The sequence below is a fragment of the Gadus morhua genome, chromosome 16 (assembly GCF_902167405.1).
Source record: "Gadus morhua chromosome 16, gadMor3.0, whole genome shotgun sequence".
NCBI classification, from domain to species: Eukaryota; Metazoa; Chordata; class Actinopteri; order Gadiformes; family Gadidae; genus Gadus; species Gadus morhua.
The window spans coordinates 8372194-8442855 of NC_044063.1; the positions used below are offsets into that span (position 1 = coordinate 8372194).

Here is a 70662-nt window from a genome sequence, read left to right on the forward strand (position 1 = left end):
AAACACCCCTGTGCAACTGGATCCTGGACTTCCTGACGAGCAGACCCCAGGTGGTGAGAATGGGCAACCACACCTCCTCCTCACTGACCCTGAGTACCGGGGCCCCCCAGGGCTGCGTACTCAGTCCCCTCCTGTACTCCCTGTACACGCATGACCAACATCATCCTGAAGTTTGCAGACGACACTACCATCCTGGGTCTCATCTCTAACAACGATGAGACCGCCTATAGAGATGAGGTAAGGGTCTTGGCAGAATGGTGCCAAGACAACAACCTGTCTCTCAACGTCTGCAAAACCAAGGAAATGATCGTGGATTTCAGGAAGCTGCAGAGGGGGGGTCAGGACCCCATACACATCGAGGGAGCTGAAGTGGAGAGAGTCTCCAACTTCAAATTCCTCGGTGTGTACATCAAGGATGACCTAACCTGGTCCATGCAGGCAGGCTCAGCAGTCAAAACTGCACAGAAGCGGCTGTACTTCTTGAGGAGACTCATGAAGTTTGGCATGTCTTCAAAAACTTTAACAAACTTTTACAGATGCACCATTGAGAGCATCCTCTCAGGCTGCATCACGGCCTGGTATGGTAGCTGCTCCGCTGCCGACCGCAAGGCCCTGCAGAGGGTGGTGAAGACAGCGGAGCGTATCACCGGCAGCCATCTCCCCTCCGTGCAAGGCATCTACAACAGTAGATGCCTGAGGAAAGCAAAAAAGATTCTAAAGGACAACAGCCACCCAGGCTATGGACTGTTCTCATTGCTGCCGTCTGGTAGACGGTACCGGAGCATCCGAACACGGACTACCAGACTCACAAATAGCTTTTTCCCCCTGGCTGTAAGCCTTCTGAATCAGAAACACTGAACCTCTGAACAGTTGCCACCTCCACCTACTCCCTGCTCCCCCACTCATACAATTCACTTCATAGATATATTTGCACAATTTTAAAAACTTTTAACTTATCCTTAGCATTTCTTTTTAACTTATTCTCTATTCACACTTAAACTGCTGCTAGCCCTTCTACTGTACTCTAATTGTTGTACGTTAATGTTACATTTTATATGGTTTATTGTCATAGTGTTATAGAGTTTTATGTTATTTTTGTGTGTATGACGTCTACTGCGTAGATGAATGATGCTTGCCAAGTCGTAAGAATTTTGCTGTGCTGAAGCAATTTGGTACATGCAACCATAAACACACTTTGACTTTGACTTTGATTAGATTAGATTAGGCTTTATTGATCCTTTTGGGATGACTCCCTCAAGGAAATTGATTGTCCAGTAGCTTACAGAAAGAAACACAACACAATATTAAATTATATACAATATAAGATAAACAATACACTCTAAGATAACAATAAAAAGTAAAATAAAAAGTAAACAGTAAACAATAATTATAATATAAGATAAGATAAACAATAAACTCTTAAATAACTAACTATAAAAAGTAAACAAAAAACAGTAAACAGTAAACAATAAACTCTTAGCTAATATAGAAAGTAATATTAGTAACATTATTAGATATTAATTATTAATATTCTATAAGTAATATTATATATACTAATATATATATTATTATGAGTAATATTCTATAAGTATTATTATACTAATATATTATATTAGTAATATTACATGGTTAATCAATGTATTTTTTGGCAGTACTATATTGTGTACATAGCTATTACATATTGTACGTAACATATGGCCATATCACCCAGTTCTGGCATATAATTCCTAATTCCTTCTTATTCGTTTTCTTTCAGGACATCGTTGAGTCCACTGCCACCAGCCCCCCCACCTCTCCCTCATGCTCCTCCACCCCAGGCACCTCTTCCACCCCCCCAGACACCCCTTCCAAGAGGAGAGTGCCAGGGAGCAGGCGAGGCATGAGGAGAGCGAGGCAAAGTTGGCGGAATGGTGGAGAAGATGTGATTCTCCACCATTCTCTCAAAAGATGAGAAAGGGTGTGTGTATTTTTAGGTGTGCGTTTGTGTGTATTTTTAGATGTGTGGTTCAGTGTTTCTTATTTAAATAAAGTGTTTCTTCTAAAATGTTCTTGTTCTTAACCGATTATTATCTAAGGGTGCACTCACACTAGGCCTTCTGGCCGTGGCCGTGGCTGTTTTAGCACCTAACCGTGCTCAAATCTGCCAGTGTGAGTGTGGCCAGTCTCGCCAGGCCGGGCCAATTACAAAATATAAATACCATTTCAGGTTAAACATCTTTACAATGGGTCTTGCTCGTTGCCCGAGACAATGGCAGCCAGTCTGTCTCTTGTAATATTACCAGGGGTCTGGTTATCTGCTAGGGGGCACGGGGAGGCCATGATGACGTCACAGGGTAGGGTTGTCCCATTTGGTAGGGGATCGGTTAGGGTAGCAATGAGGCGTAGCAATGAGCATGAGCAATGAGGGTTAGGGTTGAGATGTAGGGTTGAGACAGTGAGCAAAGAAACGGGATTGGGCCTAAATCCCCCTCGCTGCCCCACAGAGACTAACAGGCCGGGGCTCCCTCCCCCACTGTTAGCTGATGAAACCTCTTCCCAGTCCTCACGCCCCTCCCTGCCACTCCCTGTCTCTGTCCCCACTTTTAGTTGATATGCGTGTTCACCTTTATCCTGTTCCCTTCCTCCTCCCTGCCAGTCATCTGCCTCTAACCCCAGATGTAGGGCCCTATGAAATCCGCGATAACGAAAACGCGGACGGAATCACGGAATTGGACAATAAAAACGGAATCAACTGATAATTTTTTTTTTTTTTTTTTTTTAATTATTTTATTAAGCAGGAAAGTATTAAAAGTAACAAAGTTACAATTTAAAACGGGCCTGTCTTAGTAAAATAACTGATTTCCAGCAGGTTCCTGTTCTTCAGCACATATAACATGCAACAGGGACAAGGCACATCAGACGTCACATTTACAATATGCAGCGGAATGCAGCGGAATTCGCCATTATTTTGGTGAAATTCAGTTTCGAGGGAAAAGGGAAACAACACAGGTGACATTAACGTCACTGAATGTTTAGCAGTCACTCGCACAACAATGTTAAAAAAAAATCCCCGGTCCACCACGCAAACAATAGGTCCCGCTCCTAACAAGAAGCCGAAGAAGAAGTTGAAGCGCCCTTAATTCAGTTCTAACCCCAAATTCAGAGCCGAACAATATCCAAAACACTTCTATCACAAATTACTAGAAATAAAATGATATTGTTTAAACTTGTAATATAATGCACAGTTGTATTCGCCACCAATACGGTCCGTCGGGATCGATTTTGCTGTACCTTGAAAGTTTGGGAAATTTAACAAACCGTAATCCTAAATTATCCACAATTTCGTCAAAATACCACGTACTACTGCCCAAAATTATTCTATTTTTTTGGTTCAGATTATGTTAACAATGGTTGAGTTATGGCCGATTTATGTGAAAATACCATTATGCCTTTAGTAAACCAAACCGAGTCCGCTACAGAGAGAACTTAAAGGGATATATTACATAATCACCAAAATATTTATTTTCCACAATATTATCAGGGGAGAGCGCGAACGCAGTCCCCCACTACCACAAATTATGCAGTCGAGATTCCCACATTTGAGGAATTCGCACGGGTCAGCACAGCCGAAGTGCAATGGCTGAGCCTCGCCCTGGGTGAACCACCTTCTTGATCATGGTGTCTCCCCTGCCAGGTAAGTATGAGTTGTACACGGCGCTCGTGCTGTAGTGATTCTCCCACATAAGAGTCTACGTCATGGTGCTAACATTTTATTGACAACATTACAAAAACGCCTTGACTAACATATTACAATCGATCTAATGGTATCCGGCAGAAATAATTCAACCACAAATGACCATTAACGTAATGAATGAAAGTATAACCTGTATCATCCACTGCTGTGTTCTTCTTCTGGGATTTTTCTATGAATAATAGCCTCCATGGGGCAACACTGCCCTCTGCAGGAGAATTGAGGAATGTAGTCTAGAATCGAGATGTCCAACACGCACGTCCAACAACAATCTTCTGCGTTCTTTCTACAAACCAAATGCAATGAAGGACACCTTTATGATGAAGATAATGTCCTCGTTATTTGTGTGTTTCTAAATGTCAATTATTAGTTGCAAAACAAGCCACACTGTTATTATGCATCTTATAATTCTTCCTTCTGACTTTCAGTAATTATCTCCTACTACATTGTTGCAGGTATAAAAAATTAGCCCATTGCAAAGAAATACAATTATAAGAACCGTGCACAATTTTAGAATTTTTAAAAAAGTTTTAATCACTACAGCCAGTTTTTATTTTTAATATTTACAATACAATTATTTTTTAATATATTAATTGATTGCGGCAAAAGCGCAAAATCAACCACTCCAAACCTGAACACCAGAGAAATGTACAATTTCATTAGCATTTGTAGACAGGAAGTAAGGAGGTCTCCAAAAAGTGCTGTCCCGCTATGACCACAGGGGGCGCTATGACTTGTAGTCAAACCTATATGTCCGTGCCCCGTATTATAAAAAAATCTGAAACTTGGTATCTTGGCCTTATTTGACGAGCTGAATCCTGTAAAGATCAGATATTCTGTAGTAGTGCTACAACACCATTTAATATGCTCTAGTCTACACAATCCAGCATTCTAAATGTAGCAAAGCGCAGTCAATTGACGAATTCTAGTCGATTCAATACTTAACTTTCTTAATTTTCCACAATATTATCAGGGGAGAGCGCGAACGCAGTCCCCCACTACCACAAATTATGCAGTCGAGATTCCCACATTTGAGGAATTCGCACGGGTCAGCACAGCCGAAGTGCAATGGCTGAGCCTCGCCCTGGGTGAACCACCTTCTTGATCATGGTGTCTCCCCTGCCAGGTAAGTATGAGTTGTACACGGCGCTCGTGCTTATGTGATTCTCCCACATAAGAGTCTACATCATGGTGCTAACATTTGAATAAAAACAAAACCACAATACCTGGACTTACAAATGACATTAGTCTGATATCTGTATCCCGAAGATACAATTCAAACATAAATGACCAGTAACATATTGAATAAAGGTCAAATATGTTTCATGCACTGTAGTATTCATCTTCTGGGATTTCACATAATTTAAAGCCATCATGCGGCATCACTGCCCTCTGCAGGAGCATTGAGGAACAACCAGTTTACCCTCATTGTTTTCTACAAACCAAATGCAATGAATGCCACCTTATTGTTAAAGATAATGTGCTTGTTATTTGTAAAAAAAAATACAACGAAATGTACATTTTTAGAAGCTAAACCAAGATCTTTTCCTAAGTAGGTATGCCTCGCTATCTATCTATAGCTATCTATGGGTCATGCTCCTAACCAAATCAACTGTTCCATGGACAATAAATTACATGTTCATATTAATAGTAGGCACAAATATAATGTCAACTTTGTGGTACTGCAATAGCTACACTGGATATGCTATAGAGCAGCGATTCCCAATTCCCGTTCCCCAGACACGTTAGAACCCTGCCGTGAAATATAGAAAAAGCAAAAAAATAGATAGAGATATTTCTTTCTCTTTCTCTGTTTATTTATGCCTCAGGTGACTTTTGTTTTTGCCTGGAGGTAAGACACACTCGACTATATTACTGATAATGATAAAACACACTGTTTACAAAGTAAATCTGCCTTCTTTTACATGTTTTTGTCGCATGTTGTTCTAATGTGCTGGCAACTCCTCAACAGTGAATAAGCAAAGTTGCCAAAGTTGGCAAAGTTGGCAAGACTAGCTACTAGGGATGGGCATGATTAATCGACGATTAATTGATCGTTAAGAATTTCGTCGATTACGTACATTTTTCATCGCTTAAACTAATGCAGTGTGCAATTAAATATTTTACCACACGGGGGTAATATTTACATTTGCGGCTCCTCCCCCGCAATAAACATCCCGCTTTGAACGGTGAACTCTTTACGCCTAGCAGCTATAAAAATCTATAAAAACTACAAAATTACTATTAATGCAGGCTATGTGGAAAATGCGCCTACTTTGGCTCAGCCTGGCTCCGCCCTCTTCCGCTGCTAGTAGCTAAGGCCCCGTCCACACGAAGCCGATTTCATGGCGAAACCGCAAAGGTCTTGTACGGTTCGGCCTTCCGTCCACACGAAGCCGGCGAATCCGCTGACCGAAACCGCAAACTTCTGAAACCACCCTCGGAGGTGGTTTCAAATCTACCCGGTTTCGTTTTGGATTCGTGTGGACGCCTGAAACCGACTGAAACCGCAAACCATGACGTCATCGCCCCCCCCCTTCGATCCTCTAGCCAATGACTGTTAAGCCCGCGGAGTCTCACCCTTTATGCGCATGCTCGCCTCTTTTCTTATTTATTTTCCTTCTGGATTTCTGTAGCAGAAGCAGTGCCCCTTATGGGCCTGGCTTGTGTACTACAGCGTTTCTACAGGTCTACCCGGTTTCGCTTGGCTTCGTCTTTACGGAGATACTTCGAAACCGGATAGATCGAAACCGTAACAGTTTCGCCCGTTTCGGCTTCGTGTGGACGGGGCCTAAGATGACTGCCGTTGAGTACGAAAAGTGTACATCGCCACACACTTCGCGATTTGACCGTTTTCAGTACACTTATTTTCGCCCGATCTGAATCGGAACGCCCTACGTACTCAAACTTAGACTAGTAAGGACGGATAGTATGGATATTGGTACACGGCGAAGTCTGGTGTGGTGGGACCATTATGATTTAAAAAATGACTTCTTGGGGAGCACTATAGGCCTACCACTCAAGGCGAGGTTAGCATCGAAGCAGAAATAAAGAACTTTCTGAGCCCCTGGATTGTGGAAAGTTGTTCCCCCGCCTTGCCAAGTTAGCACGGAGGTATTTGTGCATCACGGCAACGTCGGTCCCCTCAGAGCGGGTGTTTTCGGCGGCTGGACTGACGGTCACCAGGCTGCGGTCGCGTCTGACCCCAGAGCATGTCAACATGCTCATCTTTCTGAACAAAAATCCGTAGACTGGTTGGTTAAGTTATAACATGATTGTTTTTTTGATATTATTATTGTTATTATTTTGGGAATAAACCTGGTTGTGTTTATTTTTAGTTATGTTTATGAGCACCGGCTTCGAGCTGCATGCTCCGTTGCTTAGAGCAGAGTAGCGCATACCTATTGAACGGATCTGGTTTAACTGAGTTGTTCATCTAATAATAAAGATCCCAATGACAAAAACACGCTGCATTTGTATTTTCATTTCATTTTGAACATAATTTTTTTTTTTAATTTTAATGTAAAATATTAACGATTAATCGACTAATTGTTTGTTAATTCTCCCGACGATCGACTAAGACAACTTCATCGAATGCCCATCCCTACTAGCTACGTTCTATATACGTTTGCTGTTATCATTGTTTTACGATGTTTCACATGTGTTAGTTTGATGTTCTTAAAATGTTTATTGAACGTATCGCATTTCAGACTCAAACGACGTCTGCTGCGGCTTTGTTCTCGTCATCAGAAGATGAGTAACACCAGTCAGCACCAATGATGTCAACACCAGTCAAGAATCCTTCCTCTGGCCAAGCACAGTTTGTAAGTTTGTACAGCATATTGTCTCTAATTGAATTATAAAACGACTGTAATTTGTGGAATTTAACATTGAAAATAAACCTCTTTTGTTTTATAGTCACCAGGCCTCAATACCAGTGCCAGTAGCCTTGAAGTTGGTGAAACCGACTAAAGCTATCAGCCTGAGTCAACCCTCACCCCCACATCGGTGTTGTCATCAGAAGATAGGCATACGTCGCTGAAAGGTTTAATCTATTCCTGGGGAGAGAAGTCTACTAGACAAATCTTCATTCAGATTTTCTGTGCAATCATATTCCTTGTCATTTACAGGAGAACCACGGTTCAAACAGGTGCACTGCAAGAAGTCCAAGCAATGGATATTGAAAACAATCTTCACGCCACACACCACCCAGTTTATCAGACATCTAATCAAGAGGGTCATGGACAGATGACCCTAACATCAAGTTCAAAGTCACAACCCCTGACGCTCGGGTGGATTCCGCTTGCTGTGCAGGCCGTTGGTCGGTGGCTGGGGCAATGGAGGTGTCAATGCCAGTGGACCCTACAACATCATCCGGTATCGGTCCTTTATCTGGGGCTGCATCCGGTCCTTGGGGGGCAGGCGGCACCTGGTGTAAGGGTTGGTCATCGTTCGGACCTTGGTTCATCGGAAGGTTGTTTGTGATCGTATTGAGCTTCACTCGGTTGGAGTAGGCTTTGGGACAGTCCCAGAATCTATGGCTGGTTCAAGAACACAGGCTGCATTCTAGTGGGGTTGTGCACTGGTCTGTGTTGTGGTCTGATCCTTTGCACCTTTTGCAGTTGTTGCTTTTACAGGAGGCTGCAAGATGGTTCAGGCTTCTACACCTCCTGCACTGCTTGGGCTGGCCAGGGTAGAACGCAGAGCTACGGAAGGCTCCCAGCTGTGTTAGGGATGTGTTGGGTCCCTCAGCAGTCGTAAACGCACCTGGAAGCGTCTGGTTCCTGTTTTCACTCCATCGATGTCTGTAACCTACCTTCCATTGGTGACATCGCAAAACCTCGATAACCAGGTCCACACGTCTTGATTTCTAACTTTTTCAGAAAGGATCATCACGTTGACTGTCTTCACATCTCTTTCTGCCAGTGGTATCATTGTGATCTTCTTGAAGCTCGGTGCTGATCTCTTCTTCTCCTCAAATCTTTGCATACAAAGGTCAAAGTTTGGTACTGTTGTAAACACAACTTAATATACCTTCTTGCCCGGGAAGGCAAAGATGTAATCCAGTTCGTTGGTGGAAAACTGAAGGTCTTTCAGGAGAATTTGTCTACTGAACTGAAGCCGGTCCATTTCGAGATCTTCTAGGAGGTGGAATTTCACTGCATTCCATTCCGATTCTGTTGCAAGGCCATGGCAACTGCCGGAGCAGTTGATGAAGCCATGGCCGGCTTAGCTAGACTGCGTGTTCTGTCCGCAATTCACTGTGTCCCATACACCGCTCGACTACAGACTTGGTATGGGTAATCTAAATGAACGCCTAGAGGTTCTGACCTGATCTAAATGAACGCCTAGAGGTTCTTAAAGAAATTACAGCCACTTCTTGTGTGTGGAAGCGATGTGATCCTGGGCGGGGACTTCAATTGTCTCATGGACAAAAAGGACAGAATGACCGTTGCTACGGTCAGGCTGGACTCAAGTTCAGAAATGTTGAATAACCTCATCAACGATTTTGAACTTAATGATACCTTGCGCAATAAGAACCCTAACACACCAGGCTATACATGGTCAAATGGTACCATTTGTTCACGTATTGATTTTCTGTTGACGACAAAGAACATTTTAGTTTCTGATGCTGCTGTTACCCCAGTATTTTTCAGCGACCATTCAAAAATTGACTGTACAATAACGTGCCATGTCAAGGCTCATCAGGGTATATGCAGGAATCATAGAGATGAATTTACTACCTTTTACTACCCCCACAATATTTTTTTACTACCAACACGACATCAAGCAGCGGGGCGGGGGGTATGCAAAGCACCACTTACTACTTACTATAAGGTATAAATGTGACACTGCCGCGATCCCTGTAGCCCTAGTGCTGCTGCTGCTAGCACCGCAAAACAACAACATAGAGAGTAGAGGTCTTCACTCCCGCGGGACGCGGGAGTGAAGTGTGCAGCGCCGGACAAAAAATTAAAGCTCATTGCGGGTGCGGGCAGGATGATAGAGGTGCATTTGCGGGTGCGGGATGATACACTGCACTCCCGCAAATCAAATATGAGGGTAAAGTAAAATATACAAATTATCATGAGGCCCTCATCAATAAGCAAAAACTACTTTTCCAACAACTTTTCCTTCATGGTCGAAGCAGCAGCTGATTCTTTTACATTTCATTTTTCATTTAGTTTTTATTTTTTTAAATATGTGACTGTTTCGTGTTTCATTTACTGAGGCCTATTTAATGTTTTGCATGGTTGAAAACATGCAGGCTTACCAATAAATATGTTACCAATACTGGTAGCCTAATGAATTATGTGCACGCTCGTTTTTTTCCAAGCCAATGGACAGGCCTTTCCTGAGACAGAAAGTAAACATCCATCCTTGCGGGCGGGAGCGGGATATAATATCATAGATGCGGGCGGGAGCAGGACTAAATATTACAGCTCTTTGCAGGAGCGAGTGGGAGCGGCACTGTACAAGGCGGGAGCGGGAGTGAATATTGTGTCTCGCGCAGACCTCTAATAGAGAGCTGCTCCCCCTTCGCACGAAGCCGCTGCTGGTGAATGCTCGAAGCGTTGTGTGATTTAATCGCTTTAATGCCGTTCCATGTCACATTGATCGTTTTTTTGCACAACGAGCAAAAAGCTTCTCGGCCATTTCCCATCACAGTTTTCAGCCAGTCTTTAAATGTCGGGTTGTCAACCCATGTTTGCGAAACTTTACCCATTCTCTCATAGAGCTAGAAACACAGCCGTATAGAACTCTGAGGGGAAAAGGCGGAAAATGTTGCTGGTGTAACACCGAATTCTGTGACCCACCGAAAAGTGTGGCCCCAGGGGGCGCTGTTGCACATTTTCTGCAATATGCACGTGTGCATTATAACAAAAACATAAATAAAACATAAGATCTCCGGTGGGTCTTTCTTTTCTTGATGCTAACATTAATTCTAAACATCACTTTACACAGTAGCCTATAATAGGAAATGCTGAAAGGTAAATCAGCAGAATTTAACCATGACTGTAGCTTTTTATTGGTAAAAAAAGCAACGGTGAAGGACCCTACTAAACGCCCTATCCATTGTATGGGTCTGTGAAATGCTAATCAAATCAAATCAACTGTATTATTAAGCACCTTTAATAAAAAAGTAATTGGTTGGGGGGAGATCTTACGTTTTATGTATGTTTTTGTCATGCCTGTCTACGCCTCAAACTCGTGCATATTGCAGAAAATATGCAACAGCGCCCCCTGGGGTCACACTTTTCGGTGGGTCGCAGAATTCGGTGTAACACCGGCGTCACTATAGCAACCAGCGACGCCAACTCTTAACGGCTACTCAGTTCAGGTCCTGTTAGCACCGTATACTCTATTTTTTAGGCTAAATTAAGTTAAAACATATAAACAAAAAAATGGAAACTCATTATATATTGAGGTGGTGGTGAAAAATGTACTACCAAGTAGGGATGGGCGTGAGGAATCGATTACTCGAGTACTCCTCGGTACAAATGAACTCGGTTGGTGGACAGGCAAACTCGAGTTTGCACATACACACACAAACAAAGTTTTCTGAAGCAAATGTATACATTTTCTGTGCGGCGCCACTAACGCAAGCCGTGGGCACAAAGCAAATGAAATGTATCAAATTTCTGTGTGGCGCGTTCCGTGCCGTGTGCAAAGTTAAGAGATGGCGGTTAAAGCAAAGCGCAGCGAAGAATTTAAATACTTTAAAGAAATAGGAGATCATAAGGTGAAATGTTTAATATGCCAAGCGAAATCGAGCTACCAGAGTAATACAAGTACTATGCGGCAACATATGCTCCTGAAACACAACGGTGAGTTCGGGAAAGCAGACCCGCAGCAACCAAGTGTCGGCTATTTTCACCGCCGCAAGATGCAGCTGTAATACATCAGGCCTATTCCTGCTGCAGATGCGTTGCATTCTAAAAATAGATTTGATTAAACGAGTACTCGATAGATCCTCGAGGAATTCCTTCGATCACTCGAGTTCGGAATTTACTACTCGTGCCCATCCCTACTACCAAGTCAAATTGCGTTTTACTACCGCGCGGACACCCTGCTCATACAAGCCAAAATCACTGGAAATTACTCAAAGATCAAAAATTAGTAGAAAGACTAAAGGACAAGTTAAAAAGATGAATATCACTACAGTTTTTATTCCAGTCAGTCAGTCAGTGGGAAGACTTAAAAAGTCGGACCAAAAACTTTTTCACTAAAGAAGGGAAAAGAATTGCAATGAAAAAGCGTTTCAAATACAAAGAACAACGGGCAAAGTCACAGCGTTTATTTATGATGGCCCATTCAGGGTTTTATGTGTCAGTAGAGATTTTGAGGCTAAAGAAGGAGATGATAGCTGTTACTGCTGAGGATTCAAAAGGCCTTCTTATGCGTAGCAGGACTAAACACATAGAAAATAACAAAAAATGTTCAAGATACTTCTTTAGGAAATTAGCCAGGCACAGGAATACTATGTTATCCATTCCGAATGAGGATGGAAAAGAACAAACAGAAACTAAAGACATCCTTGATTTAATACATACATTTTATACTGAATTGTATAAAGAAGAGGTGACTGATAACCGCCTTGGAAAACCTATTGAGATTCTTAAGCCAAACGTCGGTATTGCCTCTGAACTCGAAAGTGACTTAAATGTAAATGAATTGACCAAAGCCATACAGAGCATGCAAGATTATAAGCCCCCAGGAGCTGATGGGTTACCCAAATAATTGTATATTACCTTTGGGGATGTATTAAAAGTAGGGCCCAACCGATTCATCGGCCTGCCGATTTAATCGGCCGATTATAGCCTTTTTGAAAATAATCCACATCTGCCAAAAAGACCCCGATTACAACCTGATTTTTATTCTTTCTTTTTTTTAGAAATGTTATTGCGCTTAGTATCCTGCAGAGTGCGCTCCTACTCGCCTTGCTAATTAACAACTTTAGCTGGAGTAAATAAGAGGAGATTGAATTTTACCGTACAACATGAAAGCACGCTCGCTCAGGCAGCTGCGCGCTCACCTCACCAATGTACACAAGACGCGTTGTTTGAGCATGTTGTGCCTGTTTTTACATTTTACATTTTACATTACACTAATTTTTGACTGTAAATGTATTCTAAAACACTCAAAGGTTCTGCTTTCAATTCACATAATCGTCAAAAGTGTTTAAAGTATATTTAAGGTATCAAAAATGATGTTTTATATGCTTTTTTTTGTTTTGTTTTTAATCGGCCGATTAAATCGTAATCGTAATTTTTCTCTGAAAATAATCGGCATCGGCATCGGCACTCAAATCAATATCGGTCGGGCCCTAATTAAAAGACCCACTTTTAAAGATGTTTAATGAAAGTTTGCATAGTAATAACCTACCATTATCCTTAAGAACAGGTATCATCTCCTTGCTTTACAAAAAATGAGAAAAATAAGACATTAAGAACTGGCGCCCACTTAACTTGCTTGGTGTAGGCCATTACAGAAAGGGGGCAAAAATGTCCCTAATCTAGCAAAGAAAATGAAAGCTCTATTTCTGACGCCCATATTGCAGGCAGCAGTACTAAACTAAAATAAGAGGAGCCTATGACCAAATTTCGCCATGTTCTGGATAGGCCATCAAGTCCTAAGGAAAGTCCCCACTTTCCTTAGGCCATGCCTTAAGACCGTGCCTAAAAAGACCTCATGCAGTGAAGAGGCCTCTGCTATATGAAAGGGTGGTGACCTTTGTAAAGTCTGGAAAGTGGCGGGATGTTGGTCGGGTAGACCGAGCCTTTGCAGAGAGCTGTTTGAGCCCCGAACGGTCAAGACTGGTTACTGTTGGCGCGCTGGCTGAAGCCAGCTTCCTTAGGGTGTGGAGAAATGTTAATTCGCCATTTTTGTTCAATGCATATAGAGATCTCACTTGGCAGACAGTTCAGAGGTGTCTCCCTACACGAGAATTTCTGAAGAGATGGGGGTCATCTAAGAGCGCAAGATGTCCCAGGGTGGGGTGAGGTGGAGACGAGGATGTTTCGCGTTTGTTGTGGTCGTGTGGGGTGGCTCGGAGGGTTTGGCGCTTATTGGGGCAATGGCTGGGTGACCTGTTTAGAGTCCCCACGGAATCAGATGCCCTGTACGGGGTTATAAAGAGTGGAGATTGTAAGGGATGGGAAAGATGGTGGGCCTTGATTAATTGCATAAAAGAGTCGATTTGGAGGTGTCGTAACCTAATGGTGTACAAAAGCCTTTTGTTTTCAGCGGAATCGATAGTTAATTTGAGCATAACCTTGTTAAAGGATTATGTTTGGAGGGACAAGGAACGATATGGAATTGTGGTATGTAAGGAACTCTGGAAAATGGAGAACACTGAGTTATGTAGGATTTTGTGTTAACCTATGAATGTGTTGACCTTGCTGTAAAATGTAACTATTTGCTTGTTAACCTTTGAATGTGTTCTGAACTTGAAACCATGTCGTAAAATGTTACTTTGTGCCTGACTTAAATAAACGCCTAAAAACTGAAATAATTGAATTGGTTCACCCAGGGCGAGGCTGAGCCATTGCACTTCGGCTGCGCTGACCCGTGCGAATTCTTCAAATGTGGGAATCTCAACTGCATAATTTGTGGTATTGGGGGACTGCGTGAGAGTCTGCATAAGAGTCTACATCTAGTGCTACCATTTGAGGAACATATTACAATCAGCAGTCTTTCAACACAAATTACTAGAAATAAAATGATATAGTTTAAACTTGTTATATAATGCACAGTTGTATTCTCCGCCCTTACGGTCCGTCGGGATCGATTTTGCTGTATCTTGAAAGTTGTGGAAATTTAACAAACCTAAATTATCCACAATTTCGTCTACCACATACTACTGCCCAAAATTATTCTATTTTTTTGGTTCAGATTATGATAACAATGGTTGAGTTATGGCCGATTAATGTGAAAATACTAGTGCTGTCAAGCGATTAAAATAATTGCGCGAATTAATCGCATTAATGTAATAATTAATAATTAAATAATTAATTAATGCACAAATGTTTTTTCTATGCTAAATATCCCTTGATTTCTTTGTCCCATTAATTGTTCTCATTTTAATGCTCTTATCAACATGGAGAAGTGCATCGGCTTGCCTTGTGCAAATGTTTTTTTATTGATAACAACATTGGCATATACTGATCAAAACAGGACGATACAAAAAAAAGGCCTATAGTGCAATTAAACGATACAAACATACTGCCTTGAACATAGCAGTCAGGCTACTGCTTCTTTGTTTTGAGCCAAAGAAAAAAAAAAGTTTTTTTTTTTTTTAATAAAAGAATTGCGTTAATAGCGCGATAAAAAAATTAATGACGTTAAAATTGGTTGGCGTTAACGCCGTTAATAACACGTTTAACTGACAGCACTAGGAAATACCATTATACCTATAGTAAACCAATCACGAATCCGCTACAGAGAACTTTTATTTTCCACAACAATATCAGGGGAGAGCGCGAACGCAGTCCCCCACTACCACAAATTATGCAGTCGAGATTCCCACATTTGAGGAATTCGCACGGGTCAGCACAGCCGAAGTGCAATGGCTGAGCCTCGCCCTGGGTGAACCACCTTCTTGATCATGGTGTCTCCCCTGCCAGGTAAGTATGAGTTGTACACGGCTCTCGTGCTGTACTCATTCTCCCACATAACAGTCTATATGATGGTATTAACATTTTTTTGACTACAAAACAAGAACAACGGCTTGGCTATCAAACTGCAATCAGCAGTCTGCTTTCCATAAGAAACAATTAAAAGACAACTTAGTGATGTAATGAATATACTTAGTGAGCATCTTGGTTGTTTCCCATCATGCATTTCTGTATTCTTCTGGGGTCTCCAGATATAACAGTCTGAAGATACCAACCCTCAGTAGTACTATTGAGGAACTTCATCAAACACATGTCAGTTAAAAGTCCCTCCTAGGCACACCAAATCGGACTTTCAGACATTCAGAATATATATTACGGCAATTTCAGTAATAACATTCAACATTGTTAAAATCTAATTCTTAACTAATTTGAAGTGTCAATACATTTCTAAGTTTTTTTTTAATGTATCAATTGTAAAAACATGTCAAAAGTCTGGCATGGGCTTAATGGGTACCAAACATACACACAAGTCCATCAGTGTTCCGGTTGAGGATTGTATTATTTAGAGTTAAATGGTTTAGCCTGCCTCAGGCCGTTTTCCCCCTCCCTGCTGGATCCCTTTCGCTGACCCAAACTTCATGGATTAAATCCCCCTCGCTGCCCCACAGAGACCAACAGGCCGGGGCTCCCTCCCCCACTGTTAGCTGATGAAACCTCTTCCCAGTCCTCACGCCCCTCCCTGCCACTCCCCGTCTCTGTCCCCTCATTTAGTTGATATGCGTGTTCACCTTTATCCTTTTCCCTTCCTCCTCCCTGCCGGGCATCTGCCTCTAACCCCAGATGTAGGCCCCTATGAAATCCGCGTTAAAGAAAACGCGGACGGAATCACGGAATTGGACAATAAAAACGGAATCAACTGATAATTTTTTTTTTAATTTTTTTTTAATTATTTTATTAAGCAGGAAAGTATTACAAGTAACAAAGTTACAATTTAAAACGGGCCTGTCTTTGTAAAATAACTGATTTCCAGCAGGTTCCTGTTCTTCAGCACATATAACATGCAACAGGGACAAGGCACATCAGACGTCACATTTACAATATGCAGCGGAATGCAGCGGAATTCGCCATTATTTTGGTGAAATTCAGTTTCGAGGGAAAAGGGAAACAACACAGGTGACATTAACGTCACTGAATGTTTAGCAGTCACTCGCACAACAATGTTAAAAAAAAATCCCCGGTCCACCACGCAAACAATAGGTCCCGCTCCTAACAAGAAGCCGAAGAAGAAGTTGAAGCGCCCGTAATTCAGATCTAACCCCAAATTCAGAGCCGAACAATATCCAAAACACTTCTATCACAAATTACTAGAAATAAAATGATATAGTTTAAACTTGTAATATAATGCACAGTTGTATTCGCCACCAATACGGTCCGTCGGGATCGATTTTGCTGTACCTTGAAAGTTTGGGAAATTTAGCAAACCGTAATCCTAAATTATCCACAATTTCGTCAAAATACCACATACTACTGCCCAAAATTATTCTATTTTTTTGGTTCAGATTATGTTAACAATGGTTGAGTTATGGCCGATTTATGTGAAAATACCATTATGCCTTTAGTAAACCAAACACGAGTCCGCTACAGAGAGAACTTAAAGGGATATATTACATAATCACCAAAGTATTTATTTTCCACAATATTATCAGGGGAGAGCGCGAACGCAGTCCCCCACTACCACAAATTATGCAGTCGAGATTCCCACATTTGAGGAATTCGCACGGGTCAGCACAGCCGAAGTGCAATGGCTGAGCCTCGCCCTGGGTGAACCACCTTCTTGATCATGGTGTCTCCCCTGCCAGGTAAGTATGAGTTGTACACGGCTCTCGTGCTGTACTCATTCTCCCACATAACAGTCTATATGATGGTATTAACATTTTTTTGACCACAAAACAAGAACAACGGCTTGGCTATCAAACTGCAATCAGCTTTCGGATATCCATATCCCAAAGACACAATTTAAAGACTATTAGCAATATAATTATAGTTTTATCTTTGTTGTTTCCCATCATGCAATCCTGTACTCTTATTCGGATGTTTCCCGCTTTGTAACATAAAGAGCCGCATCACTGCCCTCTGCAGGACATTTTAGGAACTACGCCAACAGCATGTTAAGTTAAGCTACCACAAGTGCAGCAAAGTGACACAAAGCTAGCCCTGTCACATATAGAATTAAATTAAGGTCAAAAATATATGAAGGTATTATTGTCACAAAAGTACATGCAAAATAAATATTCAGGACTCCAAATTTACTGTTACACATTTGTGACTTTAGTGTAGGCTACGCTTACAAAATCTGCAGTTACAGGTGCTAAAGACTTTCGCCATGGAAAGGATCCAAAAAAATGATCCACTTCACGTCAATGGTGTGAAATCATTGGTGTGTCGGGGGCGGAGAAACCTGGCGAGCATTTAGCCTTGACCCAAACATCGTAATTCAATATATTAGGCCTACTTGGTCACAAAACAACCAATATAATTAATACAAAACCATAGGCTAAACAAATACAAACGTCGTTTAAAACGGTAAAATTACTATTCAGTGTTTGACCTACTTTCTCCCGTCGTGGAGGGATCAGGTTTCTGCTCCGACGACGCTGCGAGGGCCCGACTCCATAGGCTACATGTGGCCCTCACTTCGTCTTACTTCGCTTTTCTAAGGTGAACGACGTTGTTCAGTTCCCAAAACGGTAACAAAGTATCAAAAAAATAACCACTTGGGTTAAAAGTTGTTTGGCTCATATTTAAGAAAATTTTCCATCGATAGAAAGAAACGCCTGGAAGGTATTCCCCAGATACATCTACATTAGTCGGAACGAGCCTAGTAGCCAGGGATTGAACCAGCAGCCTTCTAAGCACGTCCGTGCTTGTCAACCTGGGCATAAATACCTTCGGGAGCGGCTGTTTGAGGGGGAATGGGTTCTAAAGGGATAGAAGAGGGTCCTAACATACTGTAGACGGTGGGAGACTGGTCACCGTTTGGACTCTGGAAGGAACATTTAATATATAAGTTTGTTGCATTGTTCAATTATCTTATAAACAAGAAGTACCAATTCCCATTTTATCAACATGTTATATATGTATGGTTGTCTTACAAACGTTTGTCACATTTGGTTTTAATGATCAAATAGAACATTTAAGTATGACGTGTAGGAAAGCAGCTTACCCGGTCATCGCTACCACGAGAATTGATATTCCGTTTATCTTCATGGTGGTCATGTGAAAAAAAGGTTCCAAAATGATTTATATGTGAAATTGTATTCAATGCAAACTGGTGACAAAAGTGTAACTTACTATTTTTCCTCCGTTTGTAAAGAGCAACCAGAATGCAACCCAGAATGATGAAGCACACCAGACAGCTAGAAATGATTATTATTTTTTTTCTTTGGTGGTGGTCAATGTGAGGAATTACTGTCAAAAAACAAAACAGAAGATGTAACAATACTACAGTTGTGTTTCATCAAACTGCACAGTTTCTACTCCCACTACAATTCTGAATGTAGGTTGTCTATCTTGGGTGCCAAGAAAAGCTTTAAAATGAAAAAGAAAGAGGCATATATTAGAGGTGCTGTAGGCTATTGTTTTTGTGTAGTTGGTTAAAAATGGCATAGCCATCCGTCAGCTATTAGTGAGTGATGTTTTGGGTTGACGGCGCCCACGTCTTTCCCGAAGAGTATTTTGATTTCACAACACATATGTGGCACTCAATTTGTGGACTTCTTGAGGAGGGAGCAGAGAGGGAGGGGACGTGTTTTGGTTATTTTGCTTATCTCTCTCTCTCTCTCTCTCTCTCTCTCTCTCTCTCTCTCTCTCTCTCTCTCTCTCTCTCTCTCTCTCTCTCTCTCTCTCTCTCTCTCCTCTCTCTCCTCTCTCTCTCTCATCTCTCTCTCTCTCTCTCTCTCTCTCTCTCTCTCTCTCTCTCTCATCTCTCTCTCTCATCTCTCTCTCTCTCTCTCTCTCTCTCTCTCTCTCTCTCTCTCTCTCTCTCTCTCTCTCTCTCTCTCTCTCTCCCCCTCATCTACAGTAACTTTAATGCCACACAACCAATAAAGTCACTGGTGTTTTACAATTCTTATTATCTATTCATGCTTGTCCAATCATACACTGAGATCAACGTAAATACATTTAGAATTTAAATTTGTCCAATCAATATTTTCCCCGATCTTACCATCATCTTCAAAACACAGAGGTTTTATCTCCATCGTGGCATTTGACCAGCTGACTTTGTTGCTATGGTTGCAGATGGCGTTCAAACCATTTGAGAGGTAGAGTTGCAGCAGGACATCAGGGGTCATGACTTCTGCTGTGTCTCCTCCATCCCCAGAGCAGGTTTGATTGGTGCACGTGAAGGTGGAGTTTAAGGAGTAGCTCAGAGTGCTACAGGTCACGGTCACATTACAGGATTCACGACTGGGAGACCCAGACAACCCTTTCAGGACCACTGGTGATACCCGCTCTGGAACAAGGAGATTTAGATATCATTAAAATACCTACAAAGAAACAGCTTGCATCAAATGTCTGCACTCTGTTTCAGTGAACATACCTTGAACTGTGACGTTGTATTCAGCAATAACTTTTTCTTCTTCACCACCCATATCTACTGCTTGGTAATTTCCGCTGTCATTCAATCTTAGGTTTTCTATTTGTAATGAGTAATTCTCTGTGGATAACTTTGCCCTTTTGTCAAAGAACCGGGTCCGCCCATCGGAATCATGCCTTACTATTTTTTTGGGTTTAAAGCGCCATAAAAAGAGACCGTTGGGTTTCTGTGTATTTATTTCCATGAATAAATCCTTTCCTTTGAGCAAAAAAACTGCAGAGGTATGATGTTCTGACCCTGTAAAAAATAAAAAAGATTACACCGGAAGTAATTAAAAAATGTGCATGCATTTATTTGTTAAGATATATGATGTAGGCCTACTAACACAATATCACATTGAATAGGACTAATGCAAGCTATAAATCATCCTTTCTCAAATAGAGAAAAAAAGTTTAGTACGAGTTTAATACAAAGGTTTCAAACTGAGCATACCATAGCAAAGTGATTCATGCAAAAAACGTTTTTTAGCGGATATTGTAAAAACGGATGACGTTAATTGTAAAACCATTCACTTTTAACAATGAAAGCAATGGGCTACATACATCAAGACAAATGGTAGAATGGTAGAAAATGAGTTACTGTTTTACCTTGTAGGGCTACGAACCAATAATTAAGAAAATACAGAACATGAAGAAATATAGAGCAGAGATGCATGTTAGATAGGCTACGGATCGTTTTCCTCGAATGAGGAAACTACGAGCGTTGAACCAAACCATATACTGACACAGGGTGTGTCTTGTGTGCAGTTGGCTAAAGACGTTATATTGCAAACCAACTCATGATTTGTTATTAGGTCTACTTCTGTGCAACTGATAATATAGTATTTTTCTTTCAAACTTCGGCTCTCTCTACCTCCCTTATTTTGTTAAATTGTTATTGTATTGCGTTTATCTACAACATGAGAAATGTTGATCTACACAGCATGGTTTCTCAAAGGGGCGGTACCTAGGGGGGCGCTGGGAACGTGATTCCATTTTTAGGGGGGGATTTTAAATTATTATTTTTTTGGGTGAAAAAATAGGGTACCTGAAATAAATAGCCTATTTTAATTTATTGGTTTCTACCGTCTCAGCTACTTTTTACTGTCTATGCGCAGTGGAACAGTGATAGTTCGCACAACCTAGGGGGGCGCTGGGAACGTGATTCCATTTTTAGGGGGGGATTTTAAATTATTATTTTTTTGGGTGAAAAAATAGGGTGCCTGAAATAAATAGCCTATTTTAATTTATTGGTTTCTACCGTCTCAGCTACTTTTTACTGTCTATGCGCAGTGGAACAGTGATAATACAGCGCGGTTCGGTCCTGCACACGCCCGGACTCCCGTTACAGCAGCTATCGTCATGATCTCTATAGTAACGCTGATAAACATAACCCAAGTTTGCGGGTTAACAGGTCAATAATCAACACAACACAATCAAACATGGCCGATAGCAAAAAATATATACATAATAATAGTGTTTCATAGCCCGTTTTCCTCCTTCCTCTTGTCAGTTCCAGCTGCTCTGAGCGTAGTCTCCACGAAAAAGACCGTTGCATTTCAAATGCATGCAATCGGTTTTCGTGGAGTCCACGTTGCCCGGGCCGCGTGCCCGTGGTTCCCGGGCCATCCATTCATTCACGGGGCATGGCGGGAGTCGCAGGAGACGCGGGAGTGGTCACGGTGCCCAAGGTCACAGTGCCCGGGCCGCAGGGTGCCGCGGCCGGGACACGGGGCGGGACACGGGGTCTCTCTCTCTCTCTCTCTCTCTCTCTCTCTCTCTCTCTCTCTCTCTCTCTCTCTCTCTCTCTCTCTCTCTCTCTCTCTCTCTCTCTCTCTCTCTCTCTCTCTCTCTCTCTCTCTCTCCTCTCTCTCTCTCTCTCTCTCTCTCTCTCTCTCTCTCTCTCTCTCTCTCTCTCTCTCTCCTCTCTCTCTCTCTCTCTCTCTCTCTCTCTCTCTCTCTCTCTCTCTCTCTCTCTCTCTCTCTCTCTCTCTCTCTCTCTCTCTCTCTCTCTCTCTCTCTCTCTCTCTCTCTCTCTCTCTCTCTCTCTCTCTCTCTCTCTCTCTCTCTCTCTCTCTCTCTCTCTCTCTCTCTCTCTCTCTCTCTCTCTCTCTCTCTCTCTCTCTCTCTCTCTCTCTCTCTCTCTCTCTCTCTCTCTCTCTCTCTCTCTCTCTCTCTCTCTCTCTCTCTCTCTCTCTCTCTCTCTCTCTCTCTCTCTCTCTCTCTCTCTCTCTCTCTCTCTCTCTCTCTCTCTCTCTCTCTCTCTCTCTCTCTCTCTCTCTCTCTCTCTCTCTCTCTCTCTCTCTCTCTCTCTCTCTCTCTCTCTCTCTCTCTCTCTCTCTCTCTCTCTCTCTCTCTCTCTCTCTCTCTCTCTCTCTCTCTCTCTCTCTCTCTCTCTCTCTCTCTCTCTCTCTCTCTCTCTCTCTCTCTCTCTCTCTCTCTCTCTCTCTCTCTCTCTCTCTCTCTCTCTCTCTCTCTCTCTCTCTCTCTCTCTCTCTCTCTCTCTCTCTCTCTCTCTCTCTCTCTCTCTCTCTCTCTCTCTCTCTCTCTCTCTCTCTCTCTCTCTCTCTCTCTCTCTCTCTCTCTCTCTCTCTCTCTCTCTCTCTCTCTCTCTCTCTCTCTCTCTCTCTCTCTCTCTCTCTCTCTCTCGAAGTTTAATTGCATGTCATGAATGCGCCAGAGGATCAGGGTAAGGTCAGGGGGGCGTTTGCTCAAAAATGGTTGACAACCACTGATCTACCGTGAATACGTATTTTAAAGCAATAGGCCTACATTCCATTATAATTACAAACTTCCACTGCCTGAATTTTGTGTTTTCATTTACATGAATAAAGAAATTTCCACCAGAATAACATAATTGTTTGACGCTCAAAGAATACCTAGACTTCCCGCTGTCCGCCAAAATGATGAAAGTCACCCTGTATTTGAGCCTTATCACTTGTCGTTTGACGTGCAATTCAAGGATTGTAACGGCGATCCGATTAATTGCTTCAGTGTGCTATGATTTTGAAGTTTCTCAAATCCAAGTACGCGAACTACGGACTCGCGGACTTGGAAGTGCGGACTTGGAAGTTCGTACTTGGCAAGTCCAGACTTCAAGTAAACACTTCCGAGGACGGGAGCACGCACCTGCAATTGGAACAGCAGCGGACTCGATGACGTCACCAGCTCAGCTCATCTGTTAACTGTGCTACGGCCTCATGGAGGCATATAACTACTGAACAATATAAACAAATTATATAAAACAAAACACCAGCCTCTTTAGTTTTAAAATGTTAATATTGTGAATGAATATAAATGAAAAGTTATGTGTATTCACACGGCAAGCCAGCTGTACCCTACACAATCAGTGGCTTGAAAAAGATTGTATGAGATTGCCGTTTCTCAATTTTCCTATATAGCCTATTATCATATTATTGGAGAGTAGGCTATCGATATAAGAATTACGAACGAGCGAGAATAGAATCACACACGCGCGCGCACACACGCACGCACGCACGCGCACACACATACACACACACATGGATCCGACCGGGATTTCAGTTGCGATGGGTTTCCTCCATCAGCGAGTTATACAATATAAACAAATTATATAAAACAAAACCCCTCTTTCATTTTAATATAATAGTATGTAAATACGTTGAATAGGCCTCCATCTTTGTTATACTTTTAAAATGTTCCTACATAGCCTATTTTAGAATAATAATAATAATAATAATAAATTAAATTTATAAAGCGCTTAATATGGTACTCTAAGACGCTTTACATATTGCCCTATCAAAACTATGTAAGACAGACTAGGACTAAAAGAAAAACAGAGGTTAAACAAGAAGAATAAGGTGGGAGTTAGGTGGGGAAGGCTAGTGTAAAAAGGTATGTTTTGAGTGCAGATTTGAAAGAAGAGAGGGTTGGAGAGACTTTGATGTGGGAGGGGAGTGAATTCCAAAGGGTGGGGGCAGCAACTGAGAAGGCCCGATCCCCCCAAGTCTGTCGCTCAGTCCTTGGAACTTGTAGCAGGTTGGCAGAGATGGACCTGAGGAATCGGGAGGGGGCGTGGTGATGGAGGAGGTCGGCAAGGTAGGGGGGGGCTAGGCTGTTGAGGGCCTTGTAGGTGATGAGTTCGATTTTGAAGTTGATTCGGTATTTAATTGGAAGCCAATGGAGTTCACGGAGGACAGGTGTGATGTGTTCTCTGGAGCGGATACCAGTGAGGAGGCGTGCAGCTGAGGTCTGGACATATTGACGTTTTTTGAGGACTTTGTTGGTGGTGCCGTAGAGAAGACCATTGCAGTAGTCAAGCCTGGATGAAATGAAAGCGTGGATGAGTGTCGCAGCAGCGGTAGTTGACAGGTTGGGGCGGAGGCGGGGGATGTTTCGGAGGTGGAAAAAGGCAGTTTTGGTAATATGGTTAACATGGGGGAGGAAGGAGAGAGTGGGGTCCAGGATAACTCCAAGGTTACGGATTTTGGTGGAGGGGGTGATGGTGGAGCCGTCAATGTTAAGGGTGAAGTTCAGAGTGGAGTGAGTGAGGGTGTGAGGACCAATGATGAGGATTTCGGATTTGTTGGAGTTGAGTTTGAAAAAGCTGTTTTGCATCCAGGTCTTGATGTCAGTCAAACAATTGGAGAGGGTTGAGAGGGTGGAAGGACTGATGGTTTTGGAGGGGAGGTAAAGCTGTGTGTCATCGGCGTAACAATGGAACCGGAGTCCATGGTGACGGAGGATCTGACCAAGAGGAAGCATGTACAGAATGAAGAGGAGTGGACCAAGCACAGAACCCTGGGGGACACCGTTTATGAGAGGAGTAGTGGCTGATTGACAGTTGTTGATGGCGATGAATTGATGTCTGTCGGAGAGATAGGATCCAAGCCAGGAGAGGGCGGTGCCAGTGATGCCAAGGGTGGATTGGAGACGGGAGAGGAGAATGGAGTGATTGATCCTGTCAAAGGCAGCCCTGAGGTCAAGGAGGATGAGGATATTTAGGGAGCCAGTGTCAGAGGATAGCAGAAGGTCATTGGTCACTTTGAGGAGGGCAGTTTCTGTACTGTGTTTGGAGCGGAAACCGGATTGGAAGAGTTCAAAGAGGTCGTTGGTGTCAAGGTAGGTGATGAGTTGTTTGACAACAACACGTTCCAGGATTTTAGACAGAAAAGGTAGATTGTAGATGGGGCGGTAGTTGTTAGGGGAATCCGGATCCAGGCCGGGTTTCTTTAGTACGGGGGTGACTGATGCAAGCTTTAGGGAGGAGGGGACATGGCCGGAGGATAGAGAGGAGTTTACAGTGTTAGTGATGAGGGTGGAGAGAGTGGGGAGACAGGCCTTTAGAAGTGTGGTGGGGAGCGGGTCCAGGTTGCAGGTTGTTGATTTCATGGTTGTGACTATGGAGGAAAGATCAGAGGAGGTGATGGTAGCAAATGTGGAGAAGGATTGACCAGTGGTTAGGGGGGGATCCGTGTCAACCAAAACAACAGGGACGAGGCGGGGAACATAGTCGGGGACAGGCAGGATCGGGAAACCGGGACCGGAGACAGGCGAACGAGGATCCAGAGGGACGAGGCGGGAACGTAGTCGGGGACAGGCAGGATCGGGAGACCGGGACAGAAGACAGGCGAACGAGGATCCAGAGGGACGAGGCGGGGAACGTAGTCGGGGACAGGCAGGATCGGGAAAACGGGAACAGGAGACAGGCGAATTGCTGGAGAGACTTGCATGAACCAAACAGCGAAGACAATCTGGCAACAGGTGAACAATGTTCAGCTAACTTATAGCCTCCACTAATCACCTGATGCAGCCCAACTGCGAGGGTGAAATAATAGAGTAGTGAAGGAGGCGTGGCAGACAGACCATGACAGAAAAGTACGCGAATTGAGAAACGGCCTGATCGGATGGTTTACTTACAGTCTCTCGCAGTGTGAAAAATACCCGTCAATATTTGGGGGGGTCCTATCCCTCTAAATTTCCTCAATATGTAGGCCTATAACAATTCAATATTTCATGGATGCAAGCAATCAGTCTATAGCCTACATGACAACACACACACGCACACACATTTTTTTGATAATCCGATGTGCTGTAGTAGCCTATCCGTAAAGCAACACTTTAACAACTTTTTAAAAGTTGTTTGGATGCACGTTGTTTTGTAACAAGGGGAGGCAAGGTTGTGCATTACAATGCAAACATAACAATAATTGGCACCAATATGGCGCACTTCAACAACTGAATAAATGCCAGGTACTATCGGAGACTGGCACGCAATCAGTGCACTTGCAAATGAAAGCCTGCAGTATGACCGATCGTGTGACATTATTTAACCATCCATCTACAGCAAATAGATCAGACACATCATTGAACACATACACAAAACACATTCGTCCAACCACGGTGGATACTGACAACATTTAAAGGTCCCATGGCATGGTTCTTTATGGATGCTTTAACATAGATATTAGTAGGCCGGTACAGTATCTGAAGACGTTCCCGAAATTCAGCCATGGTGCAGAATTACAGCCACTATGAGCCAGTCGCACATTGAGCTTTCCCCAAATGTGCAGTTTTGGTGTCTGTAGCTTTAATGCAAATGAGGAAGAGCAAGGCGGGTCAAGGAGGAGGGTGGGGGTGTGGCCCTGAGCAGCTTGCAGCCACGGTACCATTCGCTCTGTTTACAGTGGATGTATCGCAATGGCGAGGCGCACACAGCCTTTAGCCGTGTTCTGTAACTATTCTAGGGCATACGGGAGTCCTGGAGCTCTATACCTAAATAATATCATATAGCCTACATAGATATCTATATCATATAATATATATTATCACGGCCAAAAGCTGTGTGAGTCTTCAGACGATATTATGAATCTCAAACGATCGCGTCGGGTTCTCCGACGTCTCTGGTTCTGAACCACAACATGGAGGAGAAAGGGATTGTTGACCGCGGTTGTCTCCCGCCGGAGCCTCGCTGCCAAGGCACCACCGCCTCCTGCAGCGCCGAGGCGGTGTTCCCTCGGCAGCAGGAAGCGGGGCTAAAGCGGAAGACATTCGCGGCCAACAATCCCTTTCTCCTCCATGTCGCAGTTCATGTACTTCAGGGAGTCAAAGCCAAAGTTCCTTTCCCCCAATTCATTCTCAACCTTGGCTGAGATAACCCCCACTACGAGTCTCGTTGTGGAAATACCAGAGACAAGAGTCCGAAGTCTTATGCGCCATAACACCAAAAGTAGAACGGTTATCCAAATAACAAGGAAGTGTACAACCCTTGCGTTACAGTCCTGGAGCTCTATGTCTAAATAATATCATATAATACATAGATATCTATATCAAATAATACATATTATCACGGCCAAAAGCTGTGTGCGCCTCCGTCTCTGATTCTTCCATTTCCACATCAATCTGAAGTCGACTGAACCGCGCGCTACCCGCGGCCGGCTGCCCGCTGCCGGGCGGTGGTGCTTTGCGGCGGCGGTATGTCGCAGTTCATGTAGCCTACTTCAGGGAGTCAAAGCCAAAGTTCCTTTCCCCCCAATTCCTTTTCAACCATGGCTCAGATAACCCCCACTACAGTCTTGTTGTGGAAATACAAGAGACGTCAAAGAATCGACGTGTAATGCGCCATAACACCAACAGCAAACACAAATCACACACACACATGTGGCGCTTGCACGGTCGTGTCTCATTGGCGGGCCAAATTCTCTGGGTGGGCAAGGCCCAAGGTGAGAAAGGGGAGGAGCTTAGATCCTTTATGACGACATATGGGACCACATTCCAAATCAGCGCGCTTGAGCCTCTGTTTTTTCAAAGGCGGGCAGAACACCTAGTGCTCGTTTTACACTGAACGCAAGTTTTAGCCACTGAGGGACCATAGGCAGGCTAGGGGAACTCATATTTATGTTAGAAAACCTCATCAATTGAGATTTTCATGCCATGGGACCTTTAACAAAACAAACCAAACATCACCCCGGCAGGTGCGCTCTCTCTCTCTCTCGCACGCACGTAAACAATCACTCCAACTTCTCCAACTCCAAGGCTAGGCTGCTTCACTAAGACCAAACCACAAGGCCTTCATAACCATGCAGTAGCCTATGCCAAAGCCGGTGTTCTGCCAATTTCTGCTCCTTTGTCAGATTATGCTCCCGTAGTGTGACTCGATAGCAGAATCTATCTAATCATGCTACCCGATCAGAAAAGGCTACCTTACGTCACAAGCGTATTTGATCTGTAGACCAAACGCCTCTATTAAATAATGCTCCCACTGCAGAATCACGTTATTTTACACCACTACTCATCCTACATACACTGGAGGAATATGGTTTGCTGGTTTAACTTCCTTATTGAAGATTTCAGGGGTACAGTATGTGGATAGAGCAATTGTCTATCAATTGCTGAAAGTCTGCTGTCCAATCAAACACACGTACACTGATAGGTCATTTTAAGACCTTCAATGTCAAACACTCACTCTGCGGAAGTTAGGCAGGCTGAGCCGAATTTGGCCTACCCCCACCCCAGCCTCCCCCTGCTTTGGTTCTACTCTGTATGTAATGTAACCTATACGATGGGTTGAGATAAATGTATTTACATCCAGGCTTACCAGCGGCCGGATCCATGCAAGGTCATGGTGTCCTTTCTCGTTGATTTGATTTTTTTGTTGTAATTGGAACCCATCAATAGATGCACAATTGGGAGCATGTGGTCTCTAAAAATTGGAAAATTGGGTTTATGTTTGCCCGACATTAAAAGACGCTTTTATATAGAAACCATATTTTTTATTGTTTAAAACAATGCAAGCATTCATACAAATCAATGTGTTTAAAACTGTTAAAATATAAGCATCATTTTAAAGTTACTGTTCCATGTACATCTTCAATCAGTATGTTAACATATTATTAACTCTCTATGACCTAATCCACAAATGTTCATGAACTTAAAGTGCTACCCATGACTGTTTGAAAGCCATGACGACACTAGTAAACAAATACATAAATGAAAGTCACACCGACACAACTCTGAAATATACAATCATATGAAATACAGTAGCTTGTGTCCAAGCAGTACTTCTGCTAGATTATATTTGTTCTAAATTAGTGTAATCATCTCTCTAAAGTGCTTTAGCTACAATCTTACAGTGCATTGCAAGAGGTGCCTGTGCCTGCATGTGAAGTTTGTGAATAACTGACTTCGTGTAAGGTTTTTCTGTAGTGCTTACTGTGTGTACGACATGGTTTTAGCTGCATTAGTTCTTGACAGAAATCATAATTTCAATGCATTCTACACATTCCAACGCCATACAACCTAGTCAAGGTCTCTAGCATTTGGATCAAAATATAAATATACTTATTTTCAGATCCATTGATGCCTTTTCATGTGTGAAATGTCTTGTGATATCAGATTATGATTGTGTGTGCGTGTGCGTGTGCGTGTGCGTGTGTGTGTGTGTGTGTGTGTGTGTGTGTGTGTGTGTGTGTGCGCAACCCCCCATTAATGTGTTGGCTGTGGAGGTAAGTGCGGGGGTACGCCCAGCAGCAGCAGCAGCACCCTAACCCCCCCACCCGTCAGACGTTACTGATGCGTACGCTGAGCGGGCCGCTGTCCCGGACCCTCCCCTGATCCTGAGCCCCCTGCCGGTAGCTCTGCTCCAGGCGGATCTTGTCCGGGTCGGTCCCCTCCGGTACGGACCCCCCCCCTGCCGCTCTGGTAGCCCGGCTGGGGGGGGGGTTGTGGTGGAGGAGGTGACGGGTTGGGGTCCGTGGAGGGCGAATGGAAAAAGGGCGTGGTCTTGGTTTTGGCCACCTTGTCGAAGAAGGCGAAATCGGCCACGTACTTCCCCGACGGGGAGAGGGAGACGACGGGCGGGAACTCGTAGCCCCACAGGATCTCGTCGGGCAGGTAGGAGGTGCGCACCTGGCAGGTGGCCGAGGTGGGCTCCATCGTGGCGCTCAGGATGACCAGCAGCTCGAAGTCGGCCAGGTCAGGGTCGGTCCATCCGCCGCCTTGGGGGGGTGGGGGGGGGGGAGAGAGAGAAGAAGAAGGTCCTGGTGACAGAGGTCACCATCACGGAGGAATGCATTTTAATCAATCGGCAAAGAACATATATTCATTTATAACTCGGCACCAGTTCCCAACTTTGTATGATCAATGTAACAGAACTACTGCACTGGACATGGCCCAGCTTTAGGGGTCATATGAATTCATTTTTTGGGGTTCAAGTCCGTTGGCCAAGACGTGTTGAACGACTTGAATATCCAAAAACTCCCAGCAATCGCACCCCTCCTGCTGACCACGATTGAGAGGACGACCTCCTCTAACCCTTACCCTTGGCAGCCCAGGCCCTCAAAGGGCTGCTGTCGTCGATGGTGTGGTAGAAGGTGAGCGGGAGGATGAGGAAGGGGCTGTCACTGGAGGTGTCCACCTGGAACGGCACGTTCCTCTGGTCAAGACGCACTGTCTCCCCCTCCTTGGTGAGCGACGACTGGAGCAGCTTGCCCGTCACCTGGAGGGAGGAGGGTCACTGTTGAGAAAACCTTTTCAACCCGTTTGTCCATCCGTGGAAGCTACACAACAAGGACTGTTGAAGTCTCAGAGTAGCAATGGAGGACATTTAGGAATGGGGGAATTAATGGAAAGGAAGCTGCTGGCATTTCCATGGAAATCCCTTCCCTGGTTTCAAGCACACATTCGAGATGTATGACCGATCCAAATATACACACACACACACACACTCACAATCTGCGATCACAAGACATTTCACACAAAAAAAGGCATCAATGGATCTGAAAATAAGTATATTTATATGCAAACCTTATTAGATTCAATTTTTAAATACTTTTTAAAACCCTTTTCTAGATGTTTCTTCTCCTGTCTATGTTGGCCACCTTCTGCCTAATATCCCCCAGGCTTGGCAGTTGGATCATCAGACTGCCTCCTGCTAGCCGTCCCAAACACCGGAACGATTGTTTTATGTTTCGCCAGACAGAAGAGCCTTGATGGAAGCCAAGGAGGTCAGTCATGCTAGGGACCATTCTGAAATATCTGAAGTATAATTTTTATGGTAATAAATTATAATATTTATAGTGCCCTTTTTCATCCAAAGATCTCAAAGGGCTACAGGTCAAAAGCAGTGTTGTTAATCCAGGAGGACATTCCACAGGCGTGGGGCGGCAGCACTGAAGGTCCTGTCTCCCATGGTCCTAAGTTTGGTTCTGGGTATGTGAAGGAGGTTTGAGTGAGTGGAGCAGAGGGAGCCTGTTGTGTTATGTGGCTTTAGAAGTTCTTTGAGGTAGGGGGGGGGGGGGGGGGGGGGGGGGGGCATGTCCATGGATACATTGATGGGTGAGGAGGGAGACCTCAATCCTGGTGGAAACGGGAAGCCAGTGGAGTGAGTGGAGGATGGGGGTAATGTGCTCATGTTTGCGCACTCTCATCAGGATCCAAGCTGCAGAGTTTTGTATGTATTGAAGCCTCTGCAGGCTCTTGCTAGGGATCCCCATGAGTAGTGCGTTACAGTAGTCCAGTCTGGAGGAGATAAAGGCATGAACCAGTTTTTCGGCGTCTGAGAGGGACCAAATGGGGCGGAGTTTTGGAAATTTTGTGGAGGTGATAGAAGGAGGTCTTGCAGAGGTGGTTGATATGGGATTCAAAAGTGAGTTGGGGGTCCATTTTTACACCAAGGTGTGTGACTGCTGATGAGAGAGGGATATTGGAGCCAGAAAAGGGGATGCTGGTTATGGATTATGATTTGGTCTGGTGAGAGGTGCCGACCAGGATGGCTTCAGTTTTGGAGCTGTTGAGTTGGAGGAAATTGTGCTCCATCCATACCTTTATCTCCTCCAGACACATGGTGAGTATCGACGGGGATGACGGTGATGTGGGGGTCTGCAGGTTGTTTTTAGATGCGTAGAGAGGAGGCTACAAGGACTTCAAGCTATGTGGTCGCTATGGCGATGGATGGTTTCACGTTTTCCGAGGTGCACTTCACAACGGCAGGGACGAGCTGAATCCTTGCGGTCCAGGTCAGGACTCTGGGGATTCGATTGGCCGCGGCAGCAGCAGCAGCAATGATGCAGATCCATAGCCTGGCTACTGCCAGACCGAGCTCAATCATCGATTGATCTTGGTCTGGGGAAGCTGCTGTCATTTTCTTCAGCACAAGAGGCGTGATCAATGGCCCTAGTTCAAATGGCTCTGTACGCAATTGGCTGCTTGCCAGTTGCGCTCCCTGTCTTCATTGTGTTAAAGGCCCACTATGCAACTTTTTTAGCCAAAATTACATTAAGTATGCAGGTTGAGAGTTATGCTGATGGTTCTGCATCCATTTCTGGGTCGATTGGTGGGTGTGTCATTTACCCATGTCGCCCCTCCGGTGAAAAAGCGCATATGCAACTTGCTCTGTTCGGACCGACACAATCCGGATGTGACGCAGCGGAAGTATCCTCGAAAATGTAGTCAGATTGTAGTTTCGAAAATGCTTTACGGCACAGACACACACCCAAACATGATACCGGCAAGATATGAACAGCCAGTTGCGAGGCAATTGTTGCATTCATCAAGGATCAATCGACTGATAAGGGACCCAAGAGGCGACCGTCGGTGGAACAAAAGAAGAATGGACCAGAAAAGAGATCAGACACGAGTGAAAGGGGAACTATGCAACTTTTTTGGCTTGATTTACCTTAATATAACAGGCTAAGAGTCATTGCGATGGTTCTATTATACATTTTTTTTCGATTGTTCGTTGTTTCGACTCACCCTTGCGCATCTTGGCGGAGAAAAGGAATATGTTTCTGCCGGCGACCCGCCGCCCACTCTCGCGTGAGTCTCGGGTCTCGCGAAGTAACGAATTGCTTTACGGCACAGACCCCCAAACACGGAACCGGCTCGATATAAACACAAGTCACTAAGGGATTGTTATATTCCATAGATCAGCCGACTAAAAAGAGACAGAGAAACCCAATGTCGGAGGAACAGAAGAAGAGAAAAGGGAGACTGACCGGCAGAGAGGCCAGACACGAGTAAACGTTGGGCAAGCTTTTCAGGAATAGCGTGAACTGAAAGGAAAAGAAGGCTGCAAATCAGACGCCGACCCGGCCGTGTTGCTTTTGAAATTGAAAGTACCCTTGGGTGGCCTTTGTCTTCGTGGTATTCTTGATGTTGATAGTCTCTGTATAAATGTGTTTGCTCAACCATTTTGTTGTGAGCCCTGTAAAAATTGTTTTCTCGACCGTTTTGTTGTGAGCCCTGTATGTTTCTAGCTTGCTTGGTTGCAACCATATAAACACCTTTGTTTCCATGGGTGTTTTGCTGTTCGTCTGTCTCGTCCCCCAGATACAGACTGAATCCCCGAATCCAGGTTCTTGTTTATTTAGATTATGTTGGCCAAACGTCTTACACTGATTGTTCTGTTCAACCTAAGATAAAACAATTATAATCTAGGATATAAATTCTCCCCGTCAACTATAAAAAAGGATGGATTTATGTTTATTGCAATACAAATACACCCTTTTAAAAATGTATAACCTTGCCTACACTTTATGAACATCTACTTCGGACATGGCTCCACGCATTCGCCGGCTTCTTTGAAAACAAATGCACATGGCTCGCGTTGAAGTGCATGGGGAAGGGTCGTCAACGAGTTGTTACGACAGTGTTGTGAAATATCTACTACGAAGCTGTAGGGGGCTCTGTGTAGAGAAATGTGCGTGCCAAAACCAAGAAAACAGCGAAGAAATGCCCGAAGTTGCATAGTGGGCCTTTAAACCAGCACATAGAGTGCAGGGGGAAAAAGCCAGCTTGGTTATTGGCTTCCCGAAAAAAAGATCCAGGGAGTCTCCCAACGGTGTTGAGCTAGCAGCCACAGGTAGGCAACCGCAAGTCTCGATTGCAGCTACCTAACTACCCCAAACTACCCTAACTACCCTAAATAATTGGTCCCCAATTATTTATTTTTCTCAAATGTTACAATATATATATAAACAAACTCAGTGGGTCGCGAAATGACATATTGTTGCGATTTAAATGTATGCAAAGTAAATATATACCTCCATCTTCCAAATGCTTGATGCACTCTGAGATGAAACTAATCTGTCTGCCTGGCGTTAATTAGCACTGAAATAGCCGCGTCAACAGGCTAAGTTTGGTTGTGAGCCCCCAAACACACAGATACACTCACACACACACAAACACACACACCACACACACAGACTCACCTGGCATCCTAACAGGAGACTCTTGCGCATGTTGGCTACCCTGATCATGAGGCAGGGGCGACCCTCGTTGGTGGACACCACGGCATGCTGGGAAAACTTCACCGTTTCGCCGCGCTTCTTCGGCCGCGCCACCTGATGGTAGAGAGACACATTGACCAGCCCCGCTCCTCTCCTTCATAAAGAGAAGTCAATACGGTGATGCAGATGCTTGCAGACTGACACCCGATAAAACGATAGTTATGTTATTATAACTCTAGTTCTATGATTGTAGGCGTAGCCGTCTAGGCTTCGCCTTATGGGCTTGTCCCGTGCGCGCGCCCGCGCGCGCTGAAAATTCAAACTATGCACCTATCAGCGTGGGCACCGCCCACATTTCCCACGGTATCGTGTCTATATAACGCGGTGTATACCGTCGCTCATCCTCCACGCTTTTCTTTCAGCATTTGGAGGGTACAGCAGGTGGGAAACTAGACGGCTACGCCTACAATCATAGAACTAGAGTTATAATAACATAACTATCGTTCTATTTCATGTAGGCTACGCCGTCTAGGCTTCGCCTTATGGGCTAAGGTGAAGCTGCGAGCGGAGCCCGATCAATGTACTCCTGCTGGACCCCAGTCAAAACGACCTAAGTCACCAGAGCACATTAAGACTCAAAAAGCCAAGGAAGTGTAAAACACAACAGCTTTATAAAAACTAATTCCTCCTAGATCAAGCAAGGCAATGATCAAGGGAGAAAAAAGTGAGTCTGTAAAGACTCCTGCTCTATTCCGTGCTTCATGGAACCCATGAAAAGGAAAAGAAAACCAGAGCAACACGGTTTCCATTAGGTCCGCTACCACCGGGGGCGGAGCTACGGAATTCGGCTCTCCAATAATGGGACTCTCTCGGCCGTTTCTTATTTGAAGAAAACGGCGGGAGTGCCTCACTGGTAAACAAAACCACCAGACAATTGGCGAGCCAATAGAAAACCCCCTAGCCTGTTTTTCATTTGAAAAAAGGTGGGAGAGTAAGAGACTGGTAATCAAGACCAACTCGCCAGCCGGCGAGAGGAAATCCAACCACGCCGCTTTAAAGAACATGTATATATTCTTAAGCCGTAAAAGGGGTCCCGGACTCTAGCACAGAGTTGCCAAGTGAGCCCCTGGACATGTCTAACATGTAAAAACGGACAAAGGGGCCGGGGGAAGACCAAGACGCAGCCGCGCAGATGTCTTCCACCGAAACGCCCTTGAGTAGAGCCGTTGAAGCGGCCACGCTCCGTGTGGAGTGAGCTTTAACGCCCAACGGTGGCGCCAAGCCCTGCCGAGAGTAGGCTAGGCAAACACCCTCACATACCCAGCGAGAAAACCGCTGCTTAGAGAGAGCGCGGCCCCTGCTAGCGTCGCTATAACACACAAACAACTGTTGTGTGGAGCGGAACGCTGCCGAGCGATTCACGTACATAGCCAACGCCCGAACCGGGCACAGGAGATGCAACTCCGCCTCCGCCTCACTAGAATGAGGCGGGGGGTGAAAAGCCTTAAGCACAATATCCCTCGACCGAAAAGAACTATTGATGTTCTTCGGGAGGAACGCAGGATTAGGTCTGAGCAACGCGAAGGAGCTGTCCTCGTTTAGCAACAAGCAACTCGGGCTGACAGACAGAGCGGTTAGCTCACCGGCCCGCTTGGCAGAAACCAAGGCCAACAAGAGCGCCGTCTTAAATGACAGGGCATCCAAAGGGGCCTGGGAGAGAGGCTCGAAAGGATCCCTGGACAATCCGCGCAACACGGTGGGGAGATCCCAGCGTGGTGTAAGCACGCGTGAAACAGGCCTAACCCGTCTAGCCCCACGCAAGAATCTCTTGACCAGTGGATGGCTGAAGATCGGTCCACCATCACAGCCTGCATGGCCAGCCGAAACGGCTGCCGCATAGACCTTGATAGTGGAGAAGGCCAAACCTTTTTCCAATAAGTTTTGCAGAAACGAAAGCACGCTTCCCACCTCGCATTGAGATGGGACAGCGTGGTTCGTCTCACACCAATTAGAGAAGGCGCACCACTTCGCCGCATAGAGGGAAGAAGTAGAAGGCGCACGAGCACTCTGAATAGTGTTGATAACCGTCTCAGGCAAACCTTTGCCCTGCAGGATCAACCTCTCAGGAGCCAAACCAACAGCTGTCCCGAGACATCGGGCGGGTGGTGCACCGTCCCGTGGGCCTGTGAAAGCGCATCCGGCCTGAATGGTACTGGCCAAGGCGCCGACCGCGAGAGCGCGGCCAGCTCTGGAAACCACAGAGCTGAACGGTTCTCCGGGGCCACTAATATCAGGGACAGTCTCTCCTGTCTGACCCGTTCCAGAAGAGGAAGGATCAGCTGGAGCGGGGGAAACGCATACACGAGAGCCCGCGGCCAAGGTGTGTGTGCCAACGCATCTACCCCCAACGGGGGAAGATCCCGAGGGCTGAGGGAGAACCACCACCTGCAGTGCGTGTTCTCCCGGGACGCGAAGAGGTCCACCTGCGCTGTCCCGAACCTCTGCCAGATCAGTCTGACAATGTCGGGATGTAACCGCCACTCGTCTCGGCGGGGACCGCCTCGAGACATGAGGTCCGCCCCAAAGTTATGGGCGCCCGCGATATGCAGGGCTCTCAGACTGCGGAGATACTGATGAGCCCAAAGCCAGAGCTCGACCGCCTTTCGGTGGAGAGCAGGGGAGCGGACTCCCCCCTGTCTGTTGATGTATGCCGCCGCCGACACGCTGTCTGTCCTGATCAGAACGTGGCGGCCGCGCACCAGGTGAAAGAAATGCAACAGCACTTTCCTCACAGCGTCGAGCTCCAACACATTTATGTGTGCTGTAGGGGGCGTGCGCCACTCGTCTCCGACCGAGTGAGAGAGGCACGTTCCTCCCCAACCCGTCAACGAGGCGTCCGTGAAGACCACTACGTAGGACGCCACCCTGCCCAGTGGAACACCCTTGAGAAGGGCGGAGGGTCCTTTCCAATATTCCAGGTCTGGCGACACCGAACGGGGGACGAGGAGCACCCTGAGCTTGTGTCGCCTGGGGTCCAACCGTTGGCGAGCAAACCACCGCTGGAGTCTGCGCATAAAAAGCAGACCCAGGGGGACCACGGGGTGGGCAGCTGCCATCAGCCCCAACAGGCGCATGGTGGACAGTGCGGTCACGTTTCTGCGAACGTGAAAACGGGAGAGCGCCGACAGGATGGCGTCTCGCCGAGGAGGCGAAAGCATCGCAGTCATGGTGGCTGAGTCTAGGCAAAGCCCCAAGTAGACTGTCTGCCGGCTGGGGAGCGGGGAGCTCTTCTCCCAGTTGATGGCAAAACCCAGGAAGGAGAGATGGTTTATCACCAACATGGTGTCCCTTCTCGCGGTCTCTTCTGAGTTGCTCAGAATAAGCAGATCGTCTAGGTAGAAGAGAATCCTCTTTCCCTGACGTCTGAGCGGTTCCAACGCCGTCTCCACACACTTCGAGAAGGTGCGCGGAGCCAGGGAATAGCCGAACGGCAGACACTGGTACTCGTACGCCATCCCCATAAAGGCAAAGCGGAGAAACTTCCTGTGCGCCTGCCGAACAGGGACGTGGAAGTAGGCATCCTTGAGATCCAGGGATGTGAACCAATCGTCCTCTCTCACACACCGGAACAATGCTCCGACCGTGAGCATTCTGAACTTCCTCGTGGCAACGAATCTGTTGAACACGCGAAGATCCAGAATAGGTCTCATTTCCCCTGACTTCTTGGAAACCAGGAAGTAGCGGGAATAAAAACCTAGGTGAGACTCGTGGGGGGGAACGACAGTGACGGCCCCCTTTACCAAGAGACGTGCCACCTCTGCTGCCAGAGCCGTGCTCGCAGCCGGGTCCCGTAGCGTGGTCTCCACCAACCCCATAAAGGGTGGGGGACGACGCTTGAACTGTATGGGATGGCCCCATCTCAACGTGGTGTCCAACCACGATGGCAGAACGCACCGCTCTTGCCAACACGCATAGCGGTTGGAGAGAGGGCGAGCCGATAGCTGAGGAAGACCGTCCAGGAATAACCCGTATTCCTCTGCCCCTACCGCCTTCACACTGCGTGTGAACCAAGGGGGGCTTCCCACGAAAGGGAGGAGGCTCAGCGAGCGTAGGAGACGTACCACAACTAGCAGTTGTAAAAACAACGAGCTGTCTAGACGTCGCGCTCGTGCCCGCTGAACAGGGAGCGAGCCGTCCGGCCGCAGCACCTGTGCGCATGCGCTGTCCGCAGGCTGTAGCCACAGCGCGCGGACCCATCTCCTCACCTATAATGTGGGGAACCAGGAGACCGTGCAACGAGTCTCTGATCCGTCCACGAGGCTCCAAGGGACGCCGCTTCTTAGAAGCAGGTGAACCAGAGGCCATGTGAACACGCCGTCCGACCGCCACCCTACAGCCACCGGGCTGAGAGGGGGAAAGAGGCAACACGGAGGAGGGCACCACAAGCGTAGGACGCAGGTGGCCTGGGGAATATCGCTCTTTAGGTACCATGTACTGCCGTTCGGCCGAACGGTCTTTACTCTTTTCTTTAATAGGGAAAGAAAAAGTAGGAGCAAGCGTCCGGAACTTCCCGGTCCGTGGCGCTGCTGCTCTCCCCGTGCGCGGCGGCTGCGGCTGCTGCACCGGGGCTGGAGTCGGAGGCGGCCCCATGGAACGCTGGGACCGGCCTAGACCCCGCTTCCTCTCAGCCTGCTGGCGGGAGGAGCCCGTGAGAATCGTCCCGAACCGGGAACGATTCTCACGGACTGACTGCTGGTGCGCGAGCACCTCGGAGAACCTGGGACCAAATAAGCCATCCGGCGCTAGTGGACCCTGGACGAGGCTGGCCCGCTCTCGTTCCGGCACCGCAGTGTGGGAGAGCCATATGACCCTTTGAATCATGGTAGCCCACGCCATATGCTGGCCGGCCGAAACGGCTATCGGCTGGCATAACTGGAGGATGGCGCTGGAAAAGCGGGAAACCGCCAGCCATCTCGCGGCTTCCTCCGGGCCGTAGGCCTCCCTGTCAGCCGACAAGGAGACCATGGCAGAGGAGAGCAGGGCGATGTTGTTGACCGCCGCCGCGGATTGAGAGGCACAAACGAACACCCTGTCCGTTAGGCCGACAATCTGCTTCTGGAGGCGGTCGGGGGGCAGCGGCTTTTCGTTAAGGAGCCATCCGGCGCCCGGACAGAGAAGCGCTGCCAGGGGAGGCTCCAGACGAGGGATCCCCCTCGCCTGAGTATCGGCCCACCCCTCCACGTTGGTGAAATCCGTGTAGGATCTTACCGGAGCCTTCAGGGTCGAAGGGTCCTCACCGGCAGCAATAAACAAGTGCTGCAAAGGCGGGAACAAGGGGCACTGGGTAACCCGCCGGGGAAAAGATGGGGTGCGAAAGCACTCGCCCTGCATATCGTCAGATACGGGGGCGAGAGGCGGGGCCGGCATGGGAATCCCTTTGATGGCCGCCGCCTCACCCATGATCTCCCGGAAGAGATCGGTCATCCGGCGCTGACCCTCGTGTTGTATGACGGTGGCGGTTGTAACCCGAGAGCGGGAAAAACCGGACGCCGAGTCGCCGAAGACGTCGTCCAGGGAGGCGTCGATGATGCCATCGTCGACGTCAGGTCCGAACAGGTCGATGTCAGCCATTTCCACCGCAGGGGAAAAGAAGAGATGCCTGGAGAGGATCCCCTCTTCAGGCAGCTCCCGGCAGGCGACACAGGAGACGGGGGCCGCCATAGCAGCCGCGGCGTGATCGGCGCCGAGGCACCAAAAGCACGCCAAGTGCCCGTCACCCGGTGCCAGGGAGGCGGGACAGGAGGCGCATAGGAGTCCTGAAAAGGATCTAGCTCTAGGAGCGCTCTCAGGTGGCCCTGAAAAGGGCCGTTTGTCCGCGGCCTCGCCCGAGCCGCTGCCACCGGCTTGGGAGATCCGTGTTGAAGTTCTCATCTTCTTAATAGTAGTTCTCAATTTCTCGCTGATAAGCACAAGTGCTGAAAGAAAAGGGAGGATGAGCGACGGTATACACCGCGTTATATAGACACGATACCGTGGGAAATGTGGGCGGTGCCCACGCTGATAGGTGCATAGTTTGAATTTTCAGCGCGCGCGGGCGCGCGCACGGGACAAGCCCATAAGGCGAAGCCTAGACGGCGTAGCCTACATGAAATAGAACTGCATCATGGTGCAAAGCTTCTTGCTCAATGGTTCTCTAGCCTCCAACCATGGCTTTTTTATTTGTATGTATTCATACTGTGTAGATATATATATACGTATATATATATATATATATATATATATATATATATATATATATATATATATTTATTCCACTTCATTTAAGAATGCTCGATTCTGATTGGCTGGGAGGGGTGCATTAATCCGGCATATTGCCCGCTGACCTGTCGGTTCTACTTGCTGTTGACTGAGCACAGTAGATCAATACGCCGCTTCTATCGTTTTCTATCACATACATTTCCAACATGAGGTCCATTGTAAAAATAAACCAAGGAGTGCGTGTTTGATCGATCGTCATTAAAGCTGACTTGATACGAATGTAGCAACTACATTATTAAACTAGTGATCAGATGCAGCCTTGTGTGGTTGCTATAGAAACAAGTTACCTACAGCTGAGCTAACGTTATTCACCGTAGTTCTAAAGGGAACTACTTTTCGAGGGAGATGAACTTAAACAGAGTATACATTTAATAAGCATGCAATACGAATAAGAAAAAGGCTAATTATTAAAGTATTTGAATTGTTTTATTATGTTGGCCGGCGCGAAGTAGAAAAAACGGAATAATCACCTCAAGGCAGGGCAATAAACAGTTTGATATGCCCGGCTCGTGGAAGGTTACCATCCACGAGCCGGGCATATCAAACTGTTTATTGCCCTGCCTCTCGGTGATTATTCCTTACATATAAACTGAATCAATGCGACCAGCCTTGAACTAAAAGCCCTGGTGCTCAAAGTTTCACCCCAGCGCACCTTGGCCAGAAAGGTGCCGGTGATGAAGATCTCCATCACCATGGTGATGACCAGCTGGATGATGAGGAGGAGGATGGCTGCGGGGCACTCCTCGGTGATGCAGCGGAAGCTGTAGCCGATGGTGGTCTGCGTCTCCAGGGAGAAGAGGAAGGCCCCGGTGAGGGTCTGCATCTGCATCACACACGGCGTGTGGTTGGACGGGGGGTCGAACTCTGGAAGCACAGGGCCGGAGAATCAGAGAGAGAGGGAGAGAGAGAGGGGGAGGAGGGGGGAGAGAGAGGGAGAGAGGTGGGGAGAGAGAGAGGGAGAGGGGAAGGGGGGAGGGAGAGAGAGAGAGGTGGGGGGGAGAGAGAGAGGGGGGGAGGGAGAGAGGTGGGGAGAGGGGGAGGGGGAGGAGGGGGGGAGAGAGAGGGAAAGGGGGGGAGAGAGAGGGAAAGGGGGGGAGAGAGAAGGAGAGAGGTGGGGAGAGGGGAAGGGGGGAGGGAGAGAGAGAGAGGTGGGGGGGAGAGAGAGAGGGGGGGAGGGAGAGAGGTGGGGAGGGAAAGAGAGAGGGAGAGGGGGGAGAGAGAGAGGGGGGGAGAGAGCGGGGGGAGAGGGAGAGAGAGGGGGGAGAGAGAGAGAGGGGGGGGAGAGAGAGATTTATATTTATATTTATATATATATATATATGCATAGATACATATATATTTAAAAAACTGTCAACAACTTAATCTGGATCTGAGATGATGGAGAGCGATGAGAGACGATGCCCTGATCACGAGCATAGACTCGATGCTACGTGTCAGATGAAATACCACAGCAAAACTCCTGAGAACATCACCTTGAAAGGATAATAAGCCACAACCTTTACAACAACGAAACCTTACTGCATGACAGACCCCATGTGACAGGCCTGGTGTCGGCTTTTAGCAGGAAATGATACCATCTGCTTTAACCCTTAACCAACTGACGTGTCACCGAGCGTCCCTTTGGTCTTCTTTCCATGAAGCCCCCGCCTTTATCATGCTCTGCACATTGTCCGGAAATGTTTTTGGAATTCTAATAATTCCATTTCAGGGAACCCTTTATTTATATCTGAACAACTTAAAGTTCTTGAAAGTATGTGCCATAAGTTTACGGTATAGTGTATGACGACATGAATGTAGTGAGTGAACGAAATGTTGAATGTATTTTCTTTATTTATTTATTATTTATTATGGTACCTTTTTAAATGAGACCAGTACGTGAGTGCACTGAATTTCGTTGTACTTCTGTCCAATGACAAATATATCCTATCCTATCCTATCCTATCCTAAAAGTGATGATGTATACCTAACCACCCAATGTCTACCAAAATAAATCCTCATGGTAACTATATATATATATTTCTACTCAATAAGTAACTATTTTATTTATGTGCTCTGAAATGCCCTCGCTCATGTATAGGCTAACTCGAAGGCTACAGGAACGTTGATTACTTGTGCCGACTCTGCCGATTTCTTTCATTACGTTGACTGGAGCTATCTTGAATTAGTATATATGCTACACGTGACCCTCCTAAGATGGCGCAATTTGATTGGATCGCTATCTCAGGATATTGGGCAATATCCCATGATTGAGATCTCAAACTCAGGATATCGTTTTCATCGTGTGACGGTCGTCACGTCACGCTAATAAAAACAAATAAACCGAGTGTTCACGGTAGTATATGCTAAAACAATTATTCACCTCAGGCTCTGTGAATAGTGGGCAACAGGCTATTCCCCACTATTCACTTCGCCTTCGGCGAATAATTGTTAAATAGCCAATCTTGCATATTGTACCTTTAAGGTCAACTATCTGTCACGTGTTCTCCACTTTTACTGGACCCTCACCCAACAGGTCGCCGTGGACCAGGGCCACCAGATACCAGAGCAGACCGAAGAGGAACCAGGTCCCGGCGAAAGTGGCCGTGAACAGGAAGAACTTGTAGCGCCACTGCATGTCCAGGAAGGTGGTCCAGAGGTCGCGCATGTAGAGCGCGCTCCTGCCGCTGATGTGCTCGATGCGCACGTTGCTTCGGCCATCTTTGGACAGCACACGCCTCCTCCGCCTCAAGTTCCCGGCCCCTCCAGACTCGCCGCTGCCTAATAAGGGCTTCAGAACATCTGTTTGCGTCTGGGAGTGGCAAACTTTCTGAGGGGAGGAGCTACAAGAGGAAGGGGGTGTGGCAGATGTCATCTAGCCAATAAGAAGGGAAGACATAGAAAAACATGTCAGTAAAATTATTGCCGATTAGACATATATTTTAACAAATGCCACTCTTCCAGAAGTTTGAAATAAGCATTTGGTTACTCTTTAAAAGTTTAATGAGGTTTATATTATGTAAAACACACATGTTTATTTATTTAATATTGCTACTGGTTGTGTTTAGCAGTTCGCTAGTTCTCATCTTTTCAGAAACTCTGCGAAGATTGTTTGTAGAGCAAGGTGGAAGCGGCCTGGGGGCGGGGCCTAGTGACAGTGAGACCAAAAGGATCCGCCTCCCAGGATTTCAAGTGCGTTGATACTGCAGCTTTAAGTAATTCAGAAATTGGTAAATAAATTAGTAAAAAATGTTTTAAGGATACATGCATTCATCCCATTCTCATTTGTTATTCCAAAAATTAATGTAGATTAACAGATACTCCCTTTTAAAATGTTAACACTGGTGAGTGTGTATGGGGGACATCTATGCACATTTAGAAATAACTGCTGTCTCTTTCTTGGCAATCACAAGTATTCGAATGCAACATTTCTCAAAGGTGGAAATCTCTCAAATGCGGAAATTCCAAAATTGTGTTTTTGGAATGATGATTTTGATCATACTTTTAGACTACATCAACTTCTGTGCTTTTTCTGGATTATAGAGTTAGCAAATATGTTAAGTATTATAACACACACAAACTCCAGACACAAACAGTTGGCCCCAGAGACAGAGGTTGCTGGCCCATCCAACCCATTGATGAATCCACTTACGTCCCACGTATCGGGGAACCCGGTGCAGCATGGCATGGAACAGGGGAAGACAAAAGGCAGTGAGAAGGTAGATCAAATACAAAGAGCAGGAGAGAGAGAGAGAGAGCGAGAGCGAGAGAGAGAGAGAGAGAGAGAGAGAGGAGATGAGTTTAGATTGAGGACAGAGAGACATTATTCCAGGAGACGATCAATAAAGCCTCTATTTTGTGAGTGAGGAGAAAGGAGAATTCAGCACAAGTGAACGAAGCCGTACAGATCTTTGTGTAGAAGTAGGTTGAGTATCTTGATTAAACATCCCATCTCCCCCTTCAAGGGGACACGGGGGTATAAGTTGGGTTTGGTGGCAGTGAGGCCTTTAAATGGACAAAGACCAGAAACTAGAGAAGGCTCTAAGCGTTTGCCAGGATGAGGGCCAAGGTTAGGCTGCACCTGCTGCCCCCAACACTCTGTTCTTCACTGGGTACAGGTTCGACTTTTCTTTGCCCAAAAACCGTTGCCGTGGCTTTGCTCAATATCCGGTTCACTTACTCTTGCTCACTTTTCTTGCGCAAGTACCAATTCATAGGGCAAAGTATATAATGAACCAAAAAGAGACCCTGACAATGTAGGTCAAAGCTTGCATAATCAATTAACAGTGGCGTCCCCTTTGTGAGGACTAGAAGACCCCCACACCAAACTCCTACAAAGATTTCCTAATTACAATGACGGCATTGAGGAAAAACCCTCGCTTTTACTCACTCGTGTTTTGCTCTCGGCCAATCACCACTCTATGGTGATTGGTGATCACCACTCACCATACCATCCATCCGACCTGCCCCTCCGGCGACTTAATTGGCTTGCAGCACGTCCCGCCCCTTTTAATGGAAAGCTAACTTCACTCGCATTGTAATTTAATGTAAAATGGCAGCATAAAAAATAAACAAATTTAAAAGAAACCAAAATTGACTTTGTTTATAAATGACGCGAAGACATATTATCAATAAGCCTACCGAATGTTGCACCCGAGGCACCAGCAGACTGAAGGGCCCACCACCCTCACCTTTACCGCACAAACAAAATCCACTGGGGTGTATTGAATTGAATATCTACTTTCCTTTAGTTCTTTTTTTATCATACTTTTTCCACACATTGCTGTAGCCTATGTAAGGAATGGAGCAAATTAGTTATGAGACCATATCCCGAAGTGCTTCCTTTCCGTTACTCACTTGCTACCCGGTTTTCAGTGCACAAAACAGGTTAGATGCATTAGTCTGCGCACACACACAGCCCAGGCGCCAAGGGCCGTCACTCATATTCGGTTAATTTGAGTCATTTTCTGGTAACTATGTCGTCAGCTTATGTATTAAATTAGGTGTTTTCTTTTTTAAATTAAAAAAAAAAGAACTAATAAAAACATATATATTGAAATAAAATAATGAAAAACATTGGTTGGCTGCTTCTCAAGGAGTCCAGGTACCCCTGTGCCCTCATAGGGGCCCATATGATCCAGCACGGCTCTTAAACAATATGTAAAGTTAATATGGATTGCTAATATGGAGTGCTAAGATACTTGCAAAGGTATCAAATATCCCATGTTGAATAATCCTCTTGATGTTGAACATATTGAAGTGTGATCTCAAATCTTAACACAAAGGATATTACATTCAAATCATCACATCTCATTTTGAGACATTTGAGATATTGTTATTATTAGACAACAGAACTGAGAACCACATTATTATCATTTTATTTACTACAATGTGTTCCCATTAAAAAAGATACCAATGACTGATTGCCATCCCATCCCCCAAGATACATGACAAGTAATTAGAACAACTTTCATCAAAACCGATTCATGAAATCGACAGAGGGCAGGGAGTACATTGCTCAAAGGTAGATGCAGGTAGATAAGGACCATGGGATCTGAACTAAGAAGTCACTCTATTATGGAAAGATGCTACATTTAATGTTCAGGAATATGTCATTTACAGGCGGACTTGTGCGGGTATGCAATGCAAATGTACTCAATAAAAGATAATAACATAATACCAGGCACACCCAGATAAAGTGAGGAGCTAAACACATCTTGATACTTGTCTTCTGGAGAGTGTCATATTTTCTATTGATGGGAATGTTGAGGAGAAAATCTTGTTTTATTTGTATCCAGCATTTCCCTTCTGTATGTGCCTTATGATTCCTCACCTCCAACCCTCAAACACACTTGATGACATATTGCACAGTGCAACTGTAGCTTCCTCTTTGCTTCCTATTTCATCCTGCAGAGACTTCACTTTTTATCCTACCTAAACGACAGCAGGCCTATAGGTTGTTTGTCAATATAACCCCAACCCCGCCCAAATGTACAAATACAGACATTAAAATTGTCATAATCTTTGGGGTTGCCCCACAAAAACCAGTTGGCCTAGTCTGTCACAAAGAAAAAATCATATATATTTTATTAAAAGAACATCACGGTTACATAAAAAAAGAAATAACAGGTCACTTTCGAACAACATGCAAGCTTCGTGGACTCAGAGATAGCAGACATAATGACCACCATAGCAACGATAGAAACTGTTGCATTAACAAACAAACTCAACACTAAGCCTTAACTGAATGTCATGCATTTTGATACGCCGGACCGAAACCTGGTGCATTGCTGGAGGTAGAGGCGGGGGACACTGTCACCTTTTCCTGTAGAAATGTGTCCGATATTCCCACACTGTCTACCTGGATGAGGGCAGGTCGCACATCCAAGCCCTTTGTCATCTCCACTGGGTTTGGAACTTCTTCTTCGACAGGGAGACACAGTGATGGTATCCAACGAAGTCGATTTGTAGCGGAATACGGTGCCTCTTTCATCAATCTTACAAAAATGAAAGTGAATTCTTCAGACTCTGGCTGGTATTATTGCATTTTTTACATTAGGGGGGATTCAACATGGTTGTTGGTTCATGGTTACATTTATTTTTTCTATGATTTCAACATTCTGTCGATAAACACACACTTAGATTTTTTTTTAAAGAATAATTAATCTTCCTTTTTTTTTACCGGTAAATATCTTTTTTCTTGTTTAAAGAAAATGGCACATTTCATGCAGTGGAAGACCCAAATTCTGAAAGTAACAATCCTTTTTAAACTATTTGTTATATTGTATAGTTGTATAGACAATTTGAATTAACTGTTTATAATTGAATATAAACCTGCAGAAAAAAAGACGGTAAAGAAATATATACATATAGGCCTAAACAATTAAATCTCATTAATTTCCATTTTAAATTTAAATTAAATTAAATGAATTGTACTGAGATTCAGTTAGAGTTGGTTCATAAGTATAATATTGGTTCAAATGTGGATAAGAGATGATCATATCTTGACCCTCCCAGAACCCCGGCCAGTGAAGTGTGAGGGGAATTGGATCATGGTCGGAGGACTCTTTGGTTCTGCGGTCATCATCCTGGTTCTTGTAATTGGCGGACTCGTTTTTAGAACATCAACGTAAACTTCAAAAAGGTCAGCCAAGTCTATCTTACAGATTTAACCATGGTGTGCCCTTGTTTAAATTGAGGATCCATGTAAGAATAATATTTTCTGTATTAATATTTTTTATTAATATTCTTTAGATGCTACAAATCAACCTCAAATACAGGAAAGCCAGGTAACACATTTCTTGATACACTTTACATTTTAAAATACACATTAACATCAGGGAAGGTAAACCCAATGTAGCATGAGTCTTATTTTTAAAAATGCATTGTCAAATTTGATTACGTATTTTTTATATATTATTTTAATTATTTTATCAATATGAACATATATTTGCCCAGGGTCAGGAGCTAGATGAAGTTAGCTACTCTATGTTGAGTTTCCGTCAGAAGAACAGAAGAGGGGGGCCCAGACCTAAGGACCTAGACACGGCCATTGTGTACGCAGCAACCAGAAGACTTTAGGAATCTATCAATCTTAACCATACGTTGACTAATTTTTTAAAAGGCATGGAATTACATTGCATTACTATGAAGTCATTAAGAAACAAATAAGCTCATTTTGTTGACTACAATATGCAGGTCGCTTCTATTTTTTTCTAGTACACGGGCACACGTTTTGTATGAAATGTATAGATTTTTTCTTTAAGAAAAATAAAAACATTTGCCAATTACAGCTCTCCATGAATAATTATGGTTTACCTTTGCTTTTTATAAACCAATTAATTCTATAACAAAACATAAGTATTTCTTTATTTATGTCCATTTCCATCAATGCTTTAATTTGTATGGGACACTACAACAACCCCAGGGCCTCATTTAGGTTTAATTTCCTCACGTCAAAAAATGGAATGAAATTAAAAGGCGGCTTATCAGCAAATATAAGCCATAAAAAGTTTGAGAAACATAGGCAATAAAAGAAAAACATGTTTTATTGGCAGTTCATTTTACAAAATGTTGACGCAATTAAGAAGAAACATTCCAGATTCTTGAAAGATCTACAAAAATTAGTAGGGGTTCTTGTTAATACTGTCCTGCTAATGTTTCAGAGGGGAGACAAATTCAAGCTGTTTTCATATTGCCCATCTTTTGACCAGCTTACCTTACATCTGTATCGGTGTGAGACCAGGCTAAAATATGGTATATCTGCATCAGTTTATATGATCAAAATAACAACCTGACACCAATATCTAGGACTGGCTAGTCAATCGATACCATTTCTTTATGTCATAGAGGTCAGTGTTCATTTTATGGGGTCACATTGAGAGGATTGAAACTTAAGCTTTAAATTTAGACTAGCCTGAGCTCCATATGGAGTCAAATGAGGAATGCCATTGTGAGCATTTCACTGGGTTGATAAACTTATTTTAGCAAAGTGTAATAAGAGGGTCGACAGTGGTCGTCAACTTTGTATTTTATTCAGGAAACAAGTATCTTCCCAAGGAAACTATGGATGCCATGAAAACATTACTAATACTATAACAACTAACGTGTACTGGGCAACAAATTCACATTGAAAAAGAAAAATGAGTGGGCATTCATATGCCTCAACCACCATTTACTGGAGGATGTCTCTGCGCCTGCTGACTCTTCCTCGGTCTAGCCCCATAAAGACATGTATCATAGGTTTTGAAGGATAAGACATATGAGTGGACTGGAGCCTGATGGGAGGACGAAACACAGGGAAAAGTTGTTCAATAATAAAGCAATCAGGTAAATGATTGGCTGTGTCGGTTAACATCATGCCAGACCATTTTGAAGTAGGGCCTGGGAAAATTACAAATGACCTCTTTAGAGTTTGAGCTTATTTCCAAAGCAGTGGATTCAGACATGTGGTCAATGAGGAGGTGTACGGGTGAGGCCTCCGGCTCAAGGAGGGCTACAGGTCTGTTGTTTAACAGTAGGGCTTCTAACCCACAGCCTTCAGCATGGTTAGTGTATCACACTATCCAAGAATTCCCTAAATGTGGGAATCTCGATTGCATAATTTGTGGTAGTGGGGGACTGCGTTCGCGCTCTCCCCTGATAAACATGTAAAAAATAACTAAGTAATGAAGCTGCGTTGTAGAAGTGCAATTGCCTTGCAGCACTAATTGTCGTGTCAGTGTATGTAACTCTAGCCGTTAACGAAGCTCAGCTGGCTACGATTACAGAAAACTGCTTATCATGCGTCTATTGTCTACGGTCTTTCCGACATATCCACATCCCCCAAAGTATCTGCAGTCACTGTACTCACTCCATGTAGTACTCTCCTTTGTCCACGGACCAAAGATTACACCTAAATTGGCCAGTCTAAGCGTGGCCTCAGTTCGTAAGGCTGATAAGTCTTAGATCTTTAACATCTGGACTGCACCACATTAATCCCCCCAAAACACATTTCTTACTAGTTGGGAGAGGGTAGGATAGCCAACCTTCTCCCCTAATGGCATGTTTAAAAACGATTCACCAGCACCCAGTTGTGGCTTCAACCATTAACATGTTTAAAAACATCAAGCAGATGCTGTGCCGTCATCTGGCCGGATTGGGTCATACATCAATGCGTTTAATGTAGGCAGCTGGAATGCCAAAGTGATATGAGGTGGGCCACTTAAGAAACCAGCAAGTAAGCAACGATTATATTGTATAGTTTGAAGTGAAGCGTATTGAAGCAAGGATTCATTAATGTTCTTGTTTTATTTTTCTTACAACAAAAAACAGACTGCCCTGCATATTAACAGATTCTTGAAGGGGCAGAAGAGGCAGCAATAAAAATAAAAATAAAACAAAAAATCTTATACAAAACCATGTTTTTCCTAACCACCCGAGCATAAAAACAACTTTTATGAAATATACCAACTCAAAGCTGTTGTATAAGAATATCCAAGTAAAAAGGACAACAGAACATTGCATCACAAGGACTACAGACAAGCGAGAATTGCCACCAGAGAAAATGCACACAAACCACCATTCAAACATCTGGATGAGACCCACAACAGGCTGAATCACAGAATGGCGAAATAAGTGTCAAGGTAAAAATCAAAAAATATATAATGATTCAGGCTGGTCTAATCCGCTAATATTTGAGGTGCCTCCGGTAAGGATTGGTGGGGAATGGTGGACTTGGTGATCTCCGCAGCAGCCAGGAAAACCCTTAGTTGGCGTGTTGTACGGTGGAGAAGCACAGCTTCAGGGTGTATGGGTACGGGCCAGCTGGGGAGAGAGGAGCACCACACCGTTAGACAAACTGGAGGACAACACTATTGAGCAGCACAACACGGGTGACTGGCATCATACGACAGGCGCTAAAGTAGGTTGGATAACAGCGTTTCTACTTGCGCACGTCTCGCGTTGTCGTTTGAAAAATGATTATGTAAAAAAAAAAAAGGTTTCTGTAGTACTAGTTCCGTATTTATATCTTTATGACCTTGTTCAATGGGGTACATACTTGTGTTCTTCATCTGGTGGTGGTTCATCATGGCCAGAGCCTCCATGGCGTCGTTGATTGACTCCCATTCCAGAAGTCCAGACGCACTGCGCTCACTGGGTGCGGCGCCACCTGGTGGGCATTCAGTCACTTAACACAGGGGACACCTCACTAACGTCATTACCTTCATGCTCAAGTATCGTGCAGTGGAGCTCATGTCTCCATAAAAAAAATATTATGTTAACATTATACAAGCTTCCCATGTTGAATGAATAAACATAAAGTAGCTTACTCTTTCCAGTGAACAGCTTGATGTTGATTGGACACTTGACACCAATTTCTTCACAAATCTGTGATAGAAAAGTTAACATTCAGATGACAGAACTCAATGCACCATAAACTAGCACTCATTGATATGCCTGATTTCTCACTCTGCATCATTCCTTAGGCGTCTAGTTACAAATTAGACGTCGAGTCAGGAATCGGAGCTTCCGACGACAGAGGCGGGTGCGCTGCGTACGGACCTGACCGAAGATCTCCGTCGACGACTCGGGCTGGGCGTTGAAGAAGTGCAGCACGTTGCTGGGGTGCTGGATGCGGTTCTTGGCCGCCTGCTCCGGGGACGTGAATCGGTTGTTCCTGGATCCATGGAAGTCCTTGAAGCTGCTGCTCCCGTCCTCCAGCTCGTAGCACTGGCCTGGCATGATGGCCTGCTGCTTGGACACACTGCAGGCACGGGGATGAGAACACGTGTTGAGGGGGAGCGGGGCCAACTAGTTTCAACTCAAGACTTTTTTCAGACCCATCAAGCGTTGACATTTTTTGTACTAGGGATGAAAATCTGAGTGCCATTTAATTCAAGTATTTTAACAGATTATAGCCCTAAACTAGGGCTGGGCGATTAATTGAATTTTGATCGCGATTACGATTTTAGCGTCAAACGATCAGAAAATTAACATAATCGAGTTATCCGATTTTTTGTTAATTATTATTTTTCATTTTTTAATTATTTTTTTATGATTTATAGAAAGGGCAGAACAGCTGGACAGATATCTGTATATCATTTTAGATTGGAACATTTTCTTTTTGACTTTTGTGTATTTTTTTAACGCGAAATTTCAAAGTTCTCAGTTACAACGTTTTTTTTGGGAGAGACATGGTGAATAAATACAACACGTTTTCAAACTCAAAGATAATCGTTTGAATAATCGTGATTTCAATATTGACCAAAATAATTGTGATTATGATTTTTCCCATAATCGAGCAGCCCTACCCTAAACCCAATGGTCATCGGGCCAGCAGGGGTGTAACACCAATAGGACACTTACCAGACATTGAGTTTCTGGCCGAACAAGAAGTTGTTGTTGAGGTGAGTGATGGCACGGTCGACAGCGTAGCAGTCTCCCATCTCCACCATGGCTGCCCCGGGCTTACTCTTCATGAACTTCACCTGGTGGGGGCACACAATACAGGGTGAGATACCAGTGGCATATAGCTAAAGGGCAGAACTTCAGCCAACAGTCGAGTATCTTTCGATGCGTGAAAGCGATTATATACATTGTAGTTCATCTACGAGTTGTAAGTTGCAAAGAACTCCTGCAGGCCACTCACTCGCTCCACGTTGCCATAGAGACAGAAGACGTTGAAGACTTTGTCTGCGTTCATCTTGACGGGCTCCAGGCCGTAGACCATGACGACAGGAGAGTCGGCGTGGGCACCATACTCCCCGGGAGGGGGTGGAGGGGGGCCGTAGCCGGGGGCGAAGCTCCGCCCACCACGGCCCCTCATCGGGGGACCCATGCGTCGGCCCTCGTAGGGCGGGGAGCCGTAGCTGTCGTCGTAGCCGCCGTGGTAACCACCAGCTGGAGGGGAGGATAAGGCAGCGTGGGATCAGGGTGACGGCCGTAGTTAGTATGCGTAGCGGGAAACTGACACGCTGGCTCTCGGACCTCGGTTGAAATCTCATTTGAAATTCAATAAGCATTGTATACATATTCTGAACGTTTATTTAATATCTGCAACTCTTAAGGGCGACAGTGTGGGAGGATGAGGCCCAAGGACATTAGCATTTGGTTGCTGGTCGAAGGAGTCCCACAGATCTATATTCCAGGACTAGAAACCCGACTTCCGCCTCGCTAGTTTAACGTGTCAGAAGTGTAAACGCTTCTGCAGGATTGAGGGGGGCCGGCTGGCTAGGTTCTTTGTTCCGTGTAGGGTCGTGTCCGAGGAGAGGGAACTTACAGTACTCTGGGGGGTGGTCGCCCAGCAGAGCAGGCTGCCTCTGCCGTTTGTTGGGGTTGGCATTCACATCCTCTGAGAACGACAAGGAAAGACTGAGGGTAAGTATGAAGCTATGAGGGGAACGTTGCGATAAAAATAGAATATGCTTCAATCAAACCAGGTTTTAGATTATACATTAAGAAAATGTCATGGATTGAACAAAAAAAAAGGAACATTTTGATTCAACGTTGCACGTGTACACACCTGAATTGCTTCCGTTTCCATCTGCGTCACCATCTGCAGAAGTAAACAATAATCATAGACCATGAGGAGGCCGGTTCAAATGTACAGCTACATTTCACAGCTAGCCCCTCTACAAAAGCATAGAATATGCATGCATTTAGGAGCGCACGTAATATGCTGCCTCAAATTGGAGACCTATCCTAAACCAGGCAAGGATGAGAGGGGAATAAAAACAGGTACAAATCTTTTCATGTAAAAGGAAAATGTAGTTAATCAATTATACAGGCTTTAAAATTCAGTAGTCATTGGCACCAGAACAGTGCAGGGGTAGCCATTAAGACCACCCATGTGGAGGGATCTGAGCTTTTCTTGGACTTAAAAAGACGCATGATCGAATAACCGCGGGAGTTCACACAACCAACGATCCCCTCCCGCACAAATACACCCAGAGACGCAGTAACAGGGTTGGGTGTTTCAGTGGGAACACAAAAGTCAGCGTCAGTCTGGTGTGGCAGTGTTGGATGCTGGGCAGAGGTGGTGTTGTGCTGTCGTGTTCTCCGGTGGAAAAGACGGGGGGGGTCTGGATTTACTTACTGCATTGTTACACACTGCAGGTAAGGGAGAGAAGACATTAGCTGCAGCAGTCCCACCACTCTCCACCCATTTCATTTCATCCAACACTGCCTTAGGCCCACTCCTGCGGGAGCACCCTCCGGCCTCTTGGGTGCACCCAGCGTGGCCCTGGGCGACCAGAGCTCCAGCTCTCCTTTTAGTTTGACTTTGTCTCCATTAGAGCACATTTCAGACGTGAAGCTGGCTCCTCTTAGGCGAAAATTGCCAAACCTGCATTACATGGAAGGTGTTACACACGTTCTGGAGAGTTTAAGATAGAATAGATGAAGAAAAAAAAAAAAAAAATAGCTAGACAAAAATGCATGTGGTAAGACACCCAGGTAACTTGATTCTGTGGTTGGTGTTGTCAGCAGTGTCCTGTCTTCATTGGTCTCGTGTTTCCTCCTGTGTTGGTGGCTAAGAGTGATGAGGAGGATTCAGTAGGGGTGTTGATGCCAGTTGCTGTGCAAGGCATCTATTTGGATCAGTTGGTACATCAGCAGGAGAATGTGTCGCTTGAGTGTCACTCGAGTTATCAACGGACGAGCCCGGTACAAAGCGGAGAGAACAGAGAGCCCGAGCCCAACTGGTATTAGTACCGTTGTAGTAACACGTGTCTGCCACTAGGTTTATCAGTCTGCTTGTTGGGTGGACAGATGGTCTGTTGTGGATGTTGTCTTTGTGCGGCCTTCTTCTGTGAGATGGCCATCAGGTCAGTAATCATTTCTCCGTTATCAAAGTGGGAGTGTAGGCACCGCTACACCCCAGGTCTGTTTCAGTGTGTTGAGCACATGGACACCAATGGGGTAAGAAGAGGGAAAGGAGAGAGAGAGAGAGAGATGGAAAGAGAGAGCAGAGGTAGGGGGGCGGGCAGGGAGGAGACCAAGCATAGCTTCCAGCCCCAAAAGCACGGAGCACCAAGCTCCCCGGCTTGGGGTGTGGTGGCTCTGTGTGGTGAATGAAAGTCTTCAGGGCTCTGGTGTTGGGATGCGGAGGAGATGAGGCGTAGTGCGGGAGCAGCAGTCAGATCAGTCCTACTGCCATGGTGTTGGATGAGGCGTAGTGCGGGAGCAGCAGTCAGATCAGTCCTACTGCGATGGTGTTGGATGGAGGGTGCGCTGTGCTCTGTCCATCTGTGTTTGAGAGAGGCCTTCTGTTCTGCTTTGGAGTGGATGTGTCTTCACTGGAGAAGTGGATGTTTGAGAGGGTGGTGGTGGTGGTGGTGGTTCTGGTGGTGTTGTCAGCAACAATGTGTACCTCTCAATCCCAGTAGGCCTTTATTGTATTTGTAACATTGCATTATTTGAAGTCAAAATGTGAGAATGCAGCGGTTGGGAACAGGCATAGGTTTGTCGGTAAAGGGCGCCTTTGTGTGGCCTGTCCTTATGCATTCCCAAAACCCCCAGAGTGTAGCATCACCATGAGTATATTGCAACTCTGCACTAGTGTAACTTTCCTTTATCCAAGTAACGCAACCTTCAGTGGTACTTCAAAAACCCTCCTTATTAACAAAAATGGGGGCTTTATATTGTATGTCTTGGTCATATCTAGTCGTGTTGAAATTGCACCAGAAGCCTGGTTACCCAACGTTCCCACAATCGCAGAAGCAAGGGGGTTGATTGTAAGGTGCAGGCTGTGCAGGAACCTATGGTGTGTGTCCGGGGAGCCCCTGCTTGAAGACTTACCGGGTCCTCCCAGGTTGGGGTTGGTATAGTCCCAGGTGTCCTGGTCATTCTTGAACACGTTCAGACGAGTAGGCTGCGAAGACAAGAGATGATACTCAAAACCACACCTTAAACCCCTTGCTGATCCACATGTCTTTGGAATAAAGAGATTAAATTCCGGTAGCATAAATCCAAAGAGTTCTTTACCCCAATAACCCCAACGTAAATATTTAGACGTTCTCAAGTCTAAGATGTTCTCAAGTGTACACTCGTAACCATTAACATAAAGTTAAGTTTACATGATTAATCTTGTCACCAAGATAAAGTTTTTATTGCACCAGCTGGGGCATGCAGATAAGATACCCAGTCTTTGTTGAGATAAATATGTTGACATTTTAAATCAAGTACCTTGGCATACTCTATCTTGAGAGTACAACAGCCGGAGTATATGTCCGCTCCGTTGAGCGAGGCCTTTGCTCTCTGTGCACTCTGAACCGAGTCGAATGTGATGTTGGAGTTAAGGAAACATAGGGCGGAAACATGCTAGCACAATAATGTTATTTTATCATTAGCTAAGGCACACTAGCATGCTTTAGCTAGCAGTGTGTAAAACGTATTTATAGTCTGCTCGTGAACCCAAATCTCATCTAAAAGGATATTCGACCATGGCTTGGACACCATTCTTCCTGAAGATTACAATCCTCTGGACAGGCCCACAGTTGTTGCAGATGGTGTACAAGACATCCTGTGCAAAAAAAGGACAAACCATCAATCAACCACATTTACTACCAACAAAATGCCCAATTTGAAATCCGACCAACGAGGCGCCCAGTGGTTACCGAGGTGATGGGGTAGATGGGGTTCATGATGGTGAGGAGAAGGACGTTGTTGACGGTGCGGGAGTCGTCTGAGTCTCCGGGCCTTGATATTTTCTGGCTGGTGGAGTAGTTGATGAAGGCCGGGTGGCCTGCAATGTACACCTGGTTGTCTGCGGCGTAGGTCACGGCAGTGGAGGAGCCGTTCATGTCCTCGTACTCCACCAGGGCCTGACGCTTCTTGGGCATCACAACAACATAGCTACAACACAAATGACAAAAAAAACGATGAGACGCAAACTCATAAACCCTTGGTTAAATATGTCTGGTTTAAATATTCGGTCAAATGTGCTCTTGAAGAATTTACCTGATTGCTCCAAACTCCTGGAGGGCCTCCACCAAATCCGCCTCAGTGACCCCATCCACCAGTCCACGGATATGCACCACCACAGACGGAAGGGTCTTGTGCGGGTCCTCATAGCCCTGTAACAAATAAAAGGTTTAACCATTTGAAGTTCGTTCACTTGATGCGCTGAACGCGACCCACTCCGTAGCAGTCCCATTGGGATGTCCTATGGGCAAAGCAGTGCGGCCATTTCCGGCCGATTAGCCCGACCTTACGATGCGATGGGGACCGATTGAAATAATTGTAATTACTAGAATCAAAGCGCGGATTAACGTAACGTGCCCACTTATATGTGCAGGACGTGACAGAACAAACATGATATTGCCATATTAATCAATACCTGGTGCAGCTGGGACCGATTGGGACAAAGGGTTAACCATAGGGGGAGGGGTCTTGAGTTGCGTTACGTCCGTTACGGATTTAATACGAAATAACACAAGAGCGGTCCGCAGTTCTTCCAATTCAAATATAATGCGAGTGCTACCATATTAAAACCTAATGTAAACGGCAATGTTCACATGTGGCCACATAGGACATGGGAAGCTCAAGGTGCTAGCTAGCATTAGCATGAGACGAACAAAGCCTATCCGGCGTGGCGGGGCCTAGTTAGCATGGCCTACCTTTTCACTTTTAACTCGTGTAAATGAATGCACAATGGTCGATGGCATATCGTTTTTAAAAGAATACAGGATTATTGTCAGTGAGTCTAAAATAACGAGATTGTTATGTTTCATAGGACACATTTTAATGTTTGAACCGACTACTTCGGGGTATTCCTACAGGCGTTGGATTGAATGGATCTTCATACCGAGAACGTCGTGCTTTAGCCAACTGTGGGCACCGTCGAGCGCTTGCTTAATACTCATTACTGAGGGAACTTACCGTTGCCATTCCGTCGGTTTTCTGTCGTTTCGTTGCCCTGCCGTCTTCGCTGTAATAACGGCTGGTTGCAGTAGCCATGTTGTCCCGGTTAAAAAGGTTGGTTGGAGTGACGACGGAGAGAAAATGGACGGAAAAGTCAAGAAAACGACCCTCCGATGACCACGCCCATTATTGTTATTTGCGCGCACCGATTGGTTAAAATCACCTGTTCATTTTTATGTGACACAAGGAGGAACCAATAGAAATACATTACCAGATCGCCGTTATCAGGGTCGTATATAAATAATCAATACAACCTACCTTGCTTTTTCAAATATCGTGTGCGAATTTTCCACCATGTTTTTTTTTTTACAGTAGTACAAATATAGTTTTCCAGTTTTTGTTACTCTGGTGTAATTTACAGGGACAAATAGACACATTAGAATTTGTCTGACGAAGTATTGCATACTCGAGCTTTTATATCGATGTATAACCGCATCCCAGACCACCTCGATATTGGAAGCATGAGCGCATTCAATGCGTATGTAAGAAGTAGGGTTTTTTGGGTTATTAAATGGGAAAATATATTTATCACTATTGAGGCACTTTGTTTTTTGAAATTGATTCCAATGCGAGAACCCACTAAGTTGCGACTAGCCTAGGTCACGTATATGTTCACAGGGTGAATTCTCATGGGCCCTGTCAATATCGCGGCGTATGTACCGCAAACAAACACTCCCATAGTGCCTTCCCTTACCATGCAAAAATGTGTTTCTTGATTATTCGATTCGTAATGATTAAGACTGGATTTGGACATTGCAGTACAATTAAATGTAATTATATATTATTTAATTCCGACAGTCTTTTAAAGGCACATGCCTCATGGGTGCTGTAGAGTAAAGGAGCACTGGGACACTTGATTTAACATCATTCCGCGGTGGAAATTCATTTCGCACTGCAAAGATTAACATTCCCAAAGATAACATTTTAGTTAAATGGTGAGGAAAGAAGCCGGAAACGATAACAACGTAGTGTGATCAAGCGGTTAAGACCGGCTCCTCTCTTATTCCCCTGGTTGCACAATAAATGGAAACAGACAAATGTACACAATACCAATTAGTTATCTTGCATCAACGTGTGGACCTTTGTGAAATCAGCAAGCTATTTCTCGTGAAAATGTGTCTTTTGAATGGCAACAGTCCAGTGGATTATTTTTTAACGAGACCAAATACATTAGTGAAGTCACAATATGTGGTCGCTTCCTACGGTTAACATAGCGCTTAAAGAAGCACTATGCTTATATTCTGTGAGCTGCACTTCCTCCCATGTAATATTACTTAGCCTTTAATTGCCAGTATTTTATGTGGGTTAAATTAATGCAAAAGTTATATTTAAAATAAGTTGCTGGAAAGAGGACAATAAATCAACTTTCAGTTGCTTATTTGTAAATTGTATGACGAAAGCCGATACAAATGACCAGACGAAAGACATGTCCAAGAAATTTATTCAAAAATAACTGCCACTTGCGAGCCAGGGAGAGTCAACCAATATTAAAAGGTTGGGTATGGGATTTGCGAAACGCCCGCAGATTTTGAAAATACACAACTCAAATGGACCTACCCACTCTCCTTCAATGCTGACTCTACCCATTCCAAGTACATGGACGCGCAATCATGCACGAGCGCGAACACAGATGCGCGAGAGCGAGCCATTAGCTAGCTCCAGTAGCTACCCCGGGATATCAACAGAAGCTTGCTCTGGGTCACGCGCTTTGAGTACGTGCACGAAGGGGTCACGCGCGGGGGAGTGCAATACGACCGTTTGATTGACGTACTTACTGTCCAATGCCACTCGGTGGTTGTGGAAATCATTGGCTGGAGATTTTTTCGAGCCCGGCCCGTTCCACAGATGATTGACTTTCATTTTTCATGACATTTCGAATTTTCATGTCAGTACTTCTAACTCAGTGGCTGTAAGTGGGGGATGATACGGATTAAGTAATTTTTCAAAAATGACCAGAAAAGAGAATTTCATACCCAACCTTTAAGAACAAGCCCTTACAAAAACAAAAGCCAGATCTCTATAGCTCTAAAAACCTATACAAAAAAAAAAAAATCACAAACAAATGAACAGCAGAAATCCCGATCAGTTGACAGTGGGCTGAGGACATGTAAAACGGGCAGTGCAGTAGAAGACCAGACTTCATGCTTAGGGTCGGCCTCCTCCATGAGCCAGCGACACGTAACCATGACGACATGTAACCATGGTCCCAAGACATGCAGGCCAGTCCCGACGGGACAGAGGTGGGGCTGGAACTGAACAGCCTAGGGGGGGGGGGGGGGGGGGTTCGGGTCATCCCATAAAACATAAGATAAAGTCCTAATAAACAACAGCATCGGAGGATTAATAACACAATAACAAGCAATTAAGGTTGGGTCTTGTTTAAGCATGTTTCAGTGTGAAAGAGTTTCATTCCATAAATTAAACCAAAAAAAACCTTCAGGATTTGTTACCAACTAACAATTCGACCATAATGTACATTTCTCTTTGAAATACAAGCAAGTTATTGCAAGGTCCTTGGAAGTGTAAAAAGAAATAATAAAGGGTGCCATTCAGCATAAGGATAATATTCAGCACATAACTTAAAAACTAAAAACTAGCCAGGTCCATACAATGTGCCAATTTCAACTGCCAAAATAACCGCAAACGATGGTTTGTGAGAGACTAGTTTTGTTTGGGGGGGGGGGGGAAGATGGAGATTTTTTTTGTGTTTGTGTTGTGTGGTTAGGGTTAATGTGTTATTAGCATTTTATATTACCGTGAGGTTGGGTGTGTTATAATAACGTGTGTGTCAGGGTTTGGTTAGGTGTGTGTTATTACTCTGCGTTATTAGGGTGTGTATCAGGGTGGATGTTATTGGGGTGTGGTTGGGTATGTTCAGTCGCCTGCAGGGGTGGGGCTCCTCTTTGCGCTTGGTGTGCGGGAACGACTGTAACAGAGAGAGATGAGGGTTAATGGTTGCTGCATGGGGACAAGGACAACACGACCTTCACACTCCAGGCCCGCTCCCTGTGCCATTTCCCTGGCTTGATTCAGAACCATTTGATTACTGTACACCAAATAGTCAAGAAGATTCAGTTATATTGCAAATCGGTCCAGGTGCAGAGACTCAGATTCGATGCTCTAAGGGATAATCGGTGCCAGGGAAATGGCATTGGTCCGGGGGAGAATCCCATGAGATGTATGAAGGAGTTTCAGCAGGCCGGTCCTTGGCTTTCAAATGGAAATCCAAATTGTAAGGACCGACACTTCTGAACACACCCAATTATACAACTTCCACACAAAAAAACAGTCTCTTTGCATCAAAGAACAATACATGTCATTGTCGTCTGGTAGGCTGGGATCGACACATTGTAATGGGAACAGATATTAGATTCAATCACCACCAATCGGGAATTAACGGGTTCTTTCTACCAGGGCTAGGGTTTCTACATTTGAGAAGTTAAACTAGACTCATAAAGTCACCTTTACATTATAGGGCTCAAGACACATACATTTTGACTGAGTCTATGTTTTATCTATTTGGGGAATCAATAAAATCATTCAGATCGCATTCAATTCCATTCATTCCTGAGTCTACTGCTAAGTTGGTTTTACTTTAGTGGATGGCCACATGGTCTTGAGCTCCGCCTTGTAATTTTCAATAATGTTATTCTGTCGGCCAACCAGATACAGTTTCCATTAGCTTAAGGCTAAAGTACCCAGTTATGTTCCCCACTTCGTTCAAGGTCTCTGAAGGTGAGTGCTTTACATCGAAACCAGCTGTTTTCTAGCCTTATCAGTGGGGGGTGGGGGGGGGACGGGACATCTGGATGTTTACCTTTGAGCCAGAAACAACAAGTACATTGAAGCGGAGGACGAAAGCACTGAAGGACGGATGACTACTACTCGAAGAGACTGCGCTGGGAGGCTCTTGAAGACGGCTGTCTCCTCAGCACGCTCCCTCCCCCTCTCATAAGCTAAGACAGAGGCCGGAGAGCTCCGGTAGGTAGGAAGGTGAAGGGGGAGAGGAGGGTGGAGGAAGGGAAAGGGGAGGGGAGGGGGGGGGGGAGGGGTTCAAGAAGGTCGTGGTCGAGACTCTGACTGTGTGGGTCCGCCCGCTGGCAGGCCTGAAGGCTGGCTCTAGTAGAACAACTGTGTGTGTGCTCGGGCGGTTCTGGTCTGAGCGCGTGCGTCGGTCGCCCATTCACTGTGGGGGGAGCGCTCGGTCGGTCGGTCGACCTCTCTCTCTCGCTCTCTCTCACTCTAACGCCAGCTGCAGGCGGAGGCTGATCTCAGCTCAGGGCTTAAGTCACCCTCCCGCAGGCCGTGACCGCCGGCAGCGGGCAGACCCTGGGGTCCGCTGCCACCACACGCTTTAAAGAAAATATGAAAAATAAACAAAACCGTTCTGCAAAGATGAGTCACCACTGGTGCTATGCTGCCTGAACCCCAACTACACCCAACTGCTATTCTACAAGTACCCCTTTACTGTACATAAGAACCCACCCAAATTTAGAACAACATTTGAACCTAAAGCTTACTTTTTTACTAATCTTTCAGTCCATGACTGCAGTCAGTTTAAAGAGCAACTAAACACTACGATCCAAAAGCCGAAAGCCAGGGATAATACCCTTATTAAAACCAATCTGAAGCAGCATTCAGAAAGACGAAGGCTTCCAGAGATGGTGCGGTTCCTGCTGTTGGATTTTAGTGTTAGTCATATTGTGTTTTTCACTTTAAATTAAGACTGAATCTAATGAACCTCAAATGCTTAGCTAACAGGGCCTTGCTGCAACTGTAAGAGATGTAACCCCATTGGCTATCCTAAGATTAAAGGTGTTCCTTCCTTCCTTCCTTCCATGTGCCCTATTCTCAATTCCTCAGCACAAAGCCGGGCGGAGGTTCACTTAACAGGACAGGAACCTCCCGCTCAACCGCTCGGTGCTGGTTGTGAAGAGAGAACCGGGTACATGAAGGAAGGCCGCCGTTCTAAACCTTCCACTTCACTTCCTATTCATCCTCCCTGCCTCCACCTCTCTATCCTGCTACTGAGAAACAGTAGCAGAGCCGTCCGAATCACGTCGACGATGTAGGGGAGCTGTGGCTGTGCCTGGGCTGGTCTAGGCTCATCTAACGCTTAATGCAGAGGACAAGACAATCTACCCTGGCTAATGTGCAAATCTGACCCTTGGCTGAACTCATAAGGCTGGCTGATCACTAGACTGCTCAAGGGGTGGTACACAGGGCAAATTCAATTACTTTTCTAAAAGAAGACAATCTGGTTGAACTAGACAAGTTAAAACAGCTTTTCTACAGTGAGTGAGGAAGTAGAGATGGGGCCGTACCTTGTCCTCTTGTGGCTAGGTGAACGGGAGCGAGAGCGCGAGGCCGATCGGCGCCTGGGGCCAGACACAGAGCGGCGCCTGGGGCCAGACGCAGAGCGACGGCGGGGAGCCGAGGCGGACCTGGACCGGGACCTAGAGCGGCTGGTGAAGCACACCAAACGGGTCAAGGACTGGGAAAATATTACCACCAAATTCAATACGATGCGTGTGATGTTTAAAAGTTGAGGGGGACAGGGCCTAAATATATTTTACTCCCATCTTCGGAAAAACCATTGCAGCAAAAATTTGAAACTCACCTCCTCGCAGGAGTCCTGGACTTATTAGAGCGGGCTGGGGAGCCTGACCTGTTATCATGAAAACACTTTTAAGTGAAAAGGGTCAAAGCACTAAACAAGCCAGACGGGTTCAAGAAACAGGGCGGGCAGCAGGTTTAAGGCTCCACGTGTGGGTTGCTGAAGTACGATAACATAGAAAGACCCTCTGGCAGTGAGGTCATATTACATGGTGGGGAAAGAACAAAGGCCAACATTAGCTCTGGTTACGGCCGTCGACACTAAGGCTTACCTGCTTCTGCGCTTAGAGTACGATGGAGAACGGCGTCGCCCACTGCCACTAAAAGACAACAGGTGAAGGGTTAGGAAATGACACACATCCACCTGGACTGTGCGCCCATTCTCACAATCAATAAACAGCAATGGGCAGTTATTGACAAAAAAAATGCTTGAAGCATGCAGCACATCCATGTACCGTTCATTGCTACGGCTACGAGAGCGGGAATTGTAGCGGCGGCCACGGGACCTGGACCGGGAGCGAGATCTGGAGTGAGAGCGGGACCTAGAAAAGAAGAGAACAACCGATATGGTTTAACCGACTCAGCATATTGGAGGGCATTCATCTGCAGGACATCTTCAGATGAAGCCGTTGGGTTCAACCCCCTGGACATCTTCCGATGAAGTGGTCAGGGTTAACCTAACCTAAAGTGGTGAGGTTTAACCTCATGATGCCTTTGACATCTTTCAGATAAAGTGGTCAGGTTCAAACTTATGCCAAGTGGTTATGGTTAACCTCATGATGCTTTTGGACATCTTTCAGATGAAGTAAACACTTTTAAGAGAAGGAAGCTGTGACTGGTTGGGTAGCAGAGGTATGTGAGGAGCCTTGGGGGTACCTGCTACGTCGGCCACCTCCCCTCTTGTTGAAGCGGTAGCAGTCGTATGCATAGTGGCCACGGTCACCACACTGGTAGCAACGGTCTTGGGGGTCAAAGTGGCGACGACTTGGGCGCCCGCGACCCTTCCTGGACATGCCGGTTGAAAGCTCAACGCGAATTCTAGAACCACACAAGACCCTGGTGGAAAAGACAGCGGTTTAATTTTAGCAAGAGCTGGCCCGGCAATATAGTTTTGGTGGAAATTGTGATGAAAATTCAGACACCAAAATGGCCAACATCCGATTTATGTTTGAGAAAAAAGGTAAATATAACTGTGTTTAAAACAGAATCTAATACATGTGAATACGGCTTGTTTTGGAAGTGGCACGGCCCGTTTAACGACTAGTCTGTAGAGAATACTCACTTTCCATCCATTCCCTTCACAGCATCCTCAGCATCTCTGGGGTCCTCATACTCGACAAAGGCGAACCCAGGAGGGTTCCGGGCAACCCACACAGTACGAAGGGGGCCATAGTAGCTAAAAGCCCGTTCCAGCTCGCCTTTCGCTGCGCCATTGCCCAGGTCACCGACGTACACTTTACAGTCGGTGGCCCGCGACGAGCTACGGGATGAGGAGTAGTGGGACATCTCTCACCTCGTCTGCTGGGAGAAGAAATGAGTCCAGAAGGAAGAAAACCGTGCGTGTACATGAGAATAATGCAAGATAAAACACCAATGCACTACTAAAAAAAAAAAAAAATACCGTAGTACGACTTATTATGCGACAAGGAATTGATTGAAAATTCATCATAGGCAAATCAGCGGATTAAGGAGTTTGATATCTCCACTGTTGCCGAGGGCTGTAGATCATCAATCATTATATCTCATTGTGATGACCTTTGCCCAAGCGCCAATCCAGCCCAAGCGCCAATCCAGCCCAAGCGCGTGCGCCTGTACGCCATGTGTCACTCACAGGCAGCTCGTCAACTTCCTCATTGGGTCTGTTTTACAACAACCTCATAGTTTAAATGCAACAACGGCGGCATACAACGATATTGGTATTGGTATTCAGCCACTTATGCTCAATGTATAGAAGCTGCAGTTGGCCATGAACACAATTCGTTCAACCAATCTTAAAGCACAGTTGAAACTAAATACTATAAGTTCATATTTCAATGGGCCAACCCTTTGACCAATACTTATGAGTAACGTTAGTTATTGCTCGCTCAACAGGATAAACGTAGCCATGTGTCTACATGCCATCAAGATTGTCAGAGCGTTATATATAGATATACACCTGAGTGTGGACCCAACTATGTTCTGGACAAAAATAAACTGTTGTACGGTGAGTAAATGAAAATATGATTAAACATCAATATCGAAGAAGAAGAATGCATTGGAGGCTACCGATACTCAGCAAACCGAGCATTTAAAACACAATATTGTATTACATTATCTTGGAATTAGTCGGTGCCCGCATCTGTCCATAAACAATGGCGAGCCCATGCGTTAGCCAGCGTACCTTGTTTATCGCGATCCACGTCAATGCGCCCGGCGAAGAAGCTTCTACTGCACGTGAGCAGCAGCTAACCCTTCAAATTAACCGAAGATATACCGATCCAACTGTGTTATTTGGCCAGTAACCAATGTACCAAGCGTTAATGTATCTTACACCTTCTTTCCGCCAGGCTAACTGGCTAAGCTTTAGCGCTAGCTCGGCGTACTGTCCAATCAGCGAGCCCCCCGAAGCCGCCACATCCGCATCTGCGCAGTCTAGCGTTTCATCATGGGGCGGGACGTTCAATCACGAACCAAACAGCGCCCCCATGTGGCTGTCCAAATATATGCGCAAAACTTCGTAGCAGGGCCGGTGTGGTTACCGGATTGACTCGGCTGCCAGATCTACTCGGGGACCTGCGCTTACAGATGACGTATAGACACTTGACAAATCGACACAAGCCAACGGACTAAACCTGGAAGGGTTGTTTATAAACGGGGCTCACTCATGGACATAAAAAGAAGGCTCAATCCATTTTGGTTTTGATTTCATTGAACGCAGCCCGTTCTTTCGCACTAACAAAGCCATTGGAAACACGTCTAAAAGCACTGAGGAATGCATATGTAACCCAGTTCCTGTTAGGAACTCTTATTCTGAAGGAGGAGAACGGAAGTGTCTGCGTGTGGGTCGCTGTTTTGACTCTGTTGGGAGCGCTGGAAATAAAGTGGATCGCCCCGTTCAGTGAATGGAGTTAACCGATTCTTCTTTTATATATAACCCAAGTATGCAAAAATAATTTGTACATTCGATTATTATTCATAAATTAGAAAACAAAAGGAGATCGTTAATACTTGGGAATAACATGGGAATGAATGAAGCGCGTATTCGCATTTAAAAGACAGCATTTACAGGAAGTGCTTTCTTTATTGCGCATCTAGGACCCCGAGTTGATCTGGCAGCCGAGTCAATCTGACACCCACACCGGTGTTACACCGAATTATGCGACCCACCGAAAAGTGTGACCCAAGGTGGCGCTGTTGCATATTTTTTGCAATATGCACGAGTTTGCATATTAACCCTAATCCTAACCCTTTTATTTATGCATGACAAAAACATCAATAAAACATAAGATCTCCCCCAAACCAATTACCTTTTTATTAAAGGTGCTTAATAAATACATTTGTTTTGATTTGATTATCATTCTACAGACCAATACAATGATAGGGCGTTTAGTACCGTCCTTCACCGTTGCTTCTTTACCCATGAAAAGCTACAGTCAGTTTTAAAATAGGCAGATTTACCTTTGATCATTTCCTATTAGGCTACTGTGTAAAATGCTGTTTAGAATTAATGTTAGCATCAAGAAAAGAAAGACCCACCGGGGGGGGGAGTTTTATTTATGTTTTTGTTATAATGCAAACGTGCATGTTGCAGAAAATGTGCAACAGCGCCCCCTGGGGTCACACTTTTCAGTGGGTCGCAGAATTCGGTGTAACACCGGCGCAACGATGAGATTTTACATTTTGCGGGGATTCATTTTTCCCGTTAAAAAAATCATGAGTTTACCGTGCAATCGAGCCAAGAGGCTAAATATCAGCACAATCATACGGTTCAAAATTGACGAGTATATGTGTTAATCCGAGTAATAACATAAAAACATAGCATTTATTCTAATTTATGAATCTCAAAACCAGCAGGGGGATGCACTTAAAAACTGCTGACGGTGGCCTTTGTAAAATACCTGAAACAGGAGCTTTTGTGAAACGACAGCCTCAGTGTAAGTCTCACATTTACCCAACAATTGTGTGCTTTTTGCTATTTTCAATATAAAGCTTAAATAGAAGGAGCAAAAACTACCACTGAGGGCGCCAAGACCCCTGCGGTGCTGGCCCCCTCTATAGAAACCTAAATACGCGATTATGCGATCGCATAATTCAACGCATAATCAGCCTAAGTCTGCATATTCATGCGGGGCCGCACTTTTTCAAATATGCCGCACTTTCACCGCATAAATTGCCAATTTCCACGAAAAAAAAGCAGCCATTTCCCCCTGTTGCCATGGGAACGGAATGGAGTGACGTAATTACGCGACGTGAACGTCATCGCAAACCCCGCGACGAAGGCAAGATGAAGCGGTTTCCTTTGCCAACAAAGATAAGTGCAAAAGACCGTGCAAAGCAGTTTCCCGGATTGTTACACGACAGTGGGGGCAAATTATTTTGCACTCCGTGCAACTACGTGTTGGACCGCAGGCGGAAGTCGACGCTGGGAAACCACTTTGCCGCAGCCAAACATGCAAGGATGGTTAAAGAGATGGACGTTGAGGGAGAGGGGACGGAGGATGAGGAATGATTGGCTAGTGTTAGAGGCTACGCAGTTAGTTTTTATTTTCACAGTGGACTGTTGTAGTTTCATTCAATGAGTTGATGCAACTTTACAGTTGTAAGATTGCACTTTTTTGTTGCTCTTTTGAAAAGCTTCCTCTGTAAAACAGGAAAATATTTTTTATTTTATTTTATTTATTCATCTTTACAGAAGTTGTAGCAGATTCTTTTTATAAAGCTACAGAAGTTGTACTCAATGTTTTGTAAGTTTGAGCCATGTTTTAAGGTTGCAAATAAAACAAGATGAGAACTTAATTATTCCCAGCACTTTCTGTGATGTAGTATGCTTGTTTATCATAGAAAGTAATAAGAAATAACTCTACATTAAGGTAGTAGCCTAGTGAGAACAGGGTGTTGGGGGAATCACTTTTTCCCCCTCTTTTTCATCAAACCGCAAGTTCCCGCATTTTCCGCAAGTCCCCGCATTTTTTCGCAAGTTCCCGCATTTTTTGCAAGTTCCCGCAATTTCATTGCATCAAATTGCATAAATATGCCTCATATTTCATCACATTTTTTAAGAAAACGTGCAGCATAATCAAGGATTTTTGGCCACATAAATCACAAAAAAACGCTGCATTATTCTGGAGGGATAATCTATCATCGAAAAACCCAATTAATTGCCAAAGTGAAACAACATAATGTTTATTTTCGGATCAGTTTTAATCTAGGGGTGCTGCAAAGAATAACGACACAGACACAGTTAGCGATGAAAATAAATAAACTATATTTAAACAAGGTCTACCTTAGCTCAATAAATAGCTTAATTTCTTTCAGTAACACATTAACACCTCATGCCATATTCCCAAAACAAGCGTCATCCCTATTTGCTTATTTTTTCCACAATCATTTTGTTAAAAAATCCATTTTGGTTAATAATTTATTACAGTATTGAATAATGTATATCTCTATCACATGGTATTGTAATAACTCAGTCGTTGTAACCCTACAAAGGTTCAGGCAAAGAGAAGTTTCATCACGGGTAAAACGCCACAAGACACTGGTTACAGAGCGAGACGGGGGGGCGGGAGGGTGGTGGGGGTACACAGAAATATTTTACACCAACAAGATGGAATTGAATGGTATTTGTCGCAGGCACAGCCTTAACAAAAACAGAGAAGGCTCTCATTTCACAGCTTTAAAGGAAGTATAATTACACAGACACAGAATCCCTTCATATGTGTATGCCTGTAGTTGTGTGTTTGAAACACACAAGTCCCGGTGTCCATGTTGTGTTACCAGGTTAGTACACGTTTCCATTCACATCACATGTAATGTATTTTCTTATGCCGCTTTGTTTATTGTTTGTTACAAAAAAGGTTGGGTTTTGTTAGAAGTCAATCACAGGAATCAACCTATCATCACATATGTATAGAAACATCCATCATCGTAGATCATGCTGCTACCACACGTTCACCATGCGTCTTTAGAGGAAACACGAGTCATACGAACACTGGGGCGGGGAGACATCACATCTAGCTACAAGAACAGCCAAGGGCACCGCTAGACAGTTGGTACAGAAGTTTATCAAAACACAGAATCATGTTGCGATATTGTAAACAGTTCTATGGGGGCAGAGAGCAGGTGCGTGGCGCTGGGCCACATCATCCGGGGAGAAGCAGGACACATTGGGTGTACTATTAGTAACACTCTATATACCGTACACCAACTGTTACAGAGACAGCCTCTACTCAGTCAAAGGCCACCAACGAGCCAAGGGAAACCTTTGATGTAACCGTTGCTTTTAAGTTCAGGGGCGCAGACGTGTGATTTGGCGGGAGGGAGTACGATGGTAGGCTACCGTTGCAGCTAGCTGCTTGACCACTGATCTTGTTTAACGTCTCTGCTCGTCACTGCTGTGCTTATTAACGGCTCGTATCGCGACCGCTTTGCCTTGAAGTGGCCCCTTTTCATGCTCCCGTATGCTTGTCGTGACACCCCAAAGCTGACAGTAAGCCTATACTGGAAATATTCGACAGTTTCCCTTTGTAAACATGCTACTTAACATAACGTTAAAAAACGTTTCTTCCTCGGAGAAAGGGAATAGATGATGATGGGTTGGCAAAAAGGGTGCGAGAAACACTAGAGAGAAGATCATGTCTGATGTCTTAGTTTTAACCTCCTAGCTGGAGTATAAATGTAGTTCAGTTCACATCAAAGATATTGAAGTAATAATGTGTTAAATATATCTGTATTGCACGTTGAACCTACAGTGTACGTCGAAAAACTGCAGTACAATTTTTTTCTATACATAAATAATCTGTGTAAATAAATAAATAATCTCGTCAGAAAAAATATACACAGGTGTTTGTAAAACAGAAACAAACGAGTCCACAGACAAAGTAATGTGCGTTTGATTAAAGTATTTTCAATATGAGACACTTCACTGACTGGTTTGAATGGGAGCATCCTCGATGGGAAACAT

General features: G+C 45.1%; 2 protein-coding genes, 2 long non-coding RNA genes, 4 other non-coding genes and 3 pseudogenes across 13 annotated transcripts; 3 read left to right on the top strand and 8 right to left on the bottom strand.

Annotated features, from left to right (window-relative positions):
- Window positions 1-3517: 3517 nt before the first annotated feature.
- LOC115528986 (U1 spliceosomal RNA) lies at window positions 3518-3681 on the bottom strand. The gene has a single exon (XR_003973416.1). It is a non-coding gene; the product is annotated as a U1 spliceosomal RNA (small nuclear RNA).
- Window positions 3682-4700: 1019 nt separating this feature from the next.
- On the bottom strand, window positions 4701-4864 carry LOC115528987 (U1 spliceosomal RNA). The gene has a single exon (XR_003973417.1). It is a non-coding gene; the product is annotated as a U1 spliceosomal RNA (small nuclear RNA).
- A 9378-nt stretch (window positions 4865-14242) lies between these two features.
- Window positions 14243-14374, top strand: LOC115528998 (uncharacterized; annotated as a pseudogene).
- Window positions 14375-15201: 827 nt separating this feature from the next.
- LOC115528988 (U1 spliceosomal RNA) lies at window positions 15202-15365 on the bottom strand. Its single transcript, XR_003973418.1, has one exon. It is a non-coding gene; the product is annotated as a U1 spliceosomal RNA (small nuclear RNA).
- Window positions 15366-17050: 1685 nt separating this feature from the next.
- LOC115561399 (uncharacterized) lies at window positions 17051-20737 on the bottom strand. Its single transcript, XR_003979913.1, has 6 exons — window positions 20593-20737; window positions 19949-20242; window positions 19574-19861; window positions 18700-18816; window positions 18572-18609; window positions 17051-18391 (listed from the first exon to the last, which is right to left on the bottom strand). It is a non-coding gene; the product is annotated as an uncharacterized LOC115561399 (long non-coding RNA).
- On the bottom strand, window positions 17052-17215 carry LOC115528989 (U1 spliceosomal RNA). The gene has a single exon (XR_003973419.1). It is a non-coding gene; the product is annotated as a U1 spliceosomal RNA (small nuclear RNA).
- A 7974-nt stretch (window positions 20738-28711) lies between the features above and the next one.
- On the bottom strand, window positions 28712-43371 carry LOC115561397 (ATP-sensitive inward rectifier potassium channel 10-like; annotated as a pseudogene).
- A 3764-nt stretch (window positions 43372-47135) lies between these two features.
- Window positions 47136-48043, top strand: LOC115561760 (uncharacterized). Its single transcript, XR_003979968.1, has 3 exons — window positions 47136-47625; window positions 47736-47770; window positions 47940-48043. It is a non-coding gene; the product is annotated as an uncharacterized LOC115561760 (long non-coding RNA).
- Window positions 48044-49487: 1444 nt separating this feature from the next.
- On the top strand, window positions 49488-49622 carry LOC115528997 (uncharacterized; annotated as a pseudogene).
- Window positions 49623-50251: 629 nt separating this feature from the next.
- On the bottom strand, window positions 50252-58021 carry LOC115560893 (heterogeneous nuclear ribonucleoprotein L). Of its 2 annotated transcripts, none has more exons than XM_030380525.1 (14): window positions 57843-58021; window positions 56922-57037; window positions 56579-56816; window positions 56399-56484; window positions 56148-56244; window positions 55761-55833; window positions 53485-53517; window positions 53242-53313; window positions 52612-52862; window positions 52329-52450; window positions 51525-51726; window positions 51293-51350; window positions 51022-51132; window positions 50252-50786 (listed from the first exon to the last, which is right to left on the bottom strand). In XM_030380525.1, exons 1-14 carry the CDS (start codon window positions 57918-57920, stop codon window positions 50728-50730), a joined length of 1596 nt encoding a protein of 531 aa, XP_030236385.1. In that variant the 5' UTR covers window positions 57921-58021; the 3' UTR covers window positions 50252-50727. The 2 variants fall into 2 exon arrangements, with proteins under 2 accessions (XP_030236385.1, XP_030236384.1); XM_030380524.1 differs by having other exon boundaries at window positions 51022-51150.
- Window positions 58022-59308: 1287 nt separating this feature from the next.
- srsf7a (serine and arginine rich splicing factor 7a) lies at window positions 59309-66116 on the bottom strand. Of its 5 annotated transcripts, none has more exons than XR_003979857.1 (9): window positions 65881-66116; window positions 64783-65018; window positions 64377-64556; window positions 63956-64042; window positions 63773-63820; window positions 63505-63552; window positions 63209-63340; window positions 61702-62236; window positions 59309-60810 (listed from the first exon to the last, which is right to left on the bottom strand). XR_003979857.1 is itself a non-coding variant. In XM_030380527.1 (8 exons), exons 2-8 carry the CDS (start codon window positions 65004-65006, stop codon window positions 60759-60761), a joined length of 771 nt encoding a protein of 256 aa, XP_030236387.1. In that variant the 5' UTR covers window positions 65007-65018; window positions 65881-66116; the 3' UTR covers window positions 59309-60758. The 5 variants fall into 5 exon arrangements, 2 of the variants coding, with proteins under 2 accessions (XP_030236387.1, XP_030236386.1); XR_003979855.1 differs by having other exon boundaries at window positions 63209-63349; XR_003979856.1 differs by having other exon boundaries at window positions 63209-63349; window positions 64783-65021; window positions 65881-66114.
- Between the last annotated feature and the right edge of the window lie 4546 nt (window positions 66117-70662).

Coding starts and splice junctions, on each gene's coding strand:
- LOC115560893 (XM_030380524.1), bottom strand. CDS start 57,920: ATGGCTACTGCAACCAGCCGTTATTACAGCGAAGACGGCAGGGCAACG. Junction 52,863..53,241: donor CGACCACCCCCCAGAGTACT/GTAAGTTCCCTC, acceptor CCTCCCCTCCAG/CTGGTGGTTACCACGGCGGC. Junction 51,351..51,524: donor CGACGGAGATCTTCGGTCAG/GTCCGTACGCAG, acceptor TTTCTATCACAG/ATTTGTGAAGAAATTGGTGT.
- srsf7a (XM_030380526.1), bottom strand. CDS start 65,006: ATGTCCCACTACTCCTCATCCCGTAGCTCGTCGCGGGCCACCGACTGT. Junction 63,821..63,955: donor CGTAGCCGTAGCAATGAACG/GTACATGGATGT, acceptor GTTGTCTTTTAG/TGGCAGTGGGCGACGCCGTT. Junction 60,811..63,208: donor CCTAGCCACAAGAGGACAAG/GTACGGCCCCAT, acceptor TCTCTGTTACAG/TCGTTCCCGCACACCAAGCG.